This window comes from Chiloscyllium punctatum, chromosome 21 (genome assembly GCF_047496795.1).
Source record: "Chiloscyllium punctatum isolate Juve2018m chromosome 21, sChiPun1.3, whole genome shotgun sequence".
NCBI lineage: Eukaryota > Metazoa > Chordata > Chondrichthyes > Orectolobiformes > Hemiscylliidae > Chiloscyllium > Chiloscyllium punctatum.
In genome coordinates, this window is record NC_092759.1 from 81,058,102 (window position 1) to 81,130,190 (window position 72,089).

Genomic DNA, 72,089 nt, shown 5'->3' on the forward strand with positions numbered 1-72,089 from the left:
TTGGGTGGAATGTTGACATCGCCTGGTGTGGGTTTTATCACTCATCTCCAATTATTCCAATAATTGTACAGGCAGTGTAGAAAGGTGACGCTTACTCTTTGCATGCTAAAATGGTTATTCTCTATTATCCACATATAATGCTGGATGTAACTGTGCTCTGAAGAGGCAATCGAGAGGTTAGCAATACACTGAAGTCTTCTCCACCACAACAACAGTCAATCTAATAACTGTTACTGGCCACATCTGTTCTGAACACGTTAAGAAAATATGGATTACACTGGTCGTTCGTCTCGCTAAATTAAGAAGTTTGAAGGTTTTACTTTTAATACAATGCACTTCCGTAACGTACTTCTGAAGCAGCAAACACATTTTTGCACAGTTTATGTCTGTTAAAGCTATAACATCTCTGATCATTTGGCCTTAATCCAAAAGTAAATTGTCCATTTATAATTACCATGGATCAAAAAATCAGAGACAGAATCTGTGTGATTGATGAAGAAACAGAAAGGAATAGAATGAAAAGTTTGTGGAGACCCCCCATAAACACATTTCTTTTTTTTGAAGGAATAAAATAAAATAGTGAAAGTAAACGAATAAATTTGGAAGAAGGATTGACGATGTCAACAAACTATGAAAATTTGAACGGGATGTGAAAAAATGATTTTAAGTCCACTGTTTAACCAATGTGTGTGCAGATGCATAAGATTATATTGGTGTGCACAAGACACAACAAGTAACAACGAAGATGCAGTTAGCAAATAATGCATGCAATGTTCAAGACGTATAAAACTTCATTTGATTCTCAGCTGAGGTGTTACTTGCCCCTTCTCTGAACGCTCTCTGGGATTCACTGCTCCAGTCTCTCATTCTTATCAGTATGAGTGCTATAAGTTCCTGCTTCTAGTGTCCCTCCTTTTTTGATGTATCCCATTTTCTAATGGAAAATAAATATATTGACCTGCTGCTTTCTGTAAACACCTGACCTCTGTAAGATTATTGGAGGGAAAAGTTCGACATCAAACGCAGCATTTAAACGTATTACTCTGTTATACATACAGTCCATGAAGGACTACAGCACATAGGATTTGCCGAGACAAATAGGGAAATACATCAGAACGAGAGAGGGACAGAGTTGGAAGTGATAGACGTGGAACGTTCATTGATCATATTTCGTGCAGAAACAGTATCAAACACAGGCAGAGTCGGCGCAGGCCTTTGGTGATTTGGAATGAGACATAGCATCATCAGACATTTTTGTTTCTTTTCAACAGAAGAAGCTAGATTTGGAAGGTTTGAAATGGAGGGTGTAAGTGGCACCGAGAGAGAGAGAGAGAGAGAGAGAGAGAGAGAGACAGACAGACAGAAAGAGAGAGAGAGAGAGAGAGAGAGATTGAAAGAGAGACAGTGATGGTGTGTGTGAAAGAGAGAACGATGATGAGATGGAGAAATAATAAAACCACGTTGTCTCCTTGTCAAGCATTGACACCCACAGGTAAAAATTTGTGTGATTCAGCCGAGATCTGAGGTGGGCGCAGACAAGACCCACAAGTAAAGTGGGGACAGGATTCTGCAAAGATGCCAGTCTGATCCCACTGCTCCCACGGCCTCCCTCTCTCACTGCAGTTCTCAACTTAACTTCCACGCTCCCAGCAGTCTCTCCCATCTCTTTCTTTAACTCCCTTTGTCGCTAAATCTCTCAGAGCTTTATCCTGGTTCTACATTATTTCTCTCTCTACATCTCTCTGCATCCACGCTCTTTTCTGGAAATGTGTATTCGTTCTTGCTTTGCGATCGTAGCATTCCTATGAATTAATCTTCATAATTTCATGCCTCATTATTGTGGCATAACGCTGTTCCTGTTTGTGCATCATTCCATCTGTATCAAAACACCATCCTATTTCCACTGTCTGCATCATCATCACTCCAAAATATCGTTGCATCTTTATGTCTGCAATTCTCTCTAGCCGGTTTCCTGTTTCATTTCTTTCCCATCTCTCCATCCTCCCATTTGTCGTCTTTTTTTTCCTTTTCCAACCTTGTCTCTTTCTGTCCGCGCTTCTGTTTACTTTTTTTCTCGCTGGGTTTTGTCCCTTCTGTCCAACTGTTCTTTCTTCTGTCTCGCTCTGCATCTTCAGGTTCCCTCCCTGAAAGGTCTTTTTCTCTGTTCTTTGCTTCCAGGTCTCTGTCTCTCTCTTACTTTCTGTTTTACCCCCGGGGTTCCATTTCTCTGTTTGGAAGCCTGTTCGTCTCCCAGGATATTCGTCAGTCTTAGTCCCTTCCCGGTCTTTCAGAATTTTCTTTATCTAGATTTATTTACCGGTCTCTGCATGACCATCTGCCCTTTCCTGTTTTTCTCGCAGCATTTTCAGTCTGTAAACCTCCGTCTCTCTCGGTTAATTTCTCTGTGTCCTGATCTTTGTGCTCCTCCATTTGTTTTGTTTTCTGTTTCCCTCTCTCCTTATCTTGCTCTGTCTGCATGAAGCAACATTCACGGTAAGGAGAAGGCAGTTGGTGCTATTGGACGGCAACATTGTCCTGTATAAAGGCTGTTTATTCTCTGCACGTTCTCAGTATGTCCTCCATGGAAGGGCCCGGGATTACCAGATGGAAAGTACTGTGTTGGATGACGATATAGATCGAATTTTATATCTGGTGCTTTGATGAGGCAGGAACTATTCAGGAGGGGTAGTTTGCGAAGGTGGTAAGAAGATGAAGGTGCAGGGAGAAGGGCAATTACACAGGAGCGTTACTCCTGATATAAGGGAAGCTGAGAGAGATTGACAGAGAAGGTATGGTAGGGGATGAGAAAGATTGACAGAGAGGGCATGGGACAGGCTGACAACGGTTGACATGGAGAGTAGGGGAGAGGTTGAGAGAGATCGGCAGGGAGGGAATGGAGGAGGCTGAGAAACATTGACAGTAAGGGTATGTGAGAGGCTAAGGGATGATTAGGAAGAGAGAAAGAGGTAAAGCGAGACTGGAGAAGGTGCAGACATTGTGGGGCCGGGCAGGTTATCATGAAGTTGGAATCGTTTCCCATAGGAACTGTAAGAGATGAGGCTGGTCAGGAGCATCAGGTAGATGTATCGAACGAGGAGCTGTTTCTCTGTTTAGAATTTCTATCTTGACGTTTATTGTATGTAAATTAGAGACAATGGAATTCCTGTCCTCTCAACTATGGTTAATCGATGGACTTTTTTATATAGAGGTGGATAATGGAATAGCCACAGAGGGGACAATTCGGTGTTGATGAAGATGAACAAGAGTAGGCAGTTAGACAGTCGCAAGTCCTTATTCCTGAGGCGGTGAGAGATTAGCCGCAAATTGACAGTGAACGTTTTGGGCAGCGTTGGGTGTGTTTGGTGAGACAGACTGGGAGACAGATTGTTACGGAAGAGAGTCTACATTACGGGCAGAGTGTGCACGGGACAGAGTAATATGGATTTGGCATCTCAAAGGGTAATTGTATTATATGAGGCTTTCTTCAATCTGCGATTTCGGAGTAGAAAAGAATTCCAACGTTTGAAAACAGGTCACTTGGCTCAAAGAAAACCCACCAAATGTCCAAGTTACCCATATTCAAACCCGACCTGCAACGCTGCAATCCCCATGGCTAATTCATCCAACCTGCGCCCTAAGGGCAATTTAACACGCACAGCTTTGGACTGTGGGATGAAACCGGAGAATACCCGCACACACACAACGAGAGTGTGAGAATGCCACGCGAACAACTGAATAAGACTGGAACTGAACGTGGGTTCCAGGTCCTGTGAGGCAGCGGTGCGAACCACTGAGCCATAGTGTCGTACGTTTGTAACGGTATGTCTATCCTTCTTTCTCTCTCTTTGGTTTTCGCTCAGTCTTTACGTATCTTTCACCCTCCCTCCGTCTTTTTTGCCATTCTGCATCCTGGAGTTATTCTACCCTCACTCTCTTCTCTCTTTTGGCGCGAATCACTTGGCGCCGATCCCTTAACTGGGTTATATTTGGATTCGTTGGTGCAGGATATGTGAATAGCTAATAGTGGGCTTTTCCTGTTCCTCGTGTTATCTGAGATTGACATCCTGCGTCTTTAAACACTTCCTCAATGAGAGACAGTCAGGGGATGCCGAAGGACTGAGATTTTGCCGGACATGAAGGCAGTCAGTCAAAGTAGGTTTAATGACTGTATATATTCGCTCCTACCCAGGGTCTGGGACTGAGCGAGGGGTGGAGGGTATGAGAAACAGATGAGATACCAACGGTCTTTGTACACATGAGTGTTTAATGGAGGAGCAATGGCGGGCCACTTTTGGTCGGTATTGAGACAGGGCAATTGAGGGGAAGGGGTCGGAGAAGTTGTTATATTGGAACACTGAAAGATTCAGTGAGCGAAAAGCCCTGAGCTACCCATGCCTTGGGAATGATTGATGGGGACAGTGCACAGTGACCTTTCCTCTGTATCAAACCAAGGGCTGTCCCTGCCTTGAGAATGCTTGGAGGGGGCAATGTGCATACTGATTTAAACAATTTCAAACCCCATGCTGAACATGGCCTTTGTGTTTGACCACGGCCAGTGTGGCAGGCTCTTCACGCTGTACATAAATCTGCCCTTGACATATCCTGAAGTGATTTATGGGTACAGTGCAGAGTGAATTAATCCTGTGTCTAACATCATGCTGTCTCAGTTCTGAAAGTGATCAATAGGGATACTGTGGGAATGATTTTGTGAAATGATCTGCATATTTTACAAGGGGAAATGCAGGAGGAACTTTATGCCCTATCTAATCCCATTTGGCCTTTATTCCCTTTGTAATCCCATGTGGTCCTTATCCTTTAACCAAATCATTCAGAGCTGGAAAAACACGGCAGGTCAGACAGCATCAAAGAAGCAAGAGTGTTGAAGTTTCGTGCAAAAGCTCTTCAACATTTCTGATGAAGTCACTATTACCGAAACATCATCTCACCTGCTCGTCCAATGCTGTCTGATCGGCTGTGCTTTTCCAACGCCACCACTATAGACTCTGATCTACAGTGTCTGCAACCCTCACTTTCTCCTTGATGGAGAGAATGCAGAGTGAGTTTTAATCTATTTCTTGAACAACGAAAAAAAAACTAACAAATTTACAGCCCAGGAAAAGGCCCTTCGGCGCTCCAAGCCTAAGCCAATCCAAAGCCACTGTTTAAACCTATCGCCCAATTCCTCAGGATCTCTATTTCTTCGCTTCCCACCAACTCATGTAGCTGTCCAGATGCATCTTTAAGGAATCTACAGTGCCTGCGTCTACTACCTCTGCTGGCAACGTTTTACAGGCACCTACATCCTCTGTGTAAATTATTTTCCACATATATCGCCTTCGAAATTTCATCTCTCACCTTGAATGCATGACCTTTCGTTATAAAATCCACAACCCTGGGAAAAAGCTTATCTCGATCCACAATGTCTGTAACCTTCATGATTTGGGAGGTCACATTCAGATCCACCCTCAATCTCCTTTTTTGTAATGAAAACATTCCTATCCTACTCAATGTCTCGTCATAGCTAGCACTCTCCATACCAGGCAACATCCTCGGAAACCTTCTCTGCACCCTCTTCAAATCGTCCTCAGCGTTTTTGTAATGTGGTGACCAGAGTTTTACACCGTTTTGGAAATGCGGCTGAATCAAAATCTTGTACAAATTTAAAACGACCTGTCTGCTCTTATGCTCAACACCACGTCCGGTTAAGGCATGCATACTATATGGCGTCTTGACAGCTCTATCCACTTGTGCAGCCACCTTCACGGTAACATAGACCTGAACATCCAGGTTTCTCTTGCTCATCAACATTTCTGAAGGCTCTTCCGTTTACAGTATCGTTCGCTGTGGAATTAGATTCTCCAAAATACATCACCTCACATTTGTCAGGATTGAACTCCAACTGCCACTACTCTGCTCGACTCTCCAGTCTGAGACGGACAAATGCTGTCACATCCCGTAATGAACATGTCGTTCCTTGTTTAATGGCGACAGTGCAGTAAAATCTATTAGGCATAGAACGATATGTTTTGTATTTCATGATAGTTTTTGATGGGGGCATTGCAGATGGAGCTTTAATTTGTACAGAACACCACACTATACCTGCCCTGAGACTGGCTGATTGCGACATTGACGTGGGAGATCCAAATGTGCTGCGTATGTGTCCTAGGAGTGTTTGATGGGAACAGTATAAGAGGAAGCATTACATTTGAACTAACACCGTGTTGGACCTGACCTAGATGATTTTTATGGAGACAGGGTATGACATGTTTTAATGAATATTTAACTCCATGTTGATCATGACCCAGGCATACATAAATTGCTCGCGTGGGGAATGGTTTAGCCCCATGCTGTGCCTGTCCTGGGAGTGTTTGATGGGGACAGTGCAGCGTGAGTTTCATTCTCACCACTGTCCGTTTTCGAGCAGTAGTTGGTTGGCACAGTGTGCGATGTGATTTCATCAACTCGTACCCATGCTGACCCGGGCCTGTGTTTTAGACAAAGGCCAGTACAGCAGGAAGTCTCCTTCATATCGAAGTCGATGCTTTAGCTATTCTGGCATACATGAGATGGAAAGTGCTCAATTACCGTTATTCTTTCTCTGGCACTTTGCTGAAAGTGTCCTGTAAGTATGTGATGGACATTAATACAGATGGAGCTTTATTATCTTCCCAATATCGCACTTAGCTGCCCTTCAATGTTTCATGGGGCTCGTGTAGACAGAACTTTAAAAAGTATCGACCCCGTTCCGTTCCTACCCTGAGATTGTTTAATGGGCACAGAGTAACAGAATACCCAACATGTATCAAAAGCTGTTCTGTATCTGTCCGGATAGAGCTTGATGAAGACAAGAGCTGAGGATTTAATTGGTGCCCAACCAGATGACAGCAGAGAATGAGCTTTAACTTGTATTTTAAATTTTCTTCACCCCCTCCTTAGAATGTTTGATATGAACAGCTTTGAGGAAGCTTTAACTTGTTTTTAACCCAATGGTGTACGTTCCCATGAGTGTTCGATGGTTGCCGTGTAGTCTGCTTTACTCTGTATCGAATGCTGTGGGTATCTCAAACCCTGGGAGTGTTTGATGGAGGAGAGCGTCGATGAAGGTGATTTCAATGTAACAGCATGCTGTACGTGTCTCAATATGCTACTCAATATTGTTCCTGTCCCAATGGATTTCTTGGTGGAAGTTTGTGTGTTGATTTAATCAATAACTAACAGTATGCTGAACACAGACTGTGAATGTGAAAATACCGAGTGTAGTAGGAGCTTTACCCTGTGTCTACCTCCGTTCTGTAAGCATCCTTCAGTGTACCTGCAGCTTTATTCTGTCTCTCATCCCGGTATGCATCTGTTTTAGAGTGTTTTGGGGGGAAATAGACTGAGCTTTACTCTGTATCTCACACTGAACAGTCTCTGTCCGGGAAGTCCTTGACAGATAAAGTGCGTTGTGTGAATTATTCAATGACTAACACATGCCAAACATGTCCCGCAAAGTTGACCATTGACCAGTGTATTTGGAGATTCACGTTTCTATCTAGCTAGGTCTGTTCCAGTCCTGGGAATGTTTGATGGGGACAGGAAGAGTGGAAATTCAATGAACATCTAACCTTGTGCTGAAACTGCCTTGAGATTGGTTGATGGCGACAGTGTAAATGAAGATATTAATCTAAAACTAACGCTGTGCTGTGCCTGTGTATCATTGGTTGATATAGGCAGGGTGGGCTGATGATTTAAGGAATATAAAACCCTTCAGTGAACATGGTTTGGAAATTTGAAAAGGGGGTTCACTCTGTATTTAAGACCGTGCTGCACCTGTCCTGGAGTTATTGTTTCATAACAGTGTAGATGATGATCCAAACATATATTGTACCTGTGCTGGGAAGATTTGATGCGGGAAGTATGAAGGGAGTTTTAATTTGAGATTTGTGCTGCGTATGTCCTAGGAGTATTCGGTGGGCATAGAGACGACAGAGATGTACTGACAGTTTAAAAGTAGTCTTACTTTCAGAATAAAGGTTTAGAGGCTGGTCATGTTCCGAGTATTAGAAAAGTACTCGGTTACAGGTGTGCTACTTATGCCCCATAAGTTCTATTCAATACCTGACCATGTGATGTAACTGTCATTTCGCGTTTGATGTGGACAGGGCAGAACGTGATGATGTTGCTCCGTCAAAGAGGGTTTTTTGTTCTCGTCTTTTTGAAGTAGTGTCCCAATGACGGAGTTGCCGAAATATCTGAATTGGCTACTTTAATAATGACTAACAGATACTACCTAAGGAAACAATCAGGGATTTTTTTTTAGGTTTGGTTGTTTTTTAAACATTTGTGCGATGAAAGAAAAGTGACCAGTCGTCCCATTTCAGCGTTTTATTTTTTATTGGTTTAGGTTTAATCCTCCAGGTCAAGGAAAGCTGCTGTGGAAAAAGATTGCTGGATTAACAGAGATTTTCCTACTGATTCTCTCTTACATTTCTCTCCTGTAAGATCCTGCGTTTGAATATACCCTTTTTCCAAGGAGTGTGTATGCTAGATATTGGAACAGCACCATTAAGATGCAATAGAGTCAATTTTGTTTTTATATATTTTAAGTATTTCTATATTCTGCTGAATTTTAAATGTGTCTCATTCTTTACTTTGTAAATACCTTTTGCTGCTTTTATAAACCAGAGTAGCTTGACAACCCACATTACTCTTGGAATAGCCATCTCACATTTGTTTAAAAAGCTAAAAAAATTCCGGTCTGGCCGATCTTCTTGTAATGTTTTGAGGGGCTCTGATTTGGTCCATAGCAAGAGTGAGTTTCAATTTAACTCAGATGCTGTGGCTCACTTGTCCCGAGTCTGCTTCATGTCGGAGATTTTAGATTTTTTTTAACTTGTAACTTATCCAGTGTTGTTCCTGTCCTGGAGTCCTTGCTGCAGACAGTGCTGATCTGATTTATTCATGCTGAACGTGGTCAGAAATTCTAGACAGGTTCATTTAGGTGTGGCTTTTCTGTGTATCGAAACCGGTACTGTCCATATCCTGGTAAGCAGATGGAGATAGTGCAGTGTGAGAATTGTTCCGCATCTAACCATTTTATTCATCAGTCCCATTTACCTGGATGAGTGCAGATTCACCCCTGATCCACTGACCGCTCAGCAGTCGCAACGACTACGTTCTATCACGTGGTCTGCAGAAATTCATCAAGGGTCATTCCATCGCACGTTTCAATTTAATGGCACACTATATGGTTACCTTCTGTTCCAAAGAACTCACTATCCTTTCATGAAAATATGTCGCTGTTCAATCAATGTCACTGGTTTAATAGCCTCCCTTATCGCATTCTAAGTCTTCCCAGAGCTTACAGGCCACAACAGTTCAAGAAGGCAACTCACCAACACCTTCTCAGGGGAAACAGGGAAAGGACAATCAATACTGGTCTAACCAGCAATGCCTTCGTCTCATAATTAATTAGAAATAAAAAAAGAGCAAACATTTCTCATGTCAGACACAGGTCTGGGTTTCGCGAATGAAGGCTAATTGGGTCCAGTCAGTTCCTTGGTTGTTGTGAACAGTGAATAGGATATTTTTTTGAAATATATTGCTAGTCTGGCAGAGGAAAGACCTACGTCCCTAGCATGACATGTACACTGACTATCATTTCCCACATTACTGAGCTGTGAGATGGACAGAAGAATTTAAAAGGTATTCGTACCTGGAATCGAGAACATTTGGGGACAATGGTAATGTTGCCATGAAAATTATTATATGTGAATATTAGCACATTACTGTTATACAAGGAATGTGTAATGGTACGTTTCCAAGTCCATGCATTTAATATTAGTTTGACCTTGGATAAGCAAAAATGAGTGATTATCCAAAGATGACATGCCATTCGGTGGTGTGGAGGACCACTGCTTAGCACTGCTGCATTACAGCACCAGGACCCTGGTTCGATGCCAGCCTGAGTGTAGTTTGCATATTCTCCCCGTGTCTACACGAGTTTCCTCCCACAATCTTAAGATGTATAGTTGAGTTGAATTGGCCGTGTTAAAATGCGCATAGTGTTCAGAATTGTGTAGCTTGGCTCCATTAATCAGAGGATAAAATAGGGAAATGCGTCTGGGTGGATTACACTTTGGAGGGTTGATGTTTACTTCTTGGGCCGAAGGGCCTGTTTCCACACTATTGGGATTCTGTTTCTTTAAATACATAAATGATGTGATTTTGCTGTTAATATTTAGGACAATACTGAACACATTTATTTTTAAAATTTGATCTTGAGTCAGAAACAAGGATGTTGACCTGGCAATATGCTTGGCCATGAATGTGGCTGCAAGGTTCTGTTTTGGCACTGACATTGTCGAAATGACGTGCACTGGATATTGTTTATGAGGAACACAATTTCAGTAAAAATGCGCTGAACGGGTCTATCACCTTCATACCTCCTTCATTTAGGATCAGATCCAAGGTACACATTTGCAGAGCCTCAGTGATGCAACAGAAGTCATCAGTAGCAATAAACTTGTGAAGCATGGTTTTCTGGAAAGTCATTTGTATGACTGTGAGACTATGTTTGGATCTGAACTGATCCCAGTGCCAGTCGATTTCCAGTCTTCCCTATACACTTCCCAGTTGATCAGGGATGTCCTTAACTGCTCGGTTGCGAGTGGTTGTGTGAATAATCGTCCAGAACAAGTCTGGAAGCTTTCTGGACAAATATGGGAGATGCCCCCTGTGTTGGAGTCAGTGGTGGAGCCCAGTTGTACTGAAATTGAATGCAACCTGTTTAAAATCGATTTTCAATGTATTTGCTGACGGTAAAATGGTGTGTACACTGATCTGAACATGAATCAGTTGTTTACGGTGTTTGCTAACTTCTGTAATAATTCACGGTGTATTCTGGTAATTTAATTATTGATCACTGCAATTACCTTCAACTGAAAAATAAAACAAAATCGTTTTATTTGAAAATAAGTCTGAAATAGAGTGTTATTAACTCTATCGTGGAAAGTGTAAAACTGGACGCCTGAATATTTCTCCCAGAGAGATCAAGCAACAGTCGGACCATTGTCTGCAGTGTCACATTCTGTCAACTTGAGTGTTTCCCAGACAGCGCTATCCCCATATCATTAAGGTTTAAAGCATGGCAACACGCCCTTCGGCCCAACATGTCGTTGCTGGTCAGTTTTCAAAGCTAAACTTCTCTCACGTGACTGCGCTGAATTCATATCCTTCCATCCCTAACTGATCCATGTACCTGTCAAAACCTTCCTTATAAGACAAAATTGTACTCGCTTTCCAATTTAGTTAGCATCATAATAATCTTTTTCTCCACTCTTTCCACTTTAATGATATTCTCTCTGCAGGACAGTACTAAACACAATTCTCCAAATGTAGCCTCATCCATGTTTTGCAAAACTGCAAAAAGGCGAACCAAATCGTCTTCTCAATGGTTTCACCAACGAAGCATGCCAAAAGGCTCCTTCACAGTCTCTTGACCTGTGATTCCAATTTCAATTAACTGTGAATCGACACCGCTGGATCCCTTTGTTCTGCAGCACTCATCAGTGCTGTATCATTGACTGTTGCTACGACACAGCGGGAAACCGCTCTGTTAATTATACCAGACACACACAAAAACTCACTTCACCTCGTTATCTATTCAAGCAATAGAGAGCTCACCAAATTCCACTGATTAACAAAAATATCGGCTCATCTCAGTGGTTCGATATTCTCAAAGATTCAAAGTCCCATTTGATTGTGTTTAGTATTCTGGGGCATTATTTAAACTGTTGGCAAATTCAAATGGTGGTTAAAACAACTGAGGTATCCAGTTGACAGCCAACTGCTTCATATTTTCTACTTTCCAATACAGTTACATACAGGTGCTTCATGGTTTTCAGCATTCACACTAACTTAAAATTCGAACCCATACCGTCAAATTCATAACACCTCCACCATTAAGGAAAGAAAACCTTCATAATGAAAAAGTGGCTTCACTTTTCTGTCGAATTCTTAATCGTATTCGCATGAAATACGTTGGACATTCTTCAAAATTTGTATATATATATAGTATATATAGGTATCTGTTCAAACTTCTTTCCTTTAAGTCCGCAATAATGCATCTATTATCACAATGTATACGCCATGTATACTATATGCAACATGTGAGATTTGGAAAGTAATTTCTGTAACTTAAGATGCCAACGACATAGTCTCATTTCATTTTCTAAAAATCGTTCCAAATATGTAAGAATCTTGTGATCCGTGTACAAAACCGCCTCTGATACATTGTTCATCACATAAACATTAAAATGTTTTATGGCGAAAAGCAAACTCAATAACTTCTTTTCGATGGCATAGTATTTTTGCTGGTGGGTGTTGAGTTTCTTTGAAAAGCAACCAAATGACAGTTCAATTCCATCATCATCTACCTGTAGCAGTATACATCCACTCCTTTGTCACTAGCATCGAATGTAACTTTGAAGGTTTTTGAAACGTTTGGTGTAGCTAAAGCTGATGCCGTCGTTAATAATGCTATTGCATTGTTAAATTGTTTTTGGCATTGCTCTGTCCACCGAACATGTGTGTTGTTCTTCAACAAATCTGTCAATGGTGTCACTGTGCTCCTGAAGTTTGCAAAATTGTGCGGTCGAATGCGCTCAGTTCGAAAACAAACTGAAACACTTCTTTCTTCCAGGTCGGCTGTGGTATTTCAGCGATGGTTTTCGTCTTTGCATGCATTTGGACCAATCTACCATGACCGAAGTTATGTTCCAAGGATGTCACCGCTGCCTCGACGAATTCTGTTTTCTTTAGGTTTATTACTAGTTTAGCTTCTCTTCAGCATTTAAAGAGATCTGCCAACTGCACCATGTGACTTTATAGGACTCATTGACGATCACTAAATAATCTAGACAGAAGGCTTACGTTGTTAATGCAGTCACAAATCTGTTCATGAGTCTTTGGAATGTGGTTGGTGCTTCCTTCCTTCTAATGAGCATCATTTTGAATTGATATCACCTATTTGGATTGACAAATGCGAACATTCCTTTCACTTTCTTGGATAAAGCTACCTGCTAATAACCACGGGGGGAGTCAACATTTGAGATTCAACTGGCTTGTCCAACATCCTCTCAATGGTCCTCCAAAATGGGTATTGTGTATAACTCAGATATTGATACGACGTTAATCTTCCGGTAATACACACAAAGTCATTGAATCCCTGCAAGTTTGAACGAACTTGATTGGCGAACCCCACCCAGTCTGACTCAGTTTGATGCTACCTTTCTTGAATATCGCATTCTCTTCGGTCTGGCCCTGTGTGGTTTTGAAAGCATTTAGGCTGTAGGCGTGTTGCTTTGTCGGAACAGAATTTCCGACGTCGACCTCAGGCATAATAGCATTCGTCCTCAACAACATACTTCTCCATATGTACTGAAACTGCTGCAACATTCTGTCATCTGGGTTCTTTGCTAGTGAGGAAGGTAGTTCAATAAACAACAACATTACTAACGGACTTCCTCATTGTTTAACGAATTTTGAGACATGTCAAAGTCCAGAACGTCTCAATTTGATTCCTCAGTAGGCGAGTCACCAATTTCACCAGTTCCGTCTCACTGATTTCAACATATTCACATGACATAAGCGAAACAAGTATTTTTCCGACCTGGCTTTATTACCAGATAGATTACCTGCTCAGCTATTTCTCAATTTGCTAGGGACAATTAAAATTGGCTTTGAATGGATTTCTACCACTAATAACAATACTAATACATCATGCCCACAGGAAAACGTCCGAATTTCGGAGTTTTTGTTTTATCAGTCTATGCCGTGCCCTTTTCAGGTGCTGTTTAAATACCACACATAACTGATTTAGTCTCTCCCTCCCCTCCGATACATAAGCCAAGTGTGACATGTCTGACTTAGTTTCTGTCCATTTCTTTTGAAATGATTTAAAAGGGCCTCTCACTTCATGTCCGAAGTGAGTAGATTCATTTGAGGCATCTCTAATGGCAAAACAACAGGAGTCGGATAACCTTATGCCAATCATTCAAGTAATCCTGACAACACGCTTTTAACGTGTCCTTCAGACTCTGATGACACCTTTCTCAAGCTCCCTCGGATTCAGTATGGCACACATTGGCTTTTAAACTGCTGTGTGCCGAACATATCCATAAATTCATTGAACAGCCCAACAGTCAAATTAGACACTTGTTTAGAGTGAATCCCTCTGAGTAGTTCATAGCGCATGAATAAGCTTATAACTCTTCTTCTACGCTTTGCCTTAATACATTGCAATAGCATACCGGAAATATGGTCGACACGTCCATTATCGTTAGCAAGTACTGGTTCCCTCTTTTCGGTATCAGGAAGGGATCGACACACTCAAACAGAAACCACGTGGAAGGATCTTTGCAAGTGGGAATCAGCAACAAACGTTCCGGTTTTATTACTGCCTTATTGGCATTTTGACATTGACGTCCAAAAATAACAATATCCTTGTGCATTCCAGGCCAATAGAAATGTGTTGCAGCTTAGCCTGAGACTTCTGTGCAACTGAGTGAACTCCTACCGGTAATTCATGTGCTAACCGTACCAATTTCTGTTTGCATACTACTGTCAACACAATCTGGTGGAGTTCAGACAATTTGTACTCTTCCCTTACCTGCTGTGGTTTCCATTTTCGTCTGAGGTAATTTGAGATAATTACACTCAAAATATTGTCGGGCGCCTTTTATGAGTATCTATCTATCTATCGATCTATCGATCTATCGATCTATCTATCGATCTATCGATCTATCTATCTATCTATCTATCTATTTATCTATCTATCTATCTATCTATCTATCTATCTATCTATCTATCTATCTATCTATCTATCTATCTATCTATCTATCTATCTATCTATCTATCTATCTATCTATCTATCTGTCTATCTGTCTGTCTGTCTGTCTGTCTGTCTATCTATCTATCTAACTATCTATCTATCTATCTATCTATCTGTCTGTCTGTCTGTCTATCTATCTGTCTGTCTGTCTGTCTGTCTATCTATCTATCTATCTAACTATCTATCTATCTATCTATCTATCTATCTATCTATCTATCTGTCTATCTATCTATCTATCTATCTATCTATCTATCTATCTATCTATCTATCTATCTATCAATCTATCTATCTATCTATCTATCTATCTATCTATCTATCCATCTATCTACCTATCTATCTATCCATCTATCTATCTATCTATCTATCCATCTATCCATCTATCCGTCTATCTGTCTATCTATCTGTCTATCTATCTATCTATCTATCTATCTATCTATCTATCTATCTATCTATCTATCTATCTATCTATCTATCTATCTATCTATCTATCTATCTATCTATCTATCTATCTATCTATCTATCTATCCATCTATCTATCTATCTATCCATCTATCCATCTATCTATCCATCTATCCATCTATCTATCCATCTATCTATCTATCTATCTATCTATCTATCTATCTATCTATCTATCTATCTATCTATCTATCTATCTATCTATCTATCTATCTATCTATCTATCTATCTATCTATCTATCTATCAATCTAACTATCTAACTATCAATCTAACTATCTATCCATCCATGCATGTATCTATCGAGGGTGTAGATTTACTCACTGAGATGTACGGTTGATATCCAAACGTTTCATTACCCACATCATTACTGGCGAATTCCAAGTGAAGCGAAGCTGTTGTCTCCTGCTTTCTATTTATATGCTGGTCCTGGATGGGCTTCCTGGGGTGTGTGGTGATTATATTTCCTGTTCGTTTTCTGAGGTGTTGATAAATGGTATCTGGATCTATGTGTTTGTTTATGGCGTTGTGGTAGGTGTGCTAGGCCTCTAGGAATTCTCTGGCATGTCTTTGCTTAGCCTGTCCCAGGATAGATGTGTTGTCTCAGTCGAAATTGTGTTTTTTTTCATCCGTGTGTCGGGCTATGAGGGACAGAGGGCCATCTCTTTTTGTAGCCAGCTGGTGTTCGTGTATCCTGTGGCTAACTTTCTTCCTGTTTGTCATACGTAGTGTTTGTGGCAGTCCTTGCATGGAATTTTGTAGATGACGTTGGTTTTGTCCATGGGTTGTACTGGGTCTTTTAAGTTTGTTAATTTTTGTTTGAGAGTGTTGGTGGGTTTGTGCACTACTCGGATTCCGAGGGTTCTCAATCGTCTGGCTGCCATTTCTGAAACTTCATTGATGTATGGTAAGGTGGTTAGGGTTTCTGGCTGCATTTGGTCTGCTTGTCCTGGTTTGTTCTTGAGGAATCTGCAGGTTCTATTTTTTGATTATCCGTTCTTCTTGAACACGTTGCTACAGTGATTCTCCTCTGTTTTCTGAAATTCGTCTGTGCTGCAGTGTGTCGTGGCTCGTTGGAATAGTGTTCTGATGCAGCTTCGTTTGTGTGTGTTGGGATGGTTGCTGGTGTAGTTACGTATTTGGTCAGTGTTAGTTGATTTTCTGTATACGCAGGTTTGTAGTTCTCCGTTGTCCTTACGTTCGACTATGACATCCAGGAATGTGAGTTTGTTGTCGTTTTCTACCTCCTTGGGGAACTTTATGCTTGTGAGGGTGTTGTTGATGATGTTAAATGTCTCTTCTATCTTGTTTCGTTTTTTGATGACAAAGGTGACATCTGCATAGCGGACAAAGAATTTTGGTTTCATGGTTGGTAGGGCTGTTTGTTCTAGTTTTTGCATTACCGTAGGGTTCTCAGGGAAATCACAGTTAAGCTGATTTACAGCTCCAATGTGATTGGAAATTGAAGGTAGGGAGACAGTTCTGCAAGTATTAGTGTCTGAAGAGACGCCAATTAACTTGTTAGGAGGGGATGCTTTACAACATTTCGAGGTAAGGTTGGAGTGCACACAGCAGGGCTTGGTCATAGAAAAGGCCAATACACAATTAGTGATGCAAGAAGTTATAGATGTTAATGTGTATTGGATAGGGGATATAGCAAGTAATATTCAAGACTTTTGGGAGACGTAGGAAGCAGAAGTGTTGACGATGTTGATGAAAGCAAGACCGCCTAAGTCTAAGCTGCACTCTACAGTGATATTTGATGAGTTGAGGTGTTAGAGAGGCAGTGGCAGCACGAACTCACTGCTCCCCAGCATTTGAGAAGTGACGCAATGCTCTTAGGGGAACAGGGAGTGATTCTGCAAATAGAGAGACAAGCGTTCCTGGAATAGTGATATGGTATATCAGGCGCCAGACCACATTTACCAGTAAGGGATATTAATCTAAAGACTTAAGAGCACTGGTCAGGCTTGGCGATACAGATAGATAATGGTATATGCACACAACAGGGGTTTGGGAATCCAGGGATGGCAGCTGTATTAAAATCCTAACATGCTGCAACTTGACAGGGAATCCGAAGGAACCCAAGGTCACACCCCAGCGGAGCATGCCAGTGACAGTGGAGGAAGGTTATCAACATGGTAATGAGCGATTGGATGCATTACGAGCTACTTTGTGGTCACAGCATGATACAGACGTGATGACTCTGAAATCAGTTAGCCCCGTGGAAATACGGTGCAAACCAGGAGCTGGGCAGTCGTGAAATTTCTGACGAATCGAGTTATCCTAAGGTTAGTTATACCATCGAAAATTAGTTCAGACAATGGGTTTGCCTTCATGCAGAAAGTAGTTCAGCAAGTGCTGCAGTCTTTGAGAATCAAACAGAGGTTTGGATGCATGTATCATCCCCAGGCACAGGGTATGGTAGGAAGGTTTAATGGGAAATTGAAAGCCAAATTAAACAAGATCTGCGCAAGCACCAACATTAATTGGGTTGATGCGCTGCCACTAATGAGTTATCACATGCAGACTAATCGCATGACCAATCTAACACCGCGTGAGATACTCACAGATAGACCTACGCAAGTGCCCAGGTGGAGAGGCCCATACAAAGGCCTAGCTTGGACAGTAAAGCTTCGAACTTAAGTAATATATGCAGCAGCTAACTATGATACCTGAGACTATCCACCTGCAGGAAACACAAAGGGAAGCGCCACATGTCAACGAGGAAGGACCTACTAAACCCGGGGAGTGGGCGTACGTGCGGGTTTTTCAAAGACGCTGGAATGGGGCGAGGAGAGAGGGACCTTTCGTAGTGACTAAGGTATCACCTACCACCATCCATATGGAAGGACAGCACATATGCCTTAATCATGCTAATAAGTCTCTCCCACCGGCACAAACTAACTTTGACACAGAGCTAAGTGGAGCTGAAGCTGAGGAACTTGGACACGGGCAGGACACACAGAAGGCTGGTACTCCTCAGCAGGGTTTCAAACAAGGTACAGGTTATTGGGGAAACACATCATTCTCGAAATGATTGTGATGGAGATGTGGAGCATCGTACTCCTGGCAGCGGGGAGGGGCAAGACATGGGGGATGCCCCTGATACACACCTTTCTGATGCCAGATGTGCATACTCAAACTTGGACACCATTCAATTGGCAGACCTAGACTTGTAATGCCAGCGTCTATCATGCTGGGGGGTAAAGACGTTTGAGAAGTGCAGACCTCGCTGCCCTAACATGGGCACGCGGCTGTGACAATGCCTGGTATCAATGGGCAAACTATACGGTTCTAATGATGGCAAGACAGGTATTTTTCTTGTGTACAAAGGCAAACCCCACATTCTATGTTGTCCCTATCCCTTATAACTGGACCACCTGTACTCATTGGTGTTAGCAGCACTCCAGCCGAACTCTTAACTTGGATGATCCGGATTACAACAATCGCATTGCCACTTGGTGACTCCTACTTCAGGCCTCTACGTTCCATCAGCAGGATGATGTGGGCAGGCAGCAACTCCAATGGTGGTGTGGCTATAGCACCCCGTGGTCCACCAGTAAGACTAATTACACGTTCCCCGTGGTTGCTTTCAGGTTCTGGAAGGATTGAGTTTTGAATGCCTTCAGCGAAATGGCTCCACACTAGTAGGTTATTTTAAGGGTCTTTGCGGGAATACGATTGAACTTGAGGTGCACACCACGTTTGGATTTGTTTTAAATTCTCAATGCATCCCACTGGCAGAGACTTGGTGGCTCTGTGGTATAAAGGAATGTTGCTCCCGACGCTGCCTGCTGACTGGTGTGGCAGCTGTGCTCATGTAATGCTCCTACACGAGGTAGTTATATCGCCACACGCACAGCTTGACGCCACGTCACAGTCAGCTTTGCCCCAACTAAGTGACAGTATGTCCCTGATCCGACAATTCGGATTGATAGCAGAGGACAGCCAAGAGATATTCCGAATGAGTTTAAGGCCCGCAATGAGATTGCCGCGGGATGGGAAGCTATCATCCCTGTGATAGGTGTTAACAAGAATGCTGAATGGATTAATTACATTTATTACAACCAACCGACGTTCACCAACTGTACTGATGATGACCTTGTGGCCTTGGAAGATCAATTGGATCCTAATATCAAAATAGCGTGGCCACAAAGATAGTCCTTAGGTTGGATACTGGTAGAAAAAGGCGGGTTTGTGTGATGTTTGGGGAACAAATATCACACTGTACCTTTATACCAAACAACATTAGCACTGGGGGATATTTTACTAAAGCAACGCAAAATCTAAAGTATCTAAGACAATGTGGGTTTTCGTCATCAGACTTTTGATAGGCTGAATAATATCTCACTGCCTTGGGGAGAATGGTTAGTCAAGATTGATCTTATTGTAAGTGCGGTTTTGCTTGTTGTTGCCTTCATCCTTTGTTGTGCCTTACCTTTTATTAATTCATTTTCAGTTCGTGCCATTACATCGCAAATTGTGGTCATTTCAGCAACCCCGGGAAGTGCTTACTCCTCAGATGGAACCCTACCGTTCTATTAGTATGATCTAACAACCACCATGGTGCAAGGAATTTGCTCACGTGGGGACGTCAATGTTAATTCTGAAGAACGCGCAGGGCCGAGATTGAGGGATCTTGGGTCTTTTTACCTGGTCTAATTATTAGAGGACAGGTTTTTGGCCCGAGGGACCTCAGGCATGGAGGAAGAATCATTTAAGTCCCAGACTCCGAAGTTTATTTCGTCCGTTTTGGGACCGATATTGTTTGTATTGGGCACGAGAGAGGCTGAGCTAATTGTCTTCTTTCTCTGGGTGGGACAAGTAGGTTTCAAAGAGGAGGAATATGGAGAAGACAGAAAGTATGGGAAGGATTAAAGCATGAAGACAACTCTCAATCTGTCTTCTGTGGAAGGCAGGATGGGATAGCCATAGTAGAACGTTCTTACACCAATTAGCAGAGTAAGGTTAAGGCTGAAAGGTCACTATGTCGTGTTGAGATAAGTAAAGTAATAAAGCAAGTTATTTTGTTAAGCGTTATGTAGACGGGATAGGGACCGTAAATATTTGGAACATGACATTAAATTATCTAATTCATAGTTAGTAGTGTCAGCATCGCACAGGACACTATTGCAATAGATGGAATAGCTAAATATCTATCATGACATGTTAGTCTGGAATGGAAAGATCACTGTAACAGGGTTAGCAATAAATATCTAACTGAAACATTAGAATAACGTTAAGGATAATGTACAACTGAAGAGACAATGGGAACTAACATCAATGGTTTATTGTGTGGCCATAGTGAGATACTTTGATATAGTTGGACATGCTGATAAGCTTACAGAAACATGATTAAAATTAAAAAAAATAAAAATCGACGGATCCTGAGGTTCGGCGGCATTCTAGAATCTGTTTTCTCAGTGTCACGGTTTTTTGTTTGCAAATAAAAGACCTACTTCTTGAAGAACTCTCTGCATCTCCTTGTAGTTCTCTGTATTTTCTCCACAACACCTTCCACTCTTTTACAATTCTTTTATAATGTTTTTCAAACATTTGGCAGTGTTTTCTTCTCATTGTTTCGTAGTGGAGGATCCTCCATTCTCCCAATTTCTAACAATCATAGGATGACATTGTTGCTGGAAGCATATTTGCCTTATGCACTGATATATATTCATCTGCCATCTCTGCTTCTCTTCGCACTTCTTGAATGTGTTTCTTCATTCACATGAATACTCATTAACTTTGGAAGAGAGTTTTTAAACTGCTCCTGCAGAATAATCTCTCTTAAAGACATATGGTTATAATTATTTTTTTTCTGTCCCTCACTCATCTGTCAAAATTACCATGTTTAATTCTTTCGAACTCAACAAAGGTGTGACCTGGTTCACTCTTCTGTTTCTGAAGCGTTGCCTCAATGCTTCTGGTACCAATTCATAAGCTATCAAAATAGCCTGTTTTACATCTTCATAGTTCTGTCGATCCCTCGTGTGACAGGTCCACAAGTACGCCACTAGCTCTGGCTAGCTGACGTATCTAACCTAGCATTTCCCACATGTCCTCTGATCACTCCATCTGCCCAACCAAGTTTTCAAATGAAATAAAGAAGGATCGAGTGTTTCACATCAATCTGTGGCAGTGATTTACCAAACACAGACACACAGACACAGACACAGACCCAGACACACACACACACATCATTCCTTCTCTCTTCATTTGCAACGTGTTAACTTGACTGCTGATGAAATCGCAAATTCTGAAGTTTAAACTCTTTATCCCTTTCTCTTTCTTTTCTCTCTTTTCCTCTCACCCTTTCATCGCTCTCTGTCTTTGTTTCGCCTTCTTCACTGTCTCTGTACTCAGCTAAGTACCTTGACCCTTTCTTTTCCTGTTTGTGCTCTATCTCTTCTCCCTTTCTTCTTCTCTAACGCAATTTTCCTCAATTATAATGTAAATTTTCTTTTTGTACTCGACTGCACTTGTTTGTTTCTCTGGCGTACCTAATTGCTTGAGTAACGCCCGTACGATTTCAACTTTACTTTTGTCCGTGATTAAACCCAATTCTAACATATTTTCCAATTCTAAAAGTACGATGTTTTCTTTCTTTAGAAACATTCTTGGCAAATTTGGGAATCTTCGTCAAACCCCAGAATTTATTTTGCTATTTTCAGAGCCATTTATTTCTCTTTTAATTTCTTCAAACACAAATAACCGAAATCAATCTAATTCTCCACTCTACATTACATTTAAATTTCTAGAACACGCATTGGCAAGCGTTTAAATGTGTTGTGTTTTTCCGTACGCCAAATCTGTTCAAATGTGTCAAAATCTCAGACTGGGTCTGCCTAAACTCGTCCAAATTAAGGACCTCAGCCCCCAAAATGTGAGGGCATGGTGGTAATTTTCTATCCTTTCAAGGCAAACATACATAAAATATCACCTTGCCTCGTAATTTGTTAAAGTTCGAGTGACAGGGAACTATCAGTCAGTATTTATCACTATTGCACTATTGAACAAAAATATCAATGTTATTCTTTAACGCTAATAGTGAATATTAAACAACAACTTTTTATAACTCTAAATCTCCTTTCTATTGAAGATTTACGATTTACCTGGCATTCTATGACAATATCCTGATCCAATAAATTCCAAATTAACTTCACAGCAAGTTATTTTTCAAATCCAGAAAATGGCTGTGGCTCCCGTGTCGATCTTCCTCTGTTTGTAGATCTCCCTCGGCCATCTTTGGGCTTTGGCTGCACAGATGTTTCATATGAAAAACGGACCTTTGACAGAGAGTGTGGGCAATGGCAATGCTTCAATGGCAGTCGGTGCCCTTTCTGGCCAACAGTCCAAATGCCTTTTCTAAACCCCCAAACATCGGATCGTCTCATTTGTTCAATGTTATCAAAACAGTAACTTTAAACTCGATTGATCTTTAGTATCATGAGGCAGAATATACACTGATTGTTTCAATTAAAATCGTTGTTAAAACAGCTGATGAACTAGTTCAAATCCAATATTTATATATTTTCCATTTACCAGAGCACGCTACGACAGCCAGTCAATCACCTGACAGGTGCTTGCCAGCTTTCAGCTTTCAGTTTCTCTTCATGTACAATACACGCCATCAACTTCGTAACAATCTGTAAGTCCTACCCTGCTTTGTTTTACCAAAATACAATGCCTCGCATCTCGCTAAAGTAAACTCCATCTGACTTTCTCTGCTCACTGTCCCTGATGATCAGATCTCGTTGAATTCCATGATTAACCTCTTACATTCCTGCTACATCAACAATCTTTGTGTTATACAAAAATTGTCATCCAAATCATTTCCATATCCAAATGGGTCTCCCTGAATCCCGATAGATGCAATCATACGCAACAACATGCAAAGTAAACCCTTGACAAAGGCCTTGTGGACAATGATTTCCCACACCTAACACCTTGCTAAATGTCCCTTCGAAATAACTAATTGTCTCTCCAAATGTCTGCAGATCCTGTCACTCAGAATCCCCACCAACAACTTGTGCGGCAGAAATGTTAGCCTCACTGGTCTGCAATTTTGAGGCATTTACCTCCATTTGTTTTTAAATGCTGAGACAGCATTTGCCAGTTTCCAATCTTTGTGATCTTCACCCGTGTCTGTCGATGATACTCGTACATTATTTGTGGGATCTGTCCTACTGATAGAACATCGGCGAAAGTGAGGTCTGCAGATGCTGGAGATCCGAATCAAAATGACAATATTGCTTGGAAAGCACAGCAGGTTAGGCAGCTTCGCAGGAGAAGGAAATTCGACGCTGCTGACAAAAACACTTCATCAAGAATGAGGCTTTTCCCCTGAAACGGCGATTTTCCTACTTTAAGAACATAATCTGGCAGAGGTGGAGTATAGTCAAAATAGTACACAACATTGATTTCGGATCCCATGAATCAGTATATCTCAATTTGAACAAAGCATGGAGCGTGTGAAGAGAAAGTCCTCGGCGTGGCTGGCTTCAAAGTTCATCACCAACGGGGTCTCCACGGCACCACCTGCTAACCGAGCCACCAGAGGACTGAGAAGGATTTATCCACCAGACGCCGGAGGGACAGTTCTCAACAAACATAACCATTTACGAATAGGCATCAATCTAACGACAGTAGAATCACAATCTGCAAAATTTATGCAATCTGCAACCTCATAGACTGGCATTTCTCTCACTCGACTTACAATCGAGATTGGATCAATGAAGAGTGCAGAAGGACATGGTTCAGTTGCCACACACACCAGACCTTGTTACCAAGTGGCAACCTGGAGGTGTTCTTGTAATATTCAATTACAAAACAGGATGAATTGCATTCAAAAAGCAGAAGCAGCAAGTAATGAACAGAGCTAACCGATCCCACAACGAAATAAACAGTCAACAGCCATGTCACACTTAGTCGTTAAAAGCAGTGGACTCTGAAACACACCCTTTGGGGGAGGAGTCTGCTCTTCAAAATATAAATCATCAGCTGTAGGTGGAGCCCAGCACTTCACGGCAAAATTATAATAATCTTCAGCTAGCATTGACAACATTTCAAAATCCTTTAGTGTTCGCCAGCTAATCTTCAGACACTTCAAAACGCTACATATGATAGGAAGAAATGGCTGGAGACATTGGACACAGCAAAGGGAGTGGATCTTGACAATATTCAATTCCAGAAATTGTGGCTGCCAAAGCCAAGCTATTCCAGTGCAATAAGAGCACTGCCATCTGCCATCAAGATGGTTAATAGCCCAAATATCCCCTGTACACAAAAATCAGAATACTGCAATTGCGACCAGTCACTGAATCATCGGCGGAAAGACGACCATATGAAAGTGAGATACGTGTCAGCAACAATGTGATCAATCATCGATAAACTGCTCTGTGTCATCCAGTGAGCGTTCTCATAGATTCAGAACTCCTGATGCCTTACAAGCTTAGTTCAAGAGTGTGGAACTCCGGAAGGAAAGTGAGAGTAATTGGTTTTTCAACATTAAAGCATCTTTTGTCAGAGCGTGACATTCGGAGCTCAAGTAAAGTAATATTTAATTGGAATCTGAGACAAACTCACTGCTGTTTGGATTCATCATCATCAAAAAAAGAATGTTGTTGTTCCTGTCAATAAATCGAAATCCAGGACTTCTCTGCAGCCATTCCTCGGGAGAATGCATGTCCAATGCGCAACCATTTTCAGCTGCTGCAATGACCTTCCCTGGGTCAGAGTTGGGTCAGATATGGGAATGTTCACTGGTTTTACCATTCTCCAGACACTGAAGCAGTCCATTTTTAAACCCAATAAGGTTTTGAAAATATCCAGGCTTGGACTGACAAGTGAGAAGTGATATTCATGCCTTTCATAAATACTCGAGAAATAGAGAATGAAACCATCCTTCTTTGCTGTTCAATGATGTTATCATTATTCAGTCCCCAACACAGTGCTTGGCAGCATCCTACATCTTAGTATTGACTAGATATTGGACGTACTATCTATATAACTAATTCTGTCTTCAACAGCGGCGAGAGGCTTGGACAATATTGATTTCGGATCCCATGAATCAGTATATCTCAAATTGAACAAGTCAACAGTGTGACGGATTACACGTCAGTAATAAAGCAGGACAAAAGAAGCATAGTTAATTTCTAGCACATTCACAAACATTTATCTTCATCGTCACTGCTCAGTAATAGCTTTGTATCCCATCTACAAGATGAACTGCAGCAGGACTTATTAGACAACACTTTCCAACCCATGAACACGTACAAGGAAAAAGACAGCAGGTAGAGCTGAAATCCAACCATCGAATTGCTCACTCCTTCATATGGCAACATGTGATGGAGTTCAATCTTGATTTCACAAATATTAGCTCCTCGTATCAAAAATTCAGTCCAGCAGTAAATGCATATCGGCATGGACAGCAGCCAGGCTTGAGCTGACAAGTAAAATATCAGGTTTGCTTCAGAAAAGTTGCCACCAATACCCATCTCCATCGAGTGAGATGCTGGCCCCTTGATATTCTTTGACAACGTCATCACTGAATCGCCCACGAACAACATCTTGAGAAATACCATTTCTACAAAAACTGAACTGAACTCACCATATGCAGTCGAAGTTTCAGGAGCAAATTAAATACTATTATCCTTCAGTAATTGGAACATTTCCCTCCTCGAAGTCTGTACTCCACATTCAAGTCAGGAGGATGCTGGAATACTCTCCACTTGCCTGGACATATACAACTCCAGCAACTCTCAAAAAGGTTGATACGATCCGTGGCCAAGGGGCCCTCTCAATAGGTAACGCATTACCAAACACACATTTCCTTCACCAGCTAAATATGCTAGCAGCACTGTTGTCACAATGGTACTCCATTTTTTTTCTGAAACCAGTTCGTTGGCTCAAGGAGACTCTGTATTTGATTTCTTTCAGAGGGGCAATAATCTGGGCCTGGCTTCGATCACTCTGATTAGGTGCAGATATGAAATGGATTTCAAATGTCCTTTTGTTTATATGAAAACAAATGAGAAATCGGACAAAAGGCTGTCATGTTTTATAAGTGACATCGATAATGAAAGGGCAATGGTCAGTTCTACAGCTGGACTTAGCATGTTTTAGTACAGTCATGAACTGGGAAGTTCAATAGGGAGCTCTGTTGAGACGATCTCTCTTTTCTGCCCTTCAAAGTCAACATGTAAGTGTGTGTTCCATTAAAGCTGTTTTTGTTTAAGGGAGAGTGTTTATTGGGAAGAGTACAATTAAGTCGTGTTGGATAGGTTGAGATCTGTAGGATTTCTTTATTATGTTCTTTCTGTTCCATTGTGTCAATAATGTTTTGTCTGTTTTAAAATCTAGTAGTCACTCCAAATAGCTTAACCCGGATAATTTTCAAATGGACACGTACCGAAACAAATTACAAAGTTATAGTCTGGGGCTGCCTGGTACAGAATGTATTGAGTGATCTGGCTTAAGCCATAATTGCATGCACAATCAACAACATGATATGCACACGTTTCGCAAGCCTCTAAATAAAGCAAATTCTAAACACTGGATAAATAACGACGAGAGGGACGAGTGCAGTTGATACATCGGCAGGTTATGACTTGGAATCAAAGATTAAACCGATGCAGCAGGGGATAGACAAGACTAACAAGCTCAGCCGTTTTGCAAAAGGCAATCGTGAAAGGTAGAAGACACTTAACCTTTTCTGCCGAAAACTGGAATACAAATGGTTTTGGGGTGTGTCCACATGAAATAGAGAAAGTTAATAGTTCTTAAGTAGATTGACATAATACATGCTGAGAAGATGTTTTTTTTTCTTAGGAGAGTCGAGGAACACATATTATAGTTACACAATAAATAAACGCAAATTTCTAGTGGAGGGGGGAGAATGACCCTCTTCTGTCACTGTCGAGTGTCTCACAGAGAGCTATCTAGTAGCAGCTTTTGTGTTAATTGAAGGCTTGTATCAGCAGACTCTTGCCAGGATGTGGAATCATGGGTAACTTAGAAAGCGGAAGTGAGCAATATCGGATAAGAGATGATCGTATTTAATAACAGAGGAGGCTTGAGCGGCCGAATTGCCTACTCCTGATCGTCTCTTTTATGGTTTCCTGGGAATGGATGGAATTATTTCTACTAGGTGTTGTGTTACCTGGCATGGAGGATGATGGTTTTAGTTGTTAGAAGACAGTTTTATTAGCTTCTGGTATTCTGCGAGATTTGTTCCAGACTGAACCTTCTCAATTGCTTCATCATTTAATATTCCTCCACTATAAATCCAGGAGTGGGGATGTTTGCCGATGACCACACAATGGTCCGCCGTTTTTGTGACTCTTTCGATACTGATGAAGTCCATGGTGACATACAGCAAAATCTGCAAAATGTATAGGCTTGGTCTGAAAAGTGGCAAGTAATATTCATACCGCACAAATGTCAGACAATGAACATCCTGAAGAATGGAAAATTGCATGATCGCCAGTCTGCATCTAATGTCATTGCCATAGCTGAATCTTTTGGTCTTAATATTCTGAGGTTTATTCAAGACTCTATTAAAATTAGAGCAGAAGACCAAAGCCTGTCACAATCTCCGAGGCTCAAGTCAGACATGTGATAAAATACTCTCCACTTCTCTGAGTGTAGTTCCAAAAGTACTCAAACAGCTAGACCCTTTCAACGATCAAACAGCCCACTCTGTCAGTCTCCATGCTCACTCACGTACCCTGGCCACCACTGAAATTCAACAGCAGGTTGACCCTCCTCTGACAGCACCCTCCACACTCAGTACCGCTGCCATTTGAAAATAAAGGACAATACTTCGGGATTGGTGTTCGTCATTCTGTTGATTCGAACAATATTTGTGAACAGGCCAAAGATAGACTCACAATTGCAGTGTTAATTTAAGTCAATCTGATTTTAAAAACCGAGAAGAAATTTCGTTGAAGTAAGCGGGTAATAACAATGAGAACATTCATCTGAAACAGTGTAATGCTAAATATGTAGAGCAGAGGTTAAAGTGGTTCCAAGAAAACAAGGTTTTGCAAAGTAAATGTGTCCAACTATTTGATGTTGGCAAGAACATCACGGAGACCTTCAGCAGATTTTCGACCTCAACCCAGAGAATTGAAAATCAACACAGTAAGGAACATGAAAGACAAACAGTATAAACCATGTGTAGATGTAGACATTTTGATGTTATGGCAGCCACCTTGAATATTAGCCAATTATTTCTAAGCAGGCACTAGATTCCAAAACCGAGTTCTATTTAAATATGTGAATTAGACTACCTTGAACCAATCCGATTGAAATTAAATCAAAAAGTGATCAAGCTTATATTAGAAGAGGATTTTTGATACTTGGTGTGACAGCGAAATGTCAGCTGAAGAGTAAATATCTGGCACTCACAGAAATCTTTAAGCATTCTTATTAAGCACGATCTAAAAGGTATTACTGCACTATTAACTAACATTGCCGACACTAGGGTTAGAAAGGGACTCGTCTAAGATACCAGAACGCGATAGAGAATGGTGTTCGTGGTGGGGTGAATTAGCAGAAAGGGAAATTAGCATTCCTGAAAGCTTTTCGTAGCTGTAATGTTGTTCGATTACGCTTTATTGTTTCGTCATGCAGCTGCGACTTGTAATTATTGAAAGGGCGTACCATTTGGATTTCGTTTCATATGGGAATATTTCGCGGTCAGAGGGAAAGTTGTTGATCCTGTTAATTATGCACTCTTAGAGGTGGACATATAAATTGTTATGTGTCCATTACAAAGAGAGTGTAAGGATTTCATTTTATTTAGGCACTATCGCTTTATAACAGATTGCGAGGCGAGATGCTCATTCTGAGTGTTTAGGATTTTAGATAAGATAATATTCGTTTAGTAAAATCCAATGTGGACAGATCCCGAAACATAGCTGGACACATCAATAATTTAGTAAAGCTCCTAAATGGCATAATTTTCCCTGTCAGTCAATTAACAGAATACAAGAGCAAGAAGCTCATCTTGTAACTGCTCAATTAATTATTTCAGTCACATCTTAGGGTCAGCACATCACATGGAAGAATGGAACTAAACTGGAGAATATACAGAGGAGATGTGTTGCCTTGTGAAAATAAAAGTGCTGTTATGTGAAACGTTCGCAATGGAGGATGCTGAGAGAAGGGTGCACACGTTGTTAGGAGCCAGATAGAGAGAGGGAACGGACATCTTCTTTCTCGTCTATAGCTCAGCTGCCAGCGGCGAAGGTTTAAAGTAATTGGTTGAATTATTAGATGGATGGTGAGGAAAGTTGTTATATTACCAAGAGTAAGGCAGGGACCTGGAACATCTACCTGGAAGAGGGGTACAACAAGAAAACTCTCAAACCATTTAAAAGAAGTTCCCGGGATATACTTTGGAAATCTGATGGACGACATGGAGTCAGAACAATTGCATTACAAAAAAAAGAAATTAAGCTCAATACCACTTCTGAGAATCCACTGAAGACAGTGTATTGTGACCCTGCCTGTATTGTGTAATTGTCTGAAGTTCTGAAATTCGTATATCAGATATGAACAACGTACAGTCCTGAAGGGAAAGGGCAAGAAGGAACAGTCTGTAAATTGATTAGCACCACAGTACGAATGATCCAATACTTTCTACACAATGCTACATAACTACATTGACATATTTATCTATCCTGTGTAAATGTTCAAAACGCGTGGTCACTCGGCCGCTGCATGTCCATAATGACAGGTATATCTGACCTGATTTGTTCTGTCAAATTATTTGCCTTATTTAAAAAAGAAAGACATTCGGGATGGCAAGAAGTGCCAGAACTAACGTGTCTGTCCTTTAGGAGGAGTTTGCAGAGATAAGAAGGCGTGTGCAGGTTGTGGGATATTAAAGGGATATGGATGCTCGAGGTGCTGAAGAAGATTGTAAAGTCAGGTATAGTTTTAGGCTTTGGTTAAAGTGAAAAGTCAGCTGAGCCACCTAAATCAATATTCTGGCCTCAGCAACCGCTGAGCAAAAGCCCTCCACGAAGTCTGACAAAAATGATAACTTGAGGAATTATCACATGATTTATCTCTCTCTGTTTCCACCAGAAATTAAACGGGGGCCCGCACAGAGTAATCGGGCACAGGAGATATACAACCGTAGCCCACACTTGTGACAGGTGAATTGACCCGTTGAACAGATTGCTGTCATTGTTGCAGATTCATTTCACACCAATTGAAACACATTTTATTCTGAAAACAATATATATTCTAATCTGTGCCGCTGTTGAATTGATCACTGATCAGGAAGTGATACCTGGATGTAATTGTCTTCAAAGAGTCATTTTCATTGAAACTGTTTCAGTTCAGTATCGCATCCAGTTATAGATGCAGAATAATTGTTTAACTTATGAACTCATCAAGCCCAAGAGAGTTCGGCAGTTGTAGCTACTCACATCCATTCTGGAAATAAGTCCAACAAAATGTTCAGGAAAATTACAGGCGCCCTCTCTTTCATGAGCAGCGTCTGCTCCTCTCACTGATCGTGGATATGAACTCCAAAATCCGATTAGGGAGGTCACCGACCCTCTCTCCCGACTATGCAGAGTCAGCTGCTGGCATCTATTCGAGTCGCAACCTCCGCATTCACAACAGAAAGACGCAAGGCTTGAGAATGCGCCAATTCATTAACAAATGAACAGCATTATTTTTTCTGGAAATCATAACCAACCAGACAAATCGCAGATTATTTTCATTGCGTCTAAAAATTGCTAAGCTCTGGGCCAAACCCCAAAAAGCAGCCAACACACATTCAAAAATAATAGCCACTCTCCCCTACATCAAAACCATCTCGGGAATGACTGACACACTACTCAGACCTCTTGTCATTTTGGTAGCCCACAAAACCACCAACACATTAAAGCAGCTGCTACAGAACTTGAATGTCGCTATTCAGACAACAAGGAAAGCTAAAGTCGTTTACAAAATACCTTGAAAGAAGTGTAACAAACACTACATTGGATAAACAGGCAGAAAGCTAACCACCAGGACACGTGAACATAAACTAGCCACAAAAAGACATGACCATGACACACTCATTAGTATTCTTACATAAAGAGGAGGAAGGACCACCACTTTGACTGGGAAACCACATCCACCCTAGAACAAGCCGAACAGAGACATGTCCGCGAATTCCAAGAAGCGTGGCATTCCAACTGGAGCTCTATCAACAAACACGGTGACTTGGAGCCCATTTCCCAGCCCATGAGAAAAAGAACAGCAAAAAACTTCGCTTCAGACATGAGATCACAATTGGGAATTATTTGACTAACCCAAGGTCCTGATCTGTGCCAAGAATTCGTCTCTGTAGACAAAGTTTTCTCAAATAAAAGTTGCATTCTTTCTGATCTGTTACCACAGAGAGTGGCCATTTGTTTCCCTACATACGATTAGGATGGAGTGCCAACGCAACTCTGCGGAAGTAACAGTGAGAATGATGGGCAGAGTGTCAGCTTCAAGAATTCAGATTGCATTTGCAACGGATAGCGCGATCCAAGTTGGGAGTGACAACCTTCGTCGTGGAAAGCTAAAGGAAGACAAGGTAACTTTGGAGTAAAATGAAAACGATCCTGGAATTTTGCCGGAGTGCAAAGTAAAAATATTCCATGATCATGAGTCTCAGAACGAAGCAAAAACCAAATCGAAAGATGAAGGAGTTGAGGTTCAGTTAGAGGACCCCGTGTTTGTTGTAATGGGGCAGTAAGAACCTGAACGGTGGAGGGTCAGTCAGAATTGTTTAGTACTGAAAGGTTAATGAACTTAAAGCAGAATGAGACGAGATAATAAAAGATATGTTAGCACGAACAGTTGCAAGAATACTGACAGAAGAAATTATATCGAGATTTCGTTGGGCGGGTAGGATGTGGACAGGTGAGTGCTGTGATGTTACTTTTGCCGACAGCCTCTCACCAATGGACACAGTTTAGAGAGAAAGTGATTACACATTTGTGTACCATGTTAGGAAAACAGAAATTGATTGCCTGCATAATTCCAAAATGCAGGTAAGCACGATCGTATGTTTTGACACTTAAAGTCACTTTCAGGCCCAGACAGTGATATGAGAAGGATAGGGTCAAACAATTTCAGAAATTATTGGCAGAAAGGATTCAAGTGTTTGAGCTGAGAGCGGACGATTAGAAATAGTCAGGGCAGGTTACGTTAGAAACTGCAGGAATATTGAATCATCAGCAAAATGTGACCAATTGGCTCGGTGACAGCTTGGCTGACAGATCTAAAGAAGAACACATTGCCGAAACACGCACAACTTATGCCACCTGCCTGCAGACAATGATCATTACTAATCTGTTGAAAATGAATGCTCACCGTATTCCCGTTTGGGTGACTGTTACGAAAGTTGAGGGAATGGGTAGGAAAAAGGTGTCTGACAACTCAGGAGTTTAAGCTTGCCAGTAGAGTATTGGGTACTGACAATGGTGATGAACAGGAACGTTAGATAGGGTTAGTTTTACACATACCCAAACTTGGGGGCAGACACACTTGCTCACTAAAAATGGTTCACGACAATGGGAGATACCATGAAAGTCGCTGGATATCAGTAAAACCGCTTTGACTCATATGATTATAATGAATACTATAAAAAATGAAAACTATAAAAGTTGTCACTGAGGAGGGGATCACTGGCCATACCGAGATGACATGAACAAACAAAGCAAAGAAGTTGCAGTTTTGTGACATATAACAACTATATATTATCTATATTCCAATGAAGAGGAACTCCTTCTTGCAGCATAAAACGTCAGGCACAGTAGTCAGATACTAGCAGAATGCATTGATGTGGCACAACATCAATGGATATTATATTGCTGTCAACAGTCCGACACAGAGCAACACACTAAATGTAGAGTGGCTGCCGAACTCGGAAGGATGAGCAGGGTTTAACTTCATCATCCAATGAACTCATGAAGATCAAAAAGACAGATATTAACAATAATTGGATGCATCAGATTTGAAAGTGGTACTGAATGCCCAAAAACACCTGGATAGTATCTCTAACATTACTGCAAATGTGTTTGTTATCTTGATAATTGTAATCATACCAGTATGTAAGAGCAAATAGTTTATTAAACAGTGCTGACACAGAGAATATGTGAACTGAAGGACTACATCATTCCCTAAAACTGCAGGTGTCGTGAGTATATCTCAATGTTTGTACCAGGAGGGGGATTTTATTTTCTCATCCTACGACGAAGTAGACAAGAACGTTGCCTGGGTCTTCTTTTTTAGCAAAGGCAAGACAGTCGACAGGGTTTTGACACTGATGAACAGCAGGTGCTCAAAGTTCGACTTATAAATGCCATCGACTTAAACCGGATATGATCAAGTTTTCTGTGTGAAGAAACGTGAATGAGTTGATCGGGTTTCTGTAAATAGGCGGTTCTAATCAAATAATAATTCCAATAAAGGGCATTTTTACAAGGCCTAGTTTGGCCACAACTAAAGTTTACTGAAGTTTGTCCTTTAATAAAAACTGGAAGGACAAGTTTGATTCTGCAGTATTCTTAATTTTTTAGGGAACAGTAAAATAGAAAGGCATTGTACAGTGTGGTTCTGAAAAAGGAGCACGACAATTCCACTGTCGGCTCTGATTCTCTCCCCACAGAGGCTGAGAGACCTGCTGCTTTTCTCCAGCAACTTCTGTTTCTGATTTGAATAACTGTCGGAAACTCTTTGAAGCAGGACATTTGCTCAATTCTTTCTCCTCAGTGTGAATTCAATGAAATTACAGGACAATGAACAACTGAGTGAACCCCCTCCACCAACAGAGGTGGACAGCAGTCACTCCTTATGGATGAATTGTTTAATTTATTTTAACAATAAATGCATTTGCTCGTCCCATCTGCACTGTAAACTATCTGGTACAATAGCAGGGAACTGTCAGAGTAAATTACTTCTGTCTTAAGTACCAGGTGAATGGCTTCTCCCCAGTTCAAAAAGATCAGACTGATGAGCTTTAGTACACACAAAATGTGTTGTAATGCCCTTTGCAACCTTTGCTTTTGTGCATGTGATCGCTCTTGAATTTAAAAAAGTGTCGTGAAGTAAGAGCAGCAAAAAGAGCAGAATGCAGCACCGGTATCCCCTCTTTTACACATTATTGCACTGTGTGGCCAGCGTTTATTGATTATCTCTCATCGCCCTTCAGAAGATGGGGATCAAATGTCTTAATGAACTTTTGCATTACATGGAGTAATATGGTTCATTTCTGGACTCGCTCATGTGCCCTCGGTTCAAGGACTGGCTGAACCCCCTTCCTACACACGCAGAAGACACGTGGCCTCTCCGGAGTGAACTCGCTAGTGAGCAAGGAGAACGGGTGAACATCGGAAACGCATCCGTCACACATGAGCAACTGAGTGGCTTCTCCTCCATTTGAACTAACTGGTGAGACAGACATGCGAAGGATATGGTCAGTCCTTACCGACATGCAGAGCATATGAACAATCTTTCTTCACCATCTGAAATCGTTCGTGTATGAGCAGTTCAGATGACTGAATGAATCTCTTCTCATACAAGGAGCGAGTGAATGGCCTCTCCCCAATGCAAGTGCATTGGTGCACAGTGAGCGTGAAAGAATATCTGAGCCTCTGGCCACAGGGTGTGCAGCTGAACGATTTCTACTTATGGTGCACTCGGTGGCAGGATCAAAGGCCGGATGACTGAGTGCATTCATTTCCACACAGTGCAGGTGAAATGCTTGTTACCAGTGTGAACTTTTTGGTACATATTCAGGTCAGATGAATATCTGAATCTCTTTGAAATTTAGGTGCAATTCAAAGGCCTCCACTCAGTGTGAATTCGCCAGTCTATCTGGATTTTGGTTGGCTCCATAAATAATTTCGAGCACATGGAGCAGCTGATTAGCTTCTCTCCAGTGTGATGAATCGTCTGATTGCCAGCAGAGTTGGCTCATTAATTCCCTTCCCGCAATCTCGAAACTCCTCCAATTCTCCATCGTTATGTTGAATATGTGTTTATCTATTTAATCGACCAGTTGGAAATTTCTCGGCGCACAGATCAGTCATTTACTCCATCCCTGTACGAATGATACATTTCTAAAAACTGTGAATGATTGAAGATCTTTCCACAAACCGTACTGTGGAACACTGATTATGTGGCTGTCTAAGTGTTTCTTTAGCAGTGATGTTTGTATTCTTTTCGCCAAGGGACAGAACTAATGTTTCTCATTCCATATTCAAAGCCTGGCAATATTCAAGTTCTAATTAATTGACTAACTCTGTTGAACATTGATAGAGAGTTCTGCTGAAGATGCATATCTCTCTATTCCTTCCACTGGAAAATCAAATGACAATAGTTAGTCGAAACAAAAAAAGTTCAATTCAGGCGATTCCAGTTTCTATGACACACTTCTGCCTCTCTTGTTACTCAAGTGGCTTTTGGCGAATCCTCTCTGCCCACCGCCCGATGTTTCCTACCTGACAAGAGAGTGGACCCTCGTTGAAGCAATTAACGGTAGGGCCGACCATAATGTAGTAATAAACATAGGCCTCGGAGTCAGTTGTATAATTCTTTGAACTTTGCTTCACAGGCGGAGATAAATATAGTTTGATTGACCCTTTGCATAACGGATTACGGACGTCATGTTCAGGTATTACGGGAAGGTGGTGAGGTATCGTTTGGAGTACTGTATGCAATTCTGATCGCCCTGTTCTAAGAAGGATCATATTAAATCGAAGAAGATTCAGAAAATATTTCGCTGGAAATGGAGGGGTTGAATTATGAACAACAGACTGAATAGGCTTTGACTTCTTTGACTGAAGCGCAGCAGTTTGAGGAGTGACCCTACTGAGTTTCCTAAACTTATGAGGATCAGAGATATGGTAAAAGGCAACGCATATTCCCCCTCGGGCAGTGTCCTTCAAAACGAGGAGACATAACATTAATGAGAGCAGAATGTTTTAAAAAAGAACACAGAACACAGAATACAGGCCCTTCAGTGTAGTACAGGCCTTTCGGCCCTCGATGCCAGTTCGCCGGTTAATTCAGCTGGTTAGAACGTGGTGCTAATAACGCCAAGGTCGTGGGTTCAATCCCCACGTTGACCATGCGAATCGATGGCGTGGTTCGCGGCGCGGTGTCAGGGATAGTCGTGGCATTTTGGGCGGCACGGTGGCACAGTGGTTAGCACTGCTGCCTCACAACGCCAGAGACCTGGGTTCAATTCCTGCCTCGGGCGACTGACTGTGTGGAGTTTGCACATTCTCCCCGTGTCTGCGTGGGTTTCCTCCCACAGTCCAAAAATGTGCAGGTTAGGTGAATTGGCTATGCTAAATTGCCCATAGTGTTAGCTGCAGGGTAAATGTAGGGGAATGGGTGTGGTTGGGTGCGCTTCGGCGGGTCGGTGTGGACTTGTTGGGCCGAAGGACCTGTTTCCACACTGTAGGTAATCTAATCTAATCTAATGTTTCTCCAACCCGTGGAAGCAATCTGAAGCTCATCTCTTCTGCGTTAAGCCATATGTTTATCCGATGACGATTTAAATGCACTTAAAGTTGTCGAGGTCACTGTTATTGCAGACAATCCGTTCCACATCCCTACCACTCTCTGAGTAAAGATACTACCTCTGACAACTGTTCGAAATCTGTCATCCATCAATGTAAATTTTATGTCCCCTCTTGATGGCCATCACCGTGAGAGGAAAAAGGATCTCACTGTTCACCCTACCAAACCCCCTGATTGTCTTAAATGTCTCATGTTACCACGAAACCTTCGTCTCTCTAATAAATACAGCCTCAACCCCCTTCGCCGTTCTTCAAAAGATTCTCACTGCATACCAGAAAACATCCTCGGAAATCGCCACTGAAACCTTTCCAAAGTTTCCAACTTCTTTTTATAATGTGCTGGCCAGAACTGCATGGAATAATCCAAGAGCAGAGACATCAGAAATTTGCATAGCTAAAGAATGATCTAGTATTCCGAAACTCAATACCTCTGCCAATAAAAACGATCACCCTGAATGCCTTCTTGTGAATCCTATCGAACTGGTTGATATCTTTCAGGCATCTATGTGCACAGTCATCGATACCGAACTGCTCATCTACACGACCAAGAATCTTATCATAAGCCCAGTACTCTTTATTCCTGTTTCTCCTTCCAAAGCAAATCACCACACACTTACTCGCATTCAAGTCCATTTGCCACGGCTCAAGCCAACTCTGCAGTTTATCGATATCATTGTGTAACTTGCAACAGCCTTCGGTACTATCGATAACTCCACCAAACTTATTGTCATTCGCAAATTTAATCACCCTTCCTTCCATGCCCTCATCAAGGAATTTATAAAAATGGCAAACAACAGTGGACCCAAAACTGATCCTTGCAATTCATTACAAGTAACTGAATTCCAGGATGAACATTCAACCGTTTCCTCCTGTCTACTGTCAGCTCACGGATTTCTGAACCAATCCGGTAAATTACCCTGAATCTGTTGCCAACGTATGTTTTTGCAATTGCCTACCGCGGGGAAGCTAATACAACGCCTGATTGAAATCTATCTACACCACATCAACCGCTTTATCCTCATTCACCTGTTTGGTCATCATGTCATAGAACCCAATCAGGTTTCTGATGCAATACCTACCTTTCACAAAACCGTCTGAGTCTCCCTAATCAAATCATTCATCTCTAGATGATTATCCACCAGGCTTCGGACACTATTCCTCGCAAAAGCTCTGCAATCTCCTCCTTGGCTTTGCAATGAATCCTGGGATAAGTATCATCCAGCCAAGGAGACTTATTCAACTTTCAAACTTTCCAGAATTGCTTACACCTCCGCCTTGTGAACCTCAGTCCCATCCTATCTAGTGGCCTGTATCTCAGCATTCTTCTCGGCAACATTGTCATTTTCCAGTGTAAATACTGACGAAAAATATCATTTCGCGCTTCCCCGTCTCTTCAGAATTCACACACAACGTCTCACTAACGCTGATTGGCTCGAATCTTTCTCTAGCCATTCCTTTATTTCGGTCGTACTGACAGAAAGGTCGAGTGCTTTCTTTGATCCTATCTGCCAACGACTTCGCATGACTCCTCCTGGCTCTTCTCAGCACTGTCCTTCAGACGTTCCTGGCTAACCTGTAACTCCAAAGTGTCCTAACTGACACTTCATGTCTCATCCTAACAAAAGCAGTCTTCTTCCTCTTGACAAGAGATCGACTTCTTTAATGAACTCCATCTCTCTCAATCGACCACTTGCCACCTGTCTGACTGATATATGCTTATTAAGGACACGCCAGATCTGTTTCTTGAATAAGCTCCTTATTTCAATTTTTCTCAAACACCTGCAGTTTCCGTTCCCATGCTGTGCATCCTTAATTTCGCCTAACACATTATAATTGCACACCTCTCAGCAATAGCTCTTGCCCTGCCTTATATACCTATTGCTTTCGATACTTACTGAAATATATCCAAATTGTGTTCACTATCAACAACCTGCTCAACTACCTGAAAACCTAACACCTGGCTAGTTTCATTATCAACTAGTAAATCCAATGTGGCCTCGCCCCTTTCCTGCATTCTGCGTCAGGAAACCAACCTGCACACATTCAACAAAAAAAATCTGACCCAGCTAAAGTAGTTGAATCATATTGTTTCCAGTCAATATTTAAAAAGTTAACTTCCCACAAAACAACTACTTTGTTACTCTCGCTCCTATCCAGAATTATCTTTTCTTCCTTTTCACTACATCTCTGGAACTACGTGGAAGCCTCCAGAAAACCCCCAACAGTGTGATTTCTTCTTTCATGTTTCTACCCTTAGCCCATATTACCTAAGGAGACGAGCCCACAGACGTCCTTTCTGCCGCTGTAATACTGTCCTTGAAAAAACAATCACAACTTCCTCACTTTCAGCATCTTCTCTGTTCTTACTGAAACATTAAAATCCTCGAACATGCAATAACCATTGCTGTAACTGCTGTATCCATGTTTCCAAAATGGCAACAATATCGAAGTCCTGCGTAATAACACATGCGGCACGTTCACCCACCTTAATCCAGATGATCCTGGCGTTGAAATAGACAGACTACAAACCACCTTTCTGCTTGCTGTTGCACTCCTGCAAATTTGAACCCTCATTTTGACCTCAATACTCAACACTTCCTGGACAGTGGAACTACAAGTTGGATTCCAAACCCAATGCTGGATTAGTTGAAACCCTTCCGAATACCATTAGCAAACTTTTCTCGAAGGATATTGATACCCCTCTGGCCCAGGTGCAGACCATCCTGTTTGTGGAGGTCCCACCTAACCAAGAATGAGCCCCAATTATCTAGGTTTCCGAAACCCTCTTTTTTGCACCATCAGTTTCTCCACATGCTCTACTCCTGTCTCTCCCTGTTCTTTGTCTCGCTCGCGCGTGGCTCGGGCAACAAACCACAGGAATAATCTGGGGTTTCAACAGATATCTGCAGCCTCCTTAATCAGCAGAGGGGTCCAAGAGAATTGGAGATTTGCTGATGTTGTTCGCTTGTTTCAGAATGGTAGTTGGGCTGATCCAGATTAAGACAGATGTGTGAGCCGAACTTCAGTGGTAGAAAGCTACTGGAGAAGACACTGATGGATAGGATATATGTCAATTAGTATGATTGGATGATTTTCAGTAGGATTCATTCCCGCCCCACTCATTTTTATGAATGTCGGCCGATGTGCACCAACCTGTCCTCATGGAATAGTCCTTTCATTCGCGGTATCTGCCTGGAGAACCTTAGCTGAACCCCTCTTCAATGCCCAGTTCAACATTCCAGAATAAGTGAGGGATTAATTTTGAGAGGAGTCAGGTTCTGTTTGGATATTATAATATAGCAACATGAAGGTATTGAGTGTACATTCACATCTCATCATATCACCTACTTTACTGTCTACATTGTCAGAGGTATATTTATAACACTCGCAGAGGAAATGTATTATGGTGACTTGTGATTCACAGTTGCAGAAAGAATAGAAAAAATCAAAATGTTTTTATTGGATATGGTGACAAAGTATTAAACGTTATTCTCCAGAGGTTAATGCTATCAGAAATGTACAATGATGTTCGGGCCAACGATGAGGAGTCAAATGACATATTGTTGTTGCTGACATTGTATATTGGAACATGAATATCTATCGTTGTGAATGTCACTCGGTCCGATTCGCAATTTCACTGAAGATATCGATATACTTTTCTAGTTTGTCCGTCACATAGTCGTTCTTTGACACATTCTACCTCCACAAGTATGCACACACGGAATTTCTCTTACAACCCCCAACACACAGACACCTAGGAACTCGAAAACCCACTTAGTGAATCACACAAATACACTCAGTCATGGACTCTCAATTTTTTTTCATACCCATACACGCACCAACTCTCACACAAGTACCCCCAATTTCAATCGCAAGTGTACACAAACACACACACCCATCAACACATGCACACACATGCGTAACTTTACACATTCACCAACAAACACTGTCAGCCTATCTTGCACACTCTTTCTCAAGTACTTGTAGCGCTCTCTCACTTACATATAATCAATAACAAACTCGTTTACCGTCACAAATACACGTAACCCTTCACACAAACAATCATGCTCTTACACATGTACGTTCTGACATAGACACACATAATCTCCAACACACACGTAATTGCTCTGTTACATACACATTACCACACACGCACACAAGAACATTCTCTCAATATAAACACACATGGTAAATCGTTATATGCAGAGTAAAGCTCTATTAACATTTGAAGTTTGGAAAACTGGAACGTTTCGTTCACAAAAACGACAAAAACAAACATGAAAAATTGTGGCCCTGGTATTCCATGTCATTGCATCATTGGGTCACTCTCAATGTCGTATCCATTTTTCCCTTTACCCTGTAAAGCTATATTTGTTTTGTCTCCTTCAAAATTCAAAGCATTTGCTTTCAATTTTCAGAGCTAATGACACCAGGGCACAAACAGGATTGAATTTCATTTTTCCGAAATTGTCCTCAAACAATACATTCAGAATAGAATGAGAATGGATTTGGATGCAGGGTAAATTGCATCTACACTGTCCGAAGCAAACACTTTCACGATAGGATTAGCGTGTGCAGTTGTTTCAATGAAGATGCAATCAGATATATGAAGCACACGCATAATCCGAGCAGAGATGTTGCATTAAACTCGTCCAACCAATCTGCTTTACGTACCTCCGTTAAAAACACAATCCTGAAATCTCGATTTAGATGCAAATGGTCAAAATATCATAAAAGGTGAAACAACTATGAATGTTGTCAAATTAGAAGCAAAAGCACAATTTGCTGGAAAAGCTCAGCAGCTATGGCAGCATCTATGAAGAGAAATCAGAGCTAACTTTTCTGGTCGAGTGGCCATTGCTCAGAACCCAGGAACAGAAACCTTAACATAGATACTGAGAAACCGGCGGAGCTTTACCAGCAACTTATGTTGGTGCTGGGGTGAATATATCATTGGCTTAGATTCTCAACAGGAATGGAAGTCTTCCCCAAATTCCTGTTATGTGTTATATTCTCCCTCTTCTGTTCTGATTCTTCTTCAGATTCCTGTTTCGAAATGTTCACACGAACAGATGGTCTAATCCCATGTGCAGTGTCCTCTTTCCAAACGTAGCATTTGATTCCAATCCGGCGTGTGAAATAGGAAACTCAGAGTATCAGGAGGAGTTGAGACTTGAGCCAAATCTGTATTAAATCTGACTTCTACGTCCGGTTTAATGGAACTTGTTTAATATGTCAATGACTAAAACATTGTTGTGGTTCTGTTGGCCGAGCTGAGAATTTGTGTTGCAGACGTTTCGTCCTCTGTCTAGGTGACATCCTCAGTGCTTGGGAGCCTCGATGTGAACCGCTTCTCTGATGTTTCCTCCGGCATTTATAGTGATTTGTATCTGCTGTATCCGGTTGTCTGTTCCCCCTGTCCCCTGCAGTAGTGGGTATATTGGAGCCAGGTCGTTGTGATTATTGATTGAATTTGTGGATGAGTGCCATGCCTCTAGGAATTCCCTGGCTGCTCTCTGTTTAGCTTGTCCGATAATAGTAGCACTGTCCCAGTCGAACTCACTGCCAGGGAATTCCTGGATGCATGGCACTCATCCACAGATTCAATCAATAATCACATCGACCTGGACCCAATATACCGACCACTGCACCAGACAGCTGGAACTGACGACCGGAAGCAGCAGAGACAAACCACTATAATTTCTGAGGGGACATCACAGAAGCGGGCTACAAATCTTCTCCCAAACTTTGAACTAAAACATTTCCACTTGTTTTTCTCCTTTCAATATTCACAGGATATCGTCAGCAGAGTTGATTTAAAAAACAATATTATTTCCCTACTATCCTTTGTCCATACGCAAGGACGGAACAATCCTGGATTCGAAACAGATAAACTGTTGTCCAGAACATCCTCATTAAACGCTCCCTGGACAGATGCAGCATGGTGGGAGAACGAGTGTAAGGTACCACATTTAAATTTTTCTCATCGAACACTCCTTGGCCGTCGATTTGAAATTCCTTCTCCACACTGGCCGATGCCTGCAGAAAACACTCTTAATTTTGTACAAACATTTAGGGAAAGGTTCAGCCCAGTAAGCCATTGGAGCTATCTCTCTCTCTCTCTCTCTTTCTTGTTATCACTGTCTCCATTTTCTGTCTTCCTCTGTCTCTCCCCCGCCATTGGCATTGTCTCTCTCTCTTTCTCTCTCTCTCTCTCTCTCTCTCTCTCTCTCTCTCTCTGTATATCTGTCAATCTGTATGTCTGGGTGGGGTGGACGCGCTGTGGTAAACAGATTGGGAAGATGATACAGGTGGTTGAATCCGTATCAATGATTCAGTTAAAGGAAAAATGTATTATCTCACAGTATCTTTTTAATGGCCACATTGTGAAAGTTGTGGGAACAATCAAAGCGACTGTAAATAGATACAGACAGCATTACCGAGCCGGCAAATGTTTGACAGATGAAATATCATGTGTTGAAATGTGCACGTGCAACAGAAATGTCCGGACTAATCCGGTGATACATTAAACTCCCCGTTCCCTGCTCAGTTAAAACTTTCAAACCTGTGAGGCTTTGTCCAATAGGGAGGGCAGTATTAGGAGTGGATAGTATCACATTCCAACATCGAGGTATTGAGTATAACCGTCACTCTTATTACCTCGTGTCACTTCCTCAATCTCATGCTCTCTCCCTCACTATACTGCTCACTCTTCCATTATCAGTCTGACTCTCTCACTCTCAAATTGACTTCCCCATTTTTGCACTCACTTCCTCATTCTCAAAATCACTCTCTCATAGTCAGTCACACGAACTCCCTCACTGCCACTTTTACTCCCTCAGAGCCACTGTCAATCCGTCACAATCACAGTCACTCCCTCACAGTCACATTCACTCACCCAATGACACGCTCACTCTCTTACAGACACAGCCACTCCCTCACACTTAATTCACACAAGCGCAGATAAATTTACTAATTCACTGTCACTCTCAGTCCCACACTTGACGCCCTCACGGTGACGCTCACACTCTCAAATCCTCACATTCAGTTTTAATGCCTCAATGTCACAGTTAATCCCTCACTTTCACAATGTGTCCCTCAATTCACTCTCGGGCCCTGACTCTCTCTCATTGTCACACTGACTCCCTCGGTTTCTCTGTCTCTCACTCAAGGTCACGCCGTCACTCGCACTCACAGTTATCATTCCTAGTCCATTACTCTCAATCCCACACTCGAACTCCATCACTCTTACAGTCGCTAACTCATTGTCACTTTATCTCCCTCAATGTCACTCTTATTCTCTCACATTCTCGCTGTCACATTATCTCACTCACAATCGCACTCTCACTTTAATTCCCGCCATGTCACGTTTACTATCTCACTGTCAACGTCACTCTCACATTCACGCTCACAGCCTGACTTTAATTCTCACTTCCACGATTCGCAATGGCTCTCTCACATTCACAATCAGTCCTGTACTGTCACACTTGTGGCCCTGACGTCATATTTACTGTCACTCTGAATAGCCAGGGTCACACTCACTCCCTCGCTGTCATTCCCTCTCTCATAGTCACTCTCTGTCACGCACATTCAATTACTCTCAATGCCTCACTCACAGTCACTCATTATCCTCCATCATTTCCACACTCAATCAATCACTGTCACACACACCCTTACAGTCACTCTCACTCCTTAACTGTCGGACTCACTCCCTCATGCAGACACACACGCACTCTCAATCCCCCACTGCCATCTGCATTTCATCACTGTCACACTCAAACTCTCAGTCACTTGCACTTTCTCAAAGTCACACTTTTTCCGTCAGAGTTTCACTGAATACCTCCCTGTCATGATCACTCCCTCATTCTCAGACCCACTCTTTGAATACCACTCTCACTCCCTCTTACTATCAACCCTGAAAGTCACGATCACTCTGTCACTGTCAGCATCAATCCCTCACAGTCACTCTCCCTCATTTACTGCCGCAATGACTCTATCAGGATCACATTTACATTTTTACTGTCACACCTAGCTCTCAGTCTCACTCACTGGTTGTCTCTAGTTCGCTTACACTCCCCTGCTGTAACTCTCACTCCATTACCTTCGCTCTCTCAATGACACCTTCACTCCCTCACAATAACTCTCATTTCCTGACTATGGCCCCCGCTTTCCCACACTCGCCTTCAATTTCTCAGTCATACACACTCCATTAAAGTCACCTTTGCTCCTCACTCTCGCGCTTACACCTTCACAATCTTACTAGCTCACAGTCACGCTCACTCCCTCACTTTCGCATTCACTTTCTCCCAGTCACACTGCCTCGCTCACTTTATCTCACACCGTCACACAAAATGCGTTTCCACCTCACAGTCACAGTCAATCCCTTACAGTCACATTCACTGCCTCACAGTTACACTCACTCCCTCACAGTCACGTTGAATCTCTCAGATCTGAGTCACTCCGTCACAGAAACAGTTTCTCACATACTGCCGCACGCACTCATTCACAGACACTCTCAGTTCCTCACAGCCACACTCACTCCATCACTGTCACCCTTCCTCCCTTTTAGTCACACTCCCTACCTCACTGCCATACTCAACTTCTGATATTCACACTCAGTCATTCACTGTCACACTGATTCTCTCACATTCGCGTTCGATCTACAGCAGTTATAATTATTTGCACACTGTAAACTCACTGCCGCAAAGTAACATGCATGTATCTCACTGTCAATGCTACTCCCTCACAGTCATGTGCACGCCCTCATTGCAATACTCACATTCTCACAATCACAGTGACTCTCTCATATTCGCGCTCAGCATCACAGTCGCACTTACTCGCCCAATGGCACAATCAATGCCTAACAGTCCATGCGCAATCTCATTGTGACTCCATCACATTCACCTTCACCCCCACCTCCAGCCACACACACTCCCTCAGAGTCATCCGCACTCCCTGACAGTCTCACTAATGCTTATAGGTTCGGATACACTAGTCACACTCACCCTTCGTTCCACACTGTCACTTTCCTTCATTGAATGTCACACGCAATCCTTCACAGTCACACTTACGTCCAGATTTAAAAAACAGACAACACCAGGTTATAGTCCAACAGGTTTAATTGGAAGTACACTAGCTTTCGGAGCCACGCTCTTTCATCAGGCGACAGTGGAGGGGTCGATCATAACACAGAGTTTATAGCAAACATTTGCAGTGTGATGTAACTGAAATTATACATTGAAAAATTGATTGTTTGTTAAACCTTTCATCTGTTAGAATACAATGATAGTTTCACTTCTTTCACTTGTAAATCACAAAACCTTTTTTTTCGTTGCATTCTCGGCATAGCTGTTAACAATGTTGATGGCTAGACAATATGTTGAAGGTGTTAGCCCCCTGTGTTCTCTGTCTATGACCTGATGAGCAGAGGTTTACATAAATTCATGCATTTTTTGAGCTCATATTTCGACATGAATGTATGCGGTTTTTGAGCTAAGTGCAATGTAACTCTGCAAGTACAAATTCACCCCTCAAAATATATGTGTGCATGTGGGTCTTTGTCAGTCTGTGCGTGTGTGTCTGCCTGGGGTGGGGGTTTATAATCTCCTTACGTGTACATCCTTCCATTTTCTCCCAAAGCTGTCCTACACTGCCATGCTGGATCCATGACAAGTTGCACAGCGATCGCTGAGATTCTCCACATCTTCGTTCAGTCTCCTGCTTGATTTCATTGCTCAGTGAATCGTACGCAACCAGATAGATAGTCAATGCTGCTGTCACAGCCAGGGCAATGCTTTGCTGTAGTTCAGTCACTCCTGAATTAAATCTCTGTTGGTCAGTCCTTCCGATGCGATGTCTCTCTCGTGGTCAGGGTGTTCTGAGCGATGCCCCTCTATTGTGAGTGTATTCTATATGAGATCTCTCTGTTGGACAACATCTTCTGAATTGTGTCTCATTATTAGACTATTCATTGGTCATTCTGTACTAAGTGCTTTCTCCCTGGTCCATGATGCAATCAATAGTGTCACTAGATCTTGACGCATGGTCACGGATCCTTGCACCATCAAATAAGACCATAAGACAATAAGATATAGGAGCGGAAGTAAGGCCATTCGGCCCATCGAGTCCACTCCGCCATTCAATCATGGCTGATGGGTATTTCAACTCCACTTACCCGCATTCTCTCCATAGCCCTCTCCTGCAAGCTCAGGTTGGAATGACCTCATATCCTGAACCTGAATGTGTCTCCCACATTCCTCGGGAGAAAATGTAAACAGACATCAACACGGAATGCCCTGAAAATAATGAGGCACCCCAACTCAATCCCAATCCTTTCCACGGCCATATCCCTCTGTTATCTCTTTCCTTTTCTTTCTCTCTTACACTTACCCTCTGTTCTTTCACTCTCTGTCTTTCTCTGCGAATCTAAATTTATAAATCAGTCCCACGTTCTCAATCCCTATGTGTACATCCTTCCATTTTCTCCGTTTCTCGCCATTTTCCTGTCAGTCTGTCCTTGTCTTATTCCTAAAGTGTCTGAATATTTTACGTTCTCTTCCTAAACCCTGTCTATATATTATCCATTTAACTTTCTCTTTCCCTGTCTCACTTTCTTTTTGAATTTTCAATCTCTCACTGTCTATTAAATTGCGAATGTATGTGAGAACCTAATTTCCCAAAGCCTGTTCATGGTCCGGCAACATCCTATTAAATTGAAGCTGGATGCATGTGCTGAAGTCACCATCCTCTCAGATCACTTAGTGCAACTGCAGGAGCAGAAGCTGTACCCAATAGAGAGGAAAAAACTGCAAAGGGTGATTGTCAGACAATTGGAAATGTGTCCGGTAACTGCAATCAGCACTACTCAGTTTTGGAGCACCTTTTGTTTGGATTTCACACGGCCCATTGGTTGCAAGATAGTATGACTCTGGGGAGTGTTGTTGAACAGAGAGGCCTTGGGGTGCAAGTGCACAGTTCATTGAAATTGGAATCAGAGTTAGGGATGGTAGAAAAGAAGGCAATTTTGTATGCTTGCCTTCATTGTTCAGCGTATTGACTAAAGGCTTTGGGCCAACACTTTGTGATTGTGGTGGACATTTGGGGGGACCACTTTTAGAATACTGCTTTATATTTCTTGTCCTTTTGCTTTTGGACGAATGTTGTTTTCCGCGAAAGATTGTAGATCAATTTTACAAGAATGTTCTTGGAACTGGAAGGTTTGAGTTATATGGAGACGCTGGATAAATAACAACTTCTTTTTCCGGACAGTGTCAGAGGAGTGGTAGCATTATAGAATTGATACAGTCATGAGTGGCATGGATAAAGTGAATAGCCAAGATCCTTTTCCCACGGCAGGGAGTTCAAAACTGGAGTGTCTAGGTTTAAGGTGCAACAGAAATGATTCAGAAGAGTCCCGAGAGTTAATTTCCTTACAGAAATGGTAGTGCATGGCTGGAACGAGCTGCAAGTTATAAGTGGGAACGACGGGTACAATTATAACTTTTAAACACATTTGGACAAATACAGAATAGGAAACTATTGGAGGGATATGGGTGAGGCGCAGGCAAATGGCATTACTTAACTGAAAGATAAGTTGTCAGTATGTACGAGATAGACAAAAGGGACTCTTGCCCTGGGACTATAAGAGAGTGACGAGTCCAGTAAAGCATCAGTTTTTGACCGACAAGCAGTAGGCACTACAACAAGAGGTGAAGCCTTTGTGCGCCTCTTGCTGCAAGTAAACAAGCAGATGACGTTAAGCGAAATGGTGTTTTGGTCTTCATAGCAAGGGACTTCGACTACAGGACAAGGGATAAATTGCTACAATTGTGCAGGGTCTTTTTGAGCCCAAACCTGGAATATTGTCTGCAGCTGTGTTCTATTTTTCTGTGGAAGGATGTTCTGATGATGAACGGAGGACAGAAAATTTTAATGGAGGAATTATTGGAATGGCAGCGCAGATATATGAAATGAGATTGGATCTTTTCGGATTGTATTCAATGGGTTTAATTGATGATGAGGTATTTCATGGAAAACTTTAAAATTCTAACACGAGTGGACGGGATAAATTCGAGAAGGATGTTGTGGATAATTATAGAGGATACACTAGCGAGTCACAGCCTAAAGATAGATGGTGGGCCAATTAGGAGAGAGATGAGAAAAAATCTCTTCATCCAGAGAGTGGGAAACTGTGGAAGTTTCATTCACGGAGGTCGATGAAACCAAAAAAACTGAATGTTTTCAAGATCGTGTTAAATGTTGTTTTTTGGGTTACAAGTGATTTGGGGGCAAGTGGGAGCAGGAAACTGAGTTGGATGATCAGCCGTGAGCATTTTGAATGGTGCCGCAGACTGGAAGCTCCAAATGACTTACCTCTGCCCCGATTTTCTGTGGTTTTGTATTTCAAATGGTGAGGGACAAGGAGCAGAACACAAAAAAAGAAGGAAGAATTTGGTGGGATTAAAAAATTGAGTACATAGGTTTGAGCAACCATCCAAAGACTAGAAGTCCAGTTAACACAGTGCTTTATTCTCCAGATTTGTGTTGAATGGAGTGTCAGATTCAGAATTCCTGGAGTTGGTTGAGAACATAAACCTTAAACACCAAAAACATTTCGTAATCATAGGCAATGCACGATCTTTCGGCAGGAGCCTTGTTAGTCTTGTTATCTGATAAGGTATGACCATGTAAAACTGAGATGAAAACTGTCTTCACTGAGAGCGTGGTGATGTTGTGGAATTCCCCTCCACAAAAGGCAACAGAAGTCAAACCACTGTGTCAGAAATAGATGAATCTCTGGAAGCTTACTGTATCCTGGGTTGTGTGGATAGTGTCATATTCTGGCTGTGATTTAGAGGATTAACTATTCCACGCTTTCCTCTGCCACTCTCCGTCTGCACCTGTCCATCTTCTTCTGCTTCTCTGTCCCCCACTTTCTCATGGTGTCTCTCACTCTGTGCTTCTTCCAGTTATTTCATCGTCTTTGATTTGTTTGAGTTTGTCCAGTTACATTCGTCTTTATTTATCGTCATTTCTCTCTTTCTCTTTCTCTACCACGTTCTGTCCATTTCCCTCATTCTCTGTGCCCTTCTGTTTCTGTGACTTACTGTCTTTACGTTATGTTGTCTTTGCCTGCGTCTCTATTGCAGAACTCTCTTACCTCGACTCCACTCAAGCTTGATTTCTTGCTATCTGTCTCTCAATACATGAAGCTGTCTCTTATATTTTCCCCGTCTTGAAGGCTACTTCTTCTGTTCTGACTCTCTCCAGCTTTTTCTTTGTCTCTCTCCTTATCTCACTGTCCCTTTCTGAGTGTGTGTGTGTGACTGTGTCTCCCTCCCTTTTGACGATACCTCTGTCTCTTCGTGCTTGCATCTCTCTCTCCAACCCCCTATCTGACTGTCCCCTGTGATCTCTGCTGCTCTCCCTCTGTCTCTGCAAGTATGTTTGTCTTGCTATCTCTCCTTCGCTCCAGCTCCCCTCTGACTTTGCATCTCTCTCTGCCTCTTTGCACCTCTCTTGACTGCCTTTGTCTGTGTGTCTCTCTTTCCGCCTCTCTCCCTCTCTGACTGTCCCTCTGTCTCTATGTGCGACTCTTGTTCTCGTTGTCTGTTTCTGTCTATGTCCGTGTGTGTCTCTCTCTCTCTCTCTCTCTCTCTCGCTTTCTAACTTGCCCTCGTTCTCTGTGCGTCTCTCTCTTGGGCTTTCTCCTATCTAACTGTGGTGCTGTATGTGTATTATTCCCCACCGATGTACTCAGTCCTTCTGTGAACCTTTGTTCTGTGGGTCAGGGTTTTTCAATCTGTGATCCTTTCCAACTCTCTGCCTCCACAGTTGTGTCTCAGTCAGACATTCAATTTCTCTCCTTACTTGTTTTCCTTCTGCCTTTCTCGTATATCTCTCTATTTATGTCCGATCTGTCTGCGATTTCCTTCTCTCAAACATTCTGGCTCTGTCTCTCAATCTCTCTCCCAATTTTGGTCGCACGTTATATCTCTCTCTGGCCACCCTGCTGATTCTCACTCTTCACTCGGTCTCTGTCTGTCTCTCTCTCTCTCTCTCTCTCTCTCTCTCTCTCTCTGTACACACAGCGTTTTAGACTTAGTCAATTTGGATTCATGTTGCCTTCAGTGTGCTGCCATTTGTATGTTTGCAATTCAATGCTGTGTGTCCAGATGGTGATGAAGAGTCGGAGATAACCAGTAGAGTGTGGCTTCTCTTCCAATGAGCACAGAGCGTAAATAGACCTCAATGCATTGCCCTTCAGTGGGATTGGTAAGACTTACCTCTTAAGACTCACACAACAGAGCAGTAAAGGCCGAGGCTCCAGCCATGGCCAGTGTCCTCTCTCTCTCTCTCTCTCTCTCTCTCTCTCTCTCTCTCTCTCTCACACACACACACACACACACACACACACAAACACCCACACACACACATACCAACACACACAGCCACAGAGTCAACCACACAAGGATACCTTCCTTGAAGAAATTCCCTTCCTCCCTCTACAAGGATTTCAGTGAGTCCCTCTCTCACTGCACACCCCAGGTCATCTCCTCTGCCCAGAAGCTCTTTAGCCACGTTCTCAAACAGACTCGCTTCCACAGCCACAACTCCTTCCAGAGCACCTGCCTATGGAACCGGCTGACCCCAAACGGACTCCGGACTATGTTCAGACTAACAAAATTTGGACCCAACCAGGACAACCAGTACCTACAACAAATCCGAAGCCTCCAGCAACAGACTTCCATCCGGATCCTCCGCTTGCAGCCATGCGCCACTACCTACATTCTCTACAGTCAGCCCTGCCCCAGCTCAGGTCAACACTCGCACAGACCTGCAAAGGAACTCGACTGTTCTTCATCCACAGAAGAATCCATACACTAAACAATCAGTTCTTCCTAGACATATCGGAAATTAAAGACAGTAAGTACCAAAAACTTTAATGTACTTAACCCCACTCTCTGGGTTCCTCAACTGTCCCAGAATCTTCAGTCTGCGTCCGAAATCAGTCCGGTGCCATTAACCACGCGGCCGCTGCAGCGCCCGCGGCAGCAACCGCCGCCGCGAACCCTGACGTCACTTCCGCCCACACTGATCTTGCAGCTCGCAATCGCCGCCTCGACAAACGCCTCAAAAATCGCCTCGAAGACCATCGCCGACAGATTCGTGGCCTCCGTGGGATGCACGGCTATCGGGAGCAACACCGTTTCTGCCGTTGCCACAGCCACTTCCGCCCCCTGGGTTGCCGTCGCCGCAGCAACTTCCGCCCCCAGTGACATCACTCACCTGTACCACGAAGACGCAGCATGCGTCTTCGCCCCCACGCCGATCTCCATCGCCATGCCTAACACCGCCCCCACACCAATCTCCATTCGCACGCCTAACCCCGCCCCAATGCAGAACCCAACCCTCGCCCTGATATCCATTCCTCCCCCATCTCCTCCCCAACGCCTAACCCCGCCCCCAATCCAAGCTCCAGCCCCACACCAGGTCCTAGCTCCCATCCCTGCTGTATATTCACCATCCCTGCAGAATTGCCCCTCTCTGAGGATGAAGGATCAGTCCTCGGCGGAGGGCTCACCTTCATTCCCCTAAGCTCTCGGATAAATTAGTTCAACACGCAGAGAGACATCGAATAATTCTTCCGCTGCCTTCGCCTCCGCGCTTACTTCTTCAACCAGGATTCTCGCCAACCCTCTGACGACCCCTTCTCCCGCTTTCAACACACCCCATCCACCTGGACATCCCGTGCTGGCCTCTTACCTGCTCACGATCTCTTCATAGCCAACTGCCGCCGTGACATTAACCACCTAAACCTCTCCACCCCTCTCACCCACTCCAATCTCTCACCTTCAGAACGTGCAGCCCTCCACTACCTCTGTACCAACACCAACCTCACTATCAAACTGACAGACAAGGGAGGCACCTTAGTCTTTTGGCGCACCGACATTTAAACCACTGACGCTAAACGCCAGCGCGCAGACACCTCCTCCTACTGCCCCCTTGACCATGACCCCATCTCCCACCACCAAACCATCATCACCCAGACCATCCGTAATCTCATCAACTCAAGAGATTTCCAATCCACTGCCTCCAACCTCATAGTCCCACAACCCCGCTCCGCCCGTTTCTACCTCCTGTCCAAAATCCACAAACCCGACTGCCACGGCCGACCCATTCTTTCAGCCTGTTACTGCCCCACCAAACTCATCTCTGCATACCTCGACACGGTCCTGTAGCCCTTAGTCCAAGAACTCCCCACCCACGCGCTCTACCTACTCCATGCATTTCGCTTCCCCGGTCCCCAACGCCTTATCTTCACCATGGACATCCAGTCCCTATACACCTCCATCCCCCATCACGAAGGACTCAAAGAGCTTCGCTTCTTCCTTTCCCGCTGTACCAACCGGTACCCTTCCACTGACATGCTCATTCGACTGACTGAACTCGTCGTCACTCTGAACAACTTATCTTTCCAATCCTCCCACTTCCCCCAAACCACAGGGGTAGCCCTGGGCACCCGCATGGACCCCAGCTATGCCTGCCTCTTCGTAAGATATGTGGAACAGTCCATCTTCCACAACTACACTGGCACCACCCCCCACCTTTTCTTCTGCTCCATCAATGACTGTATTGGCGAGGACTCGTGCTCCCACGAGGAAGTTGAACTTTACCAACAGCTTTCACCCCGATCACAAGTTTACCTGGACCGTCTCAGACACCTCCCTCCCCTTCCTAGACCTTTCCATTTCTATCTCAGGAGACTGAATCCGCACGGACATTTTCTCTCCACCGACCGACTCACACAGCTGCCACAGACTACACCTCCTCCCACCCTGCCCCCTGTAAAAACGCCATCCCATATTTCCAATTCTTTCTTCTCGGCCGCATCTGCTCACAGGAGGACCAGTTCGAATTCCGAACAACCCAGATGGCCTCCTTCAAAGACCGCAATTTTCGCCCAGACGTGATCGACGATGCCCTCCACTGCATCTCCTCCACTTCCCGCTCCTCCGCCATTTAGCCCCGCCCCTCCAATCGCCACCAGGACAGAAGTCCACTGGTACTCACCTACCACTCCACCAACCTCCATTTACATCGTATCATCCGCCGTCATTTCTGCAACCTCGAAACGGACCGCAGCACGAGGGATATATTTCCCACCCTTCCCCTATCAGCGTTCCGAAAAGACCACTCCCTCCGTGTCTCCCTCGTCTGGTCCACACCACCCACCAACGCAACCTCTCTCCCGGCACCTACTCCTGCAACCGCAAGAAATGCAAAACTTGCGCCCACACCTCTCCCCTTACATCTCTCCAAGGTCCCAAGGGATCCTTCCATATCCGCCACAAATTCACCTGCTCCTCCATGCACATCATTTACTTCATCTGCTGCACCCGATGTGGCGTCCCCTATATTGGGGAGACAGTCCGCCTACTTAAGGAACATTTCAGAGAGCACCTCTTGGACACCCAGAACAACCAACCCAACCACCCCGTGGCTCAACATTCCAACTCCCTCTCCCACTCCACCAAGGACATGCAGGTCCTTGGACTCCTCCATCGCCAGACCATAGCAACACGACAGCTGGAGGAAGAGCGCCTCATCTTCCGCTTAGGGATGAACGCAGGTTTCTCCAGTTTCCACATTTCCCCTCCCCCCACCTTGTCTCAGTCCCAACCCTCGATCTCAGCACCACCTTCCTAACCTTCAATCTTCTTCCTGACCTCTCCGCTCCCACCCCCACTCTGGCCTATCACCCTCAGCACATCCTCCTTCCTCCTATCGCATTTTCAACGCCCCTCCCCCAAGTCCCTCCTCCCTAACTTTTATCTTAGCCTGCTTGGCACACTTTCCTTATTCTTGAAGAAGAACTCATACCCGAAACGTCGATTCTCCTGTTCCTTGGATGCTACCTGATCTGCTCCGCTTTTCCAGCAACACATTTTCAGCTCAATCACACAAATATTCACACTCACAAACATGTACACAATCATACTTACACATACACATAGATACACAGAAACACACTCACGTGCATGTACATACTCTCACAAAGAAGCAGACCCGTGGGTGGAGTGAACTTATGAACTGGATACCTGTTCATTTGCTCAAATATTCCGAGCAAACTGCCGGTCCAAACATGAATTAAAAGAAGCTTGTTGCTGCTTTAGGGTCATGCAGAAAGGCTGGCACATGTCAGCTGTTGGATGGCTGTATCAAGAGACTCGGGATGAATGTGGCTTTTGTTCATTCTGCACGCCTGAGATGGTAACTCCGGCTGTCCAAGTTAGATGTCCAGAAAAGCAAGTGCCGAGCTGGTATTGCAATGATTCATCTACTTTTGTGTTGAAAGGTCTCGACTCTTATATTCTATCCGGCAGATGCTGGAGTGGGATCCTGTGAATAAATGAGTAATAATGGGCATCGTAACGAGTATTAATCGCGATTCATAGGTGTCTTGCCACTTACGAGTATTAATCTCATCAGTGTCACCAGGATTTGCTTGGTAAAGGCGACTTATTGTCTCCAATGGCAATAAAGGCATCACTTAACATCTCACACTGTTCCTCAAAATGACACAGTATTCTTGATTTTTGGAGTGTTCATGATCACAGGAAACTCATACAAGCACTCGACATTTTGGCAGTAATTTCTTTTTTCATGGTTTATTGATTTTGAAAATCTACATCAGTTTCAGCATGATGCATTATTTAATTGTAGAGTCGCACAGATGTACAACACGGAAAGAGACGCTTCAATCCAACTCGTTTACGCCCAGCGGATATCATAAGTTCACCTCGTCACATTTACCAACACTTGGCCCAATTCCTTCTTAACACTTCCTATTCATTATCCATCCAGATGCCTTTTAAGTCCTGTACTTGTACCAATTTCCACCACTTCATTTGGCAGATTATTCCGTACATGCACTACCCTTTGCATGAAAAAACTAGACAACAGACACTAGACAACAGGTGCAGGAATAGGCCATTCTGCCCTTCGAGACAGCACCAGCATTCATTTTGATGATGGCTGATCATCCTCAATCTGGAACCTGTTCCTGCCTTATCCTGATAACCATTGCTTCCACTATCCTTAAAAGTTCTACACAAACCTTTCTTGAAAGTATCCAGAGACTTGCCCTCCACAGCCTTCTGGGGCAGAGCATTACACACACGCACCACTCTCTGGGTTAAGATGTTTCTCGTCAACTCTGTTCTAAATGGCCTACCCCTAATTTTTAGACTGTGTCATGCTTCCTGCCTCCAGAGTGTCCAATCCTTTAATAATTTTATACGTCTCAATCACATCCCCTCTCAGCCTTCTAAACTCAAGCATATACAGGCTCCAATCTTTCAGCGTAAGGTCGTCCTGCCATTCCAGGAATTGACCTCGTGAACCTACGCTGCACTCACCCAATAGCCAGAATGTCTTTCCTCAAATGTGGAGATCGAAACTGCACACAATATGAAAGGTGCAGTTTCACCAGGGCCCTGTACAGCTGCAGAAGGATCGAGTTGCTTCCATACTCAATTCCGCTTGTTATGAAGGCCAGCATGCTATTAGCATTCTTCACTGCCTGCTGTACCTGCATGCTTGCTTTCATTGATTGATGTGCAAGAACACCTAGACCTCCTTGTACTGCCCCTTTACCTAACTTGGCTCCATTTAGGTAGCAATCTGCCTCCCTGTTCTTGCCACCAAAGTGGATATCCACACATTTATCCATATTAAACTGCATCTGCCATGCATCTGTCCACTCACCTAGCCTGTCCAGGTCACCCTGTTATCTCCTAACATCCTCCTCACAATTCCCACTGCCACCCAGCTTTGTATCATCAGCAAATATGCTAATATTACTTTTAAATCCATCATTTATATCATTAGTTTGTATCATAAACAAATGCCGTCACAGCACTGATCCCCGCGGTACCTCACTGGTCACCGCCTTCCATTCCGAAAGGGAGCCGTTTTTCACTGGTCTTTGTTTCCTGTCAGCAAACCAATTTTCAATCCAAGTCATTATTTTGCCCCCAATACCATGCACCCTAACTTTGCTCACGAACGTCCTTTGTGGGACTTTATCAAAAGCTTTCTGCAAGTCCAGGTACACTACATTCACTGTATCTCCCTTGTCCATCTTCAGAGTTACATCCTCAAAAATTTCCAGAAGATTAGTCAAGCATGATTTCCCCTTCATAAATCAATGCTGACTCTGATATACCAGGGGACTGGAGAGTAGCGAATGTTGTGCCCCTGTTCAAAAAAGGGAATAGGGATAACCCCGGGAATTACAGGCCAGTTAGTCTTACTTCTGTGGTAGGCAAAGTAATGGAAAGGGTACTGAGGGATAGGACTTACGAGTATCTGGAAAGACACTGCTTGATTAGGGACAGCCAGCACGGATTTGTGAAGGGTAGGTCTTGCCTTACAAGTCTCATTGAATTCTTCGAGGAGGTGACCGAGCATGTGGATCAGGGTACAGCAGTGGATGTAGTGTACATGGATTTTAGTAAGGCATTTGATAAGGTTCCCCATGGTCGGCTTATGCGGAAAGTCAGGAGGCATGGTATAGAGGGACATTTGGCCAATTGGATAGAAAACTGGCTAACCGGTCGAAGTCAGAGAGTGGTGGTAGATGGTAAATATTCAGCATGAATCAGTTCTGGGTCCTCTGCTGTTTGTAATTTTTATTAATGACTTAGGTGAGGGAGTCGAAGGTTGGGTCAGTAAATTTGCAGATGATACAAAGATAGGTGGAGTTGTGGACAGTGAGGAGGGCTGTTGTCGGCTGCAGAGGGACTTACATATGATGCCGAGCTGGGCTGAGGAGTGGTAGATGGAGTTCAACCCTGCCAAATGTGAGGTTGTCCATTTTGGAAGAACATATAAGAATATGGAATACAGGGTTAATGGTAGGGTTCTTGGTCAGGTGGAGGAACAGAGGGATCTTGGGGTCTATGTACACAGATCTTTGAAGGTTGCCACTCAGGTGGATAGAGTTTGTAAGAAGGCCTATGGAGTATTATCGTTCATTAGCAGAGGGATTGAATTCAAGAGTCGTGAAGTGATGTTGCAGCTGTACAGGACTTTGGTTAGGCCACAGTTGGAGCACTGTGTGCAGTTCTGGTCGCCTCACTTTAGGAAAGATGTGGAAGCTTTGGAGAGGGTGCAGAGAAGATTTACCAGGAATGGAGAGTAGGTCGTACGAGGATAGGTTGAGAGTTCTCGGCCTTTTCTCGTTGGAACGGCGAAGGATGAGGGGTGACTTGATAGAGGTTTATAAGATGATCAGAGGAATAGATAGAGTAGACAGTCAGAAACTTTTTCCCCTGGTACAACAGAGTGTTACAAGGGGACATAAATTTAAGGTGAAGGGTGGAAGGTATAGGGGAGATGTCAGGGGTGGGTTCTTTACCCAGTGAGTGGTGGGGGCATGGAATGCGCTGCCCGTGGGAGTGGTAGAGTCAGAATCATTGGCGACTTTTAAGCGGCATTTGGATAGGTACATGGATGGGTGCTTAATCTAGGATAGAAGTTCGGCACAACATCGTGGGCCGAAGGGCCTGTTCTGTGCTGTATTGTTCTATGTTCTATATGTTCTATGTTCCTGCTATCCAGATGTGTCGTAATTTCATCCTTTATAATTGACCCCAGCATCGTTCCCTCCACTGAGTCAGGCTAACTTTTCTATAATTCTCTCTTTCTCTCTTCCTCCTTTCTTTCTCAATGGCTTTTGGCTTTGTGTTCCTTTGTCTTGATATTGCCCATTTGGTATGGCAAGTGCAGAAATTTATTTTTCTTTCTTTGATAAATGGACCTTACAATAAGCATGCAGTAATTCCAGTCTAGTGATTTAATTGTCTTGTCCAACTTTCTCTATGCAGTCCTGTAAGCTGGGTATTGGGTATGAGTCCGATTTTGTTATGGCGTTAGCCTTCCGATAGTCCACACAAAATCATTGAGCCCCATCAGGCTTGGGAAACAACAAGATAGTCAAACTCCACTCGCTCTGACTTCGTTCGATGATATCTTCATTGAGCATCCGATCCACTTCCTTGTGGACATGTGTGGCTTTGCAAGGAGTCAGATTGTTATTTTATCGGAACACCATTCCCTACGTCGAGATCATGGGCAATAGCGTAGGTCCTCCCCATCTTATTCCTTAACATGTCCTCATATTGCTGTAAGACAATCTTCCAACACTGCTCTTTACTTCTAAGACAGTCAGTTTAAACTGATCCCACTTCTTAAGGACTTCCACTTTAACGTATTTAAAGACACATAAAACTCCATATCATCTGGATTTGATTCCTCACTCAGTGGGGCACTAATTAACAACTGTTTTTCATTTTCCTTCTTTCGATTATAATAAGCTTTCAACATATTCACTTGAAATTGGCGATACAGATTTTATCTCCTACGCGGCATCTCTATCAGACAATTTACCTGTATGCACTTTTCCCCAATTTGATAGGACCACTAAACCTGACTTGAGCGTATCTCCTTCGCCTGGTAACAATACTAATACGTCATGCCCCAAGGAAGACGTCCGAATTTCAGTTTTTATGTATCAGTTGCTTCATTCTAAGCTGTGTCTTTCTTAGGTGTTATTTAGCTACCTCTCCTACCAGGTTTAATCTCTCCATCACTTCTGATACATAAACCAAGAGTCAAATCTCTGATTTATGATCCTGTCAATGTCGGATTAATTAATTCAAATGGCCCCTCACTAAATGCAGGGAGTGAAATGAGTCGATCCACTTGGGGTATATCGAATGGCAAACAACACAGATGGGGCACCTTTATTCTAATCATTTGGATAATCCTGACAGCACGATCTTAACATGGTCTTCAGTGTCTGATGGCAGCTTTCCAAAGCTCCCTGGGATTCTCAACGGAGTACCATTGATTTAAAGTGTTGTATGCCTAAACTATCCAGGGCTTCCTTAAACTGAATGTCAGTAAAATTAGACACTTGGTCTGATGGAATTTCTTTGGGTAGCACATACCGTGTGAAGAAAGCTACCTACTCCTCGAACACCCTTTTTGCCTCAAACTACATAATTGAATTGTTTTGAAAATCTGGTAGACGCATCCATTATGATGAGTAAGTACTGTTTCCCACGTTTAGTTTTTGGGAGGGGACCTACTCATTCAATTATAACCCTCGTGGAAGTTTCTTTCAAAGCAGGAATTGTCAACAAAGCTGCTGATTTTATTACTGTCTGTGGCTGACCTACTATTTGACAAGTATGACATGTATGGCAAAAGCTAATCACATCCTTATGCATTCCAGGCAACTTTTTTTTGTACCTTAGCCTGAGTCTTGCGTACCCCTAGGTGGCATCCTGCAGGTCGGTTATGTGCTACCCGTAAAAATCGCCTGCCTGTATTCTACCGTCAACACAATCTGGTGCACTTCTGCGCATTTCTCCTCTGCACTAACCTGCTGTTTTCTCCATTTTCGTCTTAGGATTCTATCTTTCAGGTAATAGCCCTCAGGAATGTTCTCTGCTACATTTTCTGAGTATGTGTATATTTTTTAAATTGTCTCTTCTGTCTCTTGTAAGCCCAAGAGACATTCAAGACTGGGCACTTCTGCCTGACCCTCTGCCTGTTTCGGATTTTCCTGCAGCATTATGTCAAATTGTTATCGGGTGTCTGTAAACGGTACCTCTATTCCATCATCTCTCATCTTGGTGTTTTGCTTCAGTCTATGACTTATCGTAGTGGAAGTTGGTTACTACGCAATCTGAGAAAATTCCAGGGTATTTTTTTTCTTTTAACTCCTCCGTTTCCTGATCGTCATGGAGCTTCTCCAAAACAAGTGATGTCACTCCCACCTTGGAGTCTGCTAAATTGTTCCCAAGAACAAACTGAATTCCTGGAACCGACAATCTGTCAACAACTCCCACGGTTACTTGTCCAGTCTTGAGTGTGCTCTCCAACCTGACCTTACATAGGCAACGCTGAATTTGTGCCCATCTATCCCAGAAATTACCACTCTTTCAGGTAACAGGTCAGGAATAATGCAAATACGTTCAGCCTTTACTATTAGAAACTGGTTAGATTCTGTATCTCTCAAAATTATAACTTATTTCCCTTTTCCCTCTGTTCTTTCTGAGCAAACTTTATGTGTAGAGGCGAATCTTTGATAGAGATCAGGCATGAACACCATACCAAGCCCCTTCCTGGGCTGTGCACTCTCCTGCAGCTTCTCGACCTCTCTTGGGGTTACCTTAACTACATTCAGTAATGTAACTAGCTTCGCCTCTTGTACCACATCTTCTCCCATAGTGCCTTGCTTTAACGAACAGCACTGTGACGACGTGGAACACTTTACAACAATAAAAAACAAAATCTGGGGCCTTTCATCAACTTTCCAACCCCTTCGGTTTCTTTTTTATAACCTGTGGTATAACAATTACCAGTGTTTTAATCTCTTTGGTTCGTAGTATAGGATCTCCCCTTCTCCCAATTTCTATCGCTCACAGCATGAAACTCTTCCAAAAGCTAAACGTTACCGTATACACCAATCTGCCACCTCTGCTACTTTTCTCACTTCTTGAACTTTCTGTTCATCCATATGAATACTTATAGCTTCTGGGCCTGAGGTTTTACACTCTTCCAGCAGAATAATCTCTCTGTGAAGCTCATAGGTCTTATCTATTTTTAAGTCCCGCATCCATCCATCAATATTATTACGTTTAATTCTTTCAAATCCAAAATAAGTCTCACCTGGTTTCTTTATTATGTTTCTGTATCGGTGTCTATACACTTCTGGTACCAATGTATCAGGAACTCAAATCAACCTATTTGACCTCTTCATAATCTCTTGACCCCTCATCTGACAGCGTAGCAAATACCTCACTGGATCTGCCGACGAGTTTAGACGGAACCAGCTTTACCCACAATTCCACTGACCACTCTATTTGCCTTGCCAATGTTTGAAATGAAATAAAGAAAGCTTTGACAACTTTCTCATCAACATGTCATAGTTTTTAAAACATGTTTATGTGGATCACTACCTTCTCTCTTCGTCTCCATCCTGTTAACTTGACTTTCTTGACTAAGTTGCAATTTCTGAATTTGAAATTCTCCTTCTTTTTCCCTTTCTTCTCTCTCACTTTGTCCACCCCTTTCTACTCTCTCTCTCTCTCTTTGTTCAGTTCATAACCTTCTCTTTCTGTTCTTTTCCCTCCCTCTCTTTATTTATCTTCATTTTCCATTTTCCTCAATTGTATCTTCAGTGTTGTCTAACGTTACTGCACTTGTGTATTTCTCTGACATTCCCTTACAATTTCAGATTTACTTTCATCCTTGATTAAAACCATTTCTATCCTCTGCACTAATACTAAAAGCATGCTCTCTATGTAAATGTCCTTTGCAAACTTGGGAACCATTCTTGAAACTCAGAACTTCTTCAGCAATTTTAAGAGCTATTTCTCTCATTTTTAATTTAATTAATTTAATTAATCACAAGTACCTGAAATTTGAGAAATTATCTCACCTATCTTCATTTAACGATCTAGCACAATAATTGACAAATGTTTAAATTTACTTGGATCGTTCCCCTCAAAAATTTGTTCAAATCTGTCACAATCTCGGACAGGATCTGTGTACATCTGTCCAATTCATGTGACCAAGACCCTAAACTGTTGCAGCACGTTACTAAACGCTTCTGCTAATTGAAGCAAATGCACATAAAATCTCACTTCGCCTCATAATCTGCTGAAGTATCAATGACAGAGAACTGCACAACATTCCACGATTTAATAAAAAGTTGAGGAACTGTTCCCAATTTATCTTCCACAGGTCTTGTATAATAGCAATATATTGACCCTCCTGCAATTAAATACTTTGCTCTACTGTCTGCTCCTAACCCCGTCCATGACTTTGTAAAGGTGAGTAAGTTGTGGTCCCTGTCACTGAAATGGTCGCCCAGTGAGACTTCTCATACCTGCCTTGGCTCGTTTCCGAGAAAGAAATCTAAGATTACCTCCACCGCAGTCAACCTACTGAGTCAACAATCCCACCTTGACACATTTGACAAATCGATTCCATCCAGGCCATCTGCACGTTGGTGGTTCTAAACAGTATTGGGGATATTGAGTTCAGCTATAACAACAACTCTGTTACATTTGTAGCTTTAAAGATCTGCACTCCAATCTGTTCATTCATTCTTCTCCAGTATTGGGGCGTCTACAGAAAACACAAAATGAAGTGATTGCTCCTTTCCTGTTACTGGATTCCACCCATTAGACAAACCTTCCTCAGCAGCATCCTTTTCTGCAGCTGTGATGTACTGTCTATTTACGAGTATGTTGCTGAAGACATTTACCAGGATATTGCCTGCGTTGGAGAAATGTCGTTGTTAAGTAAGTTGTGACAGAATGACGTTGTTTACTGCATAGCAGAAGAGATTGGGGTGGTGGGGACATGATTGGGATATGAGAAAGATACGAGGGGCCTAGACAGGGTAGATTGACTTCCGCCAAGGAGTGTCAGTGAACATGTGGTAATCATTAAAATTCAGGGTGAGGATATTTAGAGGAGATGGGATGCAAAATCGATACACCAGATGGTGGTAGGGAACTAGAAGGCACTGGCTGCAAGTGTTCGAGGTAGAAATCCTTACGATCTTTAACAAGTATTAACGGACAAGGGCAAGACATGTAGCACAACGGCCCAGTACAGGAAAATGCGATTCATATCATTTGCTGGTTAGCTTTGATCACGATAGAGGTTGGGCATTAATTGACTTCTTTTCTGCATTGCATATCCTTCTGATACTAATCCAATCTGTTGGACAAAGCTTGAATTATTTTAGAATGCTCCCGCAACCGTTGGCATCAACTCCTCTGCATTTAAGCCTCCATTGCTTGAACCAGCCGCTGTTCAGACAACAGTTACAATGAGTGTCAGGTAACTTATTTGTTCAATGTATCTTCAACAATCTTTGGTCTTTAAAAATAGTTCGTTTTCTCCCGATTCCATTATATGAGTTAAATACAGAATAATGTGTACTTTTTAAAAAAAAACTACGTTGTGCACCTGCCCTCCCACACTCGTGTTTGTTAAACCAGTGACTGATACACCTGCAAGTTTCAGAATTCATTTTCATCAGAGTACTTCAGCTTCATTAAAAGAAAAATACACCTGGATGAAAGAAGTTACTTTGAATTATTTGCACAGTGACTGGAAACGCAATGAACAATTCTATAACACAGCTCAGGTATTCATAATGACTCGATGCCAGGTCAGAAAAAAACAACAGAAAAATGTCTCTTAGGAACTGTCCTTTCTGCTCTATTTAAAGATTCCCCTTTACTGGTACGAACGTGTACTGGCTGCATTATGCATAAATACCTTTGAACCGTTGACGGAATTATGTTTTTGGCGATTATTGTTTCAATATATGACGAGAGAGCTATCAAACAACGCACATTTAAGATCGAGAGTATATACTTCCCAGTATATGCTGCTGCCAGATTCCCGCGTGAGTGATATCATCTGATGTCAATCCTCCAGATTGTGTTCCACTCATTTCTTATTCTCGGGATTTTTTTTCCCGCTCTTGTGACAACACGGTGGTTCAGTCGTGAGGAGTGCTGCCTCAGAGTGCTTGGGATCTGGGTCAGATTCCAGTACTGGGCCTCTGTGGGGAGTTTACATATTCTTCCCGTGACCACGTAGGTCTCCTGCCTCTTCCGCAGTACAAAATTGTAGAAGTGAGATGAATTGGTCATGTTAAATTGCCAGTTGTGTTCACGAATACGAAGGTTAGGTGCATTAGTCAGGGCAAAGTCGAGCAATAGGGTCAGAGAATGGATCTGGGTGGATTACTCTTTGGATGGAAAATGTGGAGTTGTTGGGCGAAAATGGCTTATTTCCACACAGTCGAATTTATAATTTCTGCGTTCTGGATAACTCCATCGTGTCTTGTGCGGGGACCGCTGTTTCCTGTTCACTCCTTTCATGTGCATGCCTGTGTCTGATCCTAATTTAATGCTATGGGTTACGATTGAAGTTGTTCATTATATTCTCGCACCCTGTGTCCCATTTGCAGTGATTCTGCTCCTTAACATTTTCACTGTAAGACACATTTTAGTGAGCAGCCGAGCCCGCAGGAGACTCCGGGCTCACATGAATGGGGAAAATCCCAGAGACACTGAGATGGAGAGCCGAAGAATATCCATACTTTTACTTTTTGCTATTTCTGTCAATTTCATTCTGCTGTGGGCAGTGTTCACTGAGAACACTTTAGTTAAGCGGATACGCGACCTGAGTAGTACTTTTCCTCTCCTTCCGCACTTCCAAGAAATTGGCTTCATTCTCCAGATGTTGAGTTGCTGTAGGAACACAAGGATCTACGCCATGACCCAGGCTAGTTTCAGAGAACAGTTCAAGAATATGGTGATCTTCCCTTTCATTCTAATTGTTAACCAACTGAGAAAACTCAAGCACTAAACATTGCCAAGCATTAAATCTGAATATTACGCTCAATTGTCCAAGATTTTTTTTATATCCATTCCCTGAGCCGCTGTGTTTATGCTCACTTTGACATACACCAGAAATTTTGTTCAGTGACAAGACCACAAGGAGTGCAGTCATCGAGTTGTTGCCTCATATTGATGGCGTCATACTGCCCGTTAACAGACCCTTCAATCTGACTCGGCCATGCTGACAGCATATCCTTAACTGATCTCGTCCACTTTGCCCGCAACTTGTCCATGTCATTCTAAATCTTTCCTGTTCATCTAGATGCTTTTTAAATGTTTTATTTGTACCCACCCGTGAAACATCCTTTGACAGCTTGTCCCATATACACGCCATCCTCTACTGAAGTATGGTACACTTCAAAAAGCGTTTTCGATTTTTCTCCTCTCACCTTGAACCTACGCCCTATTGTTACTGATTCCCCTACCCTTGGAAAAACATATCTTCGCTGATCACTTTAATCAGGCCCCTCATGACTTTGTTAATATCCATAAGCGTCCCCCACAGCTTCTGATGCTCAGGGGAAAATACCCCATAAGCAATACGAACTCACCCTGCAGTTCAAACTCTCGAAACTTGGACAAGATTCTTGCAAATCATTTCTCAACCCTTTTAAGATTAACAGCACAACTCTGCGGCAATGCCAGTGGAGGAATAGTTGAATCAAGCTTGTTTCTCAGTTGGGGTGTTTGTTGATATTGGGAGAATATCTGTGTACACGTGGGATTGGTGGTTGTGCGGACCTGCAGTTGGAGAACAGAGCGAATGACGGGAACGGGAAGGTACAAATGCCTCATTTGTGAGTCACAAGCAATGGCAAGTTTAGTCGCACCATGGACTGTGTGTTGACACTATATATTAGATGTTTAGAACTCATGAACAAAACTAATATTTTTACTAATATATGTTTTACAACAGATATAAATTCAAATGAGGAAAGAATGTAAAATCCCCAAGTATATCGGTAACAAAAATTTACTCAGAGTGTGAACTGTGGTAAGGATGTTGTGATGCTGCACTGTGATTTAGACAGGTCAAGTGAATGGAATATGCAGATTTATGTACGTAAGTGCGTGTTTATTCATTTTGCGAGCAAAAACAGGAAGGCAGATTGTTATAGAAATGGCGTTCGATTAGAAAGGTGGTGTGGGGTATGCAATGAGGCCTATGTGTCTGAATCTGTGGCTGCGGTGCAGCAGTTTTGACTGATATTGGTCTGCAACAGATTTGATAGAGCCTGGTCCTCGACAGTATTTACCAGTTCCCAGACATAGTGCCATAGAAGCATAAAGTACGAATCTGATAGCTCTATGCAAATAGTCACTGCCGAACATAATGCCAACAAACTAAATTGTTCCCACTTCTTTGTTTCTGTTTATTCTCACTTTGAACGGGAAAATTTTCCTATCCATGCATTTATCCAAAAGTGTTTTAAACGTTTTGATTGTACCGACATCCAACACTTCCTCTGGTAGTTTATTACTCAGGTGAACCCAAGTCTGTACAAAAGACGACATTTTCACTCATGTCTTTTTAAATTCATCATCACAGGAAATAAAAACACCGTTAAAGATAAATCTACCTGTACTCTCAGCATTTCATGAAATACTATCACGTAGGTTCTCAACCTCCTACATTCCAATGTAAAACGTCATAGCTTTTCATTGAAACTTCCGGGCACATCCTGTGAATGTGGCCTGAACCCTCTCCCGTTCATTAAAATTCTTCTTATAAATGGGCGATGAAAAATGGATACAACATTCCAGAAGTGGCCTCACTAATGTATCATATGACCTTACTATGTCTCTCGCCACTCTGTTCACCCCACCCAAAAATTCCTGAAGATCATCATGGAAGAGGATGAAGTAATGGCCTTCTTTGATGTAACGGCCGGGTTTACATTAATCAACATTAACCTGGCCAAGGATACAGTGAGTACATTATTAGAAGACCCAAAGGCACATACAGCAAACACCACTAACTCCATCAACAAGGACATTAACATCAAGCTCGTAGAGCTATGCCTCACCACACACTTCATGTTCAACAACAAAACCGACAGATAAACTAAAGAAACGCCAATGGGACCTCTGATATCAGTGTTCTTAGCAGAGGCAGTTATGCAGAGACACGAACAAAATGCTCTGCCAAAAATCCAATACAAACTTTGCATCCAACATATGGATGATACCTCTGTCAACACTAAAGAAAACCTTCAGGACAATCAATAATAAATTTACTTCATAAAATTCGCTAAAGTGGAGGAAAACAACTAGAAGTTGCCATTCCTCGATGTCGCAGGATAGTGAATAGCCAATCAGAAACTTCAAACCAGTGTCTGCAGGATAACAACACATACGGGCCAAATATTGAATGAAAGAAGCAAGCATCCCAACATCCACAACTGAAGGTGCATCAGAACATTATTTCAACGATTCAACACACTCTGAAGCGCAGAGGAACTACAAAGAGCAGATGATAATCACTTACCGTGTATTAAAAAAGAATGGGAACCCAATGAGCACAGTACACAGATTTCTCAGTAACAAACCCAAACAAGCAGACAAAACACTTCCACAAAATGTAGCCACTCTTCACTACATGAAAGACATCTCGAAAATGACTGCCAGACTACTCAGACCCCTTGGTATCATGGTAGCCCACAAATCCACCAACACACTAAAACAGCAGCAAATGGATTTGAAAGATCCTATATAAGCAATAAGCAAAACTAATGTCATTTACAAAATACCGTGCAAGCACTGTAATAAACACTACATTGGACAAACAGGCAGAAAATTGGACACCAGAATACCTGAACACCAACTCGCCACAAAACGGCATGACCCTCTCTCACTAGTATCCTTACATAGAGATAAGAAAGGACATCCCTTCGACTGGGACAACACATCCATCCTCGGACAAGCCAAACAAAGACACGCAGGAGAATTTCTAGAAGCATTACATTCCAACTTGAACTCGATTAACAAACACATCACGTTAGCCCCCATCTACCACCCCCTGAGAAAAAGAACAGGAAGTTACAACGCTATAGGGAATGACATCACCACAGGAAATTACATCACCAACCCAAAAAAACCCAAAAACAAAATAGAAAGCAGAAATTATCAGCAATGCTTCGCCTAGGGCCCACTGAAGATATTACCTCATCGGGTGATGAAATCTCTAGAAAGCGCCTTTCAGCTCAGCGAGCAAACCTACAACCATAACCTCAACCTGAGCTACGAATGTCCACAAAACTCGCTTATTCATTTTAATGTTCCAACTGAATAAAGAAATAAAATTATAGGTATAAAGACAGTTAGTCTGGTGGTTAGATGGTTAGAATGATCGAGAGATCTACAGATAGAAAGATGGATAGATAGACAGATAGATAGATAGAGAGATAGATAGATAGATGGATAGATAGATAGATGGATAGATAGATAGATAGATGGATAGATAGATAGATAGATAGATAGATAGATAGATAGATAGATAGATAGATAGATAGATAGATAGATAGATAGATAGACAGACAGAGAGACAGACAGATAGATAGATAGATAGATAGATAGATAGATAGATAGATAGATAGATAGATAGATAGATAGATAGATAGATAGATAGATAGACAGACAGACAGACAGACAGACAGACAGACAGATAGACAGATAGATAGATAGATAGATAGATAGATAGATAGATAGATAGATAGATAGATAGATAGATAGATAGATAGATAGATAGATAGATAGATAGATAGATAGATAGATAGATGGATAGAGAGATGGATAGATAGATGGATGGATAGATGGATGGATAGATGGATGGTTAGATGGATGGATGGATAGATGATGCTCGATTTAAAGTGCTGAGTAGCTCAGCTGTGCATAACCTCTTGCAACAGGCGAGCAGTAAAATGTGTCCCTTTGCCTGACTGAATCTCTGAATGTAGCCCATGCCATGTAAAGAAAGATATGACCTTCTCCAGCACTATTTTTTTGCCTTGATACTCCATAATGTAATTGCCTTTGAACATCCTGCAGACGCATTCCATATCAACAAGAACTGGTTCTCGGTTTTTGTTCTGAGAAGGGGATCTACACAACAAATATAACTCCCGTGAAAGTTTCTTCGAATGTAGGAACTGGCATCACGGGGTTTGATTTTGTTGTCGGTTGTGGCTTAACTACGATTTGGCATGTTAGACATGTTTAGTGAAACGTAGCCGCATGGTGTCCATTCCAGGAGAGTGAAAGTGTTTTGTTTTGTCATGTCCACACTGGAACACCTCTTGTGTGTATGGTACCGGAAGCACAATCCGGTGCACGTCGGATCATTTGTCCTATGCAACCACCTCCCATAGTCTTCATTTTTGCCTTCGGAATCTATCTTTCGGATGGTAATCCTCCGGAAATTTCACTTTCTCCTTTTCAGAGTTCGCATCCACGTATGTAACTTTTATCATCTTGTCTTGCTGTCACAACTGTCTTATCCTTTCAGGATTGAACACTTATGTCTGACGCAATCCGATCAAGTTGTGGTCAAATGTCCCCAACACGTTCAAATGCCGGACAACCACATTCCCCCAAACTATTACAACACTTGGTAAACACCTTCTTTTCAATTTAAATCAGCAACATAGATAAGATTTATCCCTAGCGATAATCTATGAAAATTCGAGAGGCCAAAAACTAGTTAAATTAAGAAAAGTAACAGATATATTTCTTGAAATATAACAGAGCATGTTTGAATAACAATTATTTGTAGCTCCATCCTCGAACATATCGTTTATTTTCCCATCTATAATAGTCATTCGATAAAATGGCTGATTAACATTTCCCAATAATTCAAATTTCAAGTTAGCTGGTGCATCTTCTCTTGGTATCGTCCTATGGACATTTTCTTCTTCTTGGGATTTATCTTTTGCATGTCGTGAAAGATAGATGCCCCGGTTCCGAATGTATGTGCAACATTCGTGGCCAATAACAAGGCCGCTGCTCCCTGTGCCACTACCAAGTAGTCAAGGGCCAGATGGTTCTGTAAACGTATGGATTATCACTTTTGTTTCCACCACATCACCACAGCTCAGTATTACTCTTCTAAAATCATACTCTCTGTGGTATATGGGTCAATGTCTTATCTTCTAAACTACTGTCTTGTGATCTCCAAAGCCTCACGAATCACTTTGTCAAATAGGTGTACATGTCTAAGGCCAGTTCTACAGTGCAACATTTTTTTTCTCTTTTTTTCTAAGCCTTCACCTCTGCTCGTTACTTCCGTGGTGACAATTGCTTCTGCACACATACATTGGTAACCTAAGGCTGTCATGCATTCTTGTATCCCACATGAGCTTATCAACAAAATTGGGATATTACGTATCTCTCCAAGTATAGTCCCTATGCCTCGTGTAGTGGCTCAATCATCAAGTTCACCCAGCAAAAACAAGGGCACTAACATTACCGACAGGAAGTTGTCAGTTCAGCACTCTCATTTAATTTTTATTTTCACGAAAATGCACAATAACTTCAAGTGCAATTTCAATCCATCCCACTTGTTATTTGTCCTTTCTCTAAAATTTCCCCTGTATCTTAAACTTACTTTATGGCTTATTCGCTGCAAATTTGGTCCAAATATAAATTTTTGTTTTGAAAAATGTTATAACAACGACTCTTTTTAGAAGTATAAACTTTTATTGTCGGCACAATTTTACCAGGGTATCATGAGGAAAACATTCTGAACTTTATAGAAAGGAGATAGACAACCTTAAAGGGACCATTCCATGATAAGAAAGGCAGTATTACGGTGTAGAGTTTTACTCATAACTTATTACTCGCCGATGGGGCTTCTGTACAATCCTCGACTTGCCTCTGTTTAATCCTGTCTTTCTTGTTTGTCCCTAACAGTTTGATGCATCTCCTTCAGCTGTGTTTTTTCCGGGTCTCCCTTACTATAATAACGGGTCTGATGAGCAGCAAAAGTACAGCCTTTCATTTCGCTCTTCTCACGTTAGAAGCTGATCGTAATTTTTCTGTATTCAGCATTTCTCCAGGAGTATTTTAGCATATAAAATTACATTTCCTATAACCACAATGGGTTCATTGACCCTGATGGTTCGTGTGGCACTGTTAAGCTTTCCAGACTTTGTGGGTTTTTTAAGGTTTGTCTTTTTAATCGAGGCAGTTTGCGTTCTTTCATTATTTTTACACGCATAAAATCGCATCAGTAAATGCAAATTATTGATAACTACTAGAGCGGCCTCACTCATGTACGCAGGGGTTTGTTGACCATTAATCCCATGTACATAAATCATTTTGTTAGTTGTGGGCAGGAATGGATACAGATGATTTCGGGTCAACTAACGTCGCGCACTGTCTGACCGCTATCAGTGCAGATATGGAAATCCTACACTCCTTATCACACGTGCCCATGGTGCTGCCTGACGTCAGTGTAACGGTTTCTGGGTGGTTGTTGGTTTCCCATATTTTCTGCAACAAGTGTCTTCAGAGTGACTACATTTGCCACAGTGTTCACAGACCTGGACTTCACCATGGATTTCAAAATGTAGGCTTAATTCTAACCATTCCCGGATCCTGACATCTAGGGAACAAAAGAAAGTACCACACTGGAGCCCATGTCACGACAAACAAACTAATGT